The sequence below is a fragment of the Drosophila kikkawai genome, chromosome 3R, assembly GCF_030179895.1.
Source record: "Drosophila kikkawai strain 14028-0561.14 chromosome 3R, DkikHiC1v2, whole genome shotgun sequence".
In the NCBI taxonomy this organism is placed as follows: Eukaryota; Metazoa; Arthropoda; class Insecta; order Diptera; family Drosophilidae; genus Drosophila; species Drosophila kikkawai.
Window position 1 is genome coordinate 9523076 of NC_091731.1, and position 68511 is coordinate 9591586.

The window sequence follows — 68511 nt, forward strand, 5'->3', positions numbered from 1 at the left end:
GCCATGTTTTTTGCTCTCTGTACATGCACAGTATGTGTTCTAATGGATGCAGATAGCAGTTGTGGCAGGAAGAATGCTATCTGATATCTAAAAGCGCTCTTCAAGTTCAGAAAACCGGGAATAAAAAGTATACAAGAGACGTATGTACACTTTTTTAACATTTTCAAATCAATCAAGAATACCAATTGACTTTTTTATTTATTCTTGCAATAATGCAGCTTATTAATGTATTGTAGCCGCCAGGTTAATGTTTATTCAGAGCAATCAACACCGAAATCGATTGCTCTTTGCTCTACTTCCTTTGGGATATACATAACAAATATTTGATCTCCCGAATAGCCGGAATCGCAGCTCAACTCATCATCTGCTGGAATGAGAGCTGCTAATAACAGCGACAGGGGCAATAACTACTACTACTGCCAGTGTAGTTGTAGTGTGTAGTGCCACCTATGGAACAGAGCTCGACACATGCCAAGTGCACTCTGATCCTGGTTCGGAGGGGGGTTTTACCGAAGGGAGAGGGTGTGTGTGTGTGGCGGCAACATGTGAGTTGCGTTTAGCTAAGGCCAACTGTCAGTGGCGTGAACGAGTGCCATTGAAGTATCCCGTTCATGTTCATGCCTCCCTTCGCAGTTGGTTCCCATACCTTTGAGCCCTGGCTCTCAATGGAACTACGCGAAATTGTTTCAACGGTGTTTGTACACTGAGAAAGACCGAGTGTTGAAACAACATCAGATATTTGAGTTTGTAATATTTTATTAGTGTCTCAAAAAGTTAAAAAAAAGTCAAACAAGTCGGCTTCCTCTCAGAGATTCTTCAAATTGCTGTATTTCCCAGAGAATTACTATTTAATATTGAATGAATTTATTATTACAATTTTATTTTAACAATACTCCTTGAAGCCAGGATTAATTCACTCCGAACTTTGGCCGCCATGTACATGCCTAATGTGTGAGAGTATGCTTGGAGTGGATTATAATGTTAATGGAGGAATGGGAGTGCAAATGTCTGCTCACGACATTCATTTGAGCAGTAAGCTGAAACACACACACACACGCTGCATACTTCCACGAGACTCTATCTATCCTCGTGTTCAACAAGCAACATTATTGTCATTATCATACGGCTTCAAGGACGCAGCCAAATGGAATGAAGAAAAAATCCCAAACACACATACCCACACTGGCAAAGGCGTATATAATTAAGGAGCCGCTCGAATCCTGTAACCGCAGGAGCCGCACAATCAATCTCAAGTTGTCTGAGTGGATAGCCCACCCACCACCCCCTGCCGCTCACGGCGCAAAATAGATTTATCAGGAAAGCGTTTCTGGGCTGGGCCTTGGGTCCAAATATAATAACTTCAAAGGCGGCCGATGCTGTGACGCAGCTGTGGCAGCCACCCGAAATCACGTATACGCAGCGTGTACACCAAAGTTGTCCTGTAATTGAAACTATTTACTTTTTGCCATTCTCATTAGGGGCCATTTTCGTAAAATTTAACGCACTTCCGTGCAAGTGTTGCCTCGCTGAGCGGCGTCTGGAATTGGCATCGCCAGAGGTGCGGGACGATGCTAATTACTTGAAAATCAATTGTCGCAATTCATTTTGAGCTCGGGTTTCCGGTGCCCCCGGGGGGTGCTGCTGGTGCTGGTGCGAGGTGCGGGGTGCTGTGTAAAATTAAGTATGTTAATTTAAATTTATCGTTCCAATGATTTTCATTTCCTCTTCGTCGTTTCCCTTTTACCCAATCCAATCCAACTTGCATATTTCTTCAAACGAAGTTTTCCTTTTGCTCTGCTTTTCGCTGCTGTCGCCGCTGCCACCTCACTTTCTGGCTGTGGCTGGCAATGATTTTTGCAAATGGCCTTAATGAAGGCGTAGGCAGCAGCTGCTTTCCCCCTTTTGCCGTGTAATCAACGGCGGCGAAGCCATCGCCATCAAATTAGCAAACGTCGCTAAATTAGTGGGTCAAAAAAAAGAAGAAACGGGAAGAAATGGTTGAGCATATACGGTTACAAATGAAGCCATAATTTGCGGACGCAAAGGAGTATAATTTGATCTGATATGTGAGAGACAGGGTAATCAACAAAATCACACAAATAATGGGTCTCTAAATCATAGATGCCAAAAAGCGCTTCCATTTCCATTTCCCAAATCAACTTTTTGCTCAACTTTATTTCCACTTGCTAAATGCTTTGCTCCTTTTACTACACGACAGGACTTTTTTGTGTCCGGGTCAAACCCTGGAGACTCGCACACAAACACGTGCATTTAGTTTGATTTTATTTTCTGAGAATAATTTTCGTTTATCAATCCCATTGGGGATAGCTAGAAATTTACGTTTTATTTACCAGAGTTGCGATTTATTCTAGGTTTTTATTTTCAAATTAAATTTACCGAAACGCTGCTGTTTTTTACTGCAATAATGAACATTATTTGCTGTCGCTGGGGAAATCATAAACAGTTTTGGCTGTGATTGCTTCAAAATGAACCTGAATTGTGGCTAAATGATAATCCTGAAAACTAATAATTTTTATGATTTTAGTTTGTTTTTATTTTAGTTATTTTAAACTTTTTCACAAACTCATTTGCTGCTGCTGACGTAATTCAAATTTCACAAATAATTGAACAATTTGGCGAGTACTCCTACAGTAATTTCCTGTTCAATTTCGGGAGCAAGTTTCCCCCTTCGAAAGCGAGGGAAAAGTGCTCTAAACAAGTTAATGACTCGGTGGGAAATCAATTTTTTATATTTTATGACTCGACTTTCTGCTGGTGTCACATTTTCACGCATAAAAAGACAAAGACGGGAAACGATGCCAAAGGAAATTGCTGAGAGAGTGAAAGCATTGCTAAGTGCTTAAGAGGCAGCAGGGAAAAGGGGATTCTGCGGTTCCTTATTTGCAGCACATATGCTCGTCCCCCCCGCTTGTGGGTTTGTGTGCTCCCCATATAAATGCAAATGGCTTATGAAAATAATTTGACAGTAAATTACAAATTTATGGTAAATTGCATATTGAGGGATTTTTCTTGTTGCCATCTGCCGCCGCTATTTCTTTTTCTCGCTTAAGAACCTTCATTATTGCGGCGTAATAAAGGGCTCCTCTTACCTGGGCCGCTCGCCCACTTACCTGTAATTCGTACAGTGCCTTTGCCTATGCCCATGCCCCCTGGCAGCTGTGAATTACTTCGCCCCTCCTTCTTATCAACTTGATTGCGTTAAATGGAACATTTTCATTTTCTTTCTTTTTGATATAATTGGGTGTTTAAGGTGAACAATTTTCGTTCTTCTTTATATTTCAGGAAACCATTACAAAGTGAAAGAAGATTCCTGGAAAGGGGACGAGAGAGCAGAGGAGGCAGTAGGCAGAAAAGGCTTAAGTGCCACGCCTCCTTCACCAATGTCGCTGGATAATAAGAGGGAATGTGCACTCGACTGATTATTGTATAAATGCGGAGGAATTTTTTTATTGAAATGCTGAGGAGAAAATCCATTAAACCCCTTTTTCCATGAAGGCTTCAAATGAAAATATGTGAATGTGAAAAAGATAATACCCAGAATGGTAAGTACAGAATGATTGAATAAATAAAAGAGAAAAAGAGTGTGGCTTTGCCGAGTCACCTGACATTTATTAATATTAGTTTCTTTTTCTATGTAAATAAAATAAATGTAACAAATTATTCCAATAATTTTCTAATAATTCCCTTTACCAAACAAAAGTATTGCTCTACCTTTTTTTTCTTGGAGTAAAGATAAAATATACAATTTTGCTAAAATGTTGCGGGGTTATGGTTATATAATATAATTAGTCATATATTATATTTTTCTATAAAAGGTTTTAAGATATCAAAAGATTTTTCCCCAACCAATACAAGGGGAATAGTATCTTATTGAGTCATTATTATTTTTAACTTAAGTTAAGTTAAGTTATTATTAACTTAAGTTAGAAAGCCTTTCGTTAGGTTAAGAAATCAGCATATTTAATTTAAAATTTAAAGACTAACATTTATTTTAATTATTTGGCCATTTTATTGATGATTTTTTTAAACGGACATAACATAATCGAGTTGGTTGTTGATGCAGATCAGGAATATATATACTATATAGGGTCAAACACGCAGCGTTACAAATTCTGAGTAAAATTGTAATATCCTGGAAAGGTATATATGTACACGAAAATAGTGAACGTACCATTGTGAAACTAAGATAAAATATATACAAATTGTACACCTTAACATTTCACAATTTCCTCTACATTTACGGAGCCTTCTAGGACAGATGTGTAATAAAGTTTTCCGATTTACAGAATGTTAATAGGGAATATTTTTAAATAATAAAATAAGGATTTGTCTTAAAGTACATAAAAATATACTGAAAACTGGCAACGTTTATTTTCTTGTCTTTTTGTTAAATTTTCCTATTTTACCTATTCCAACTATATTATATAGTCATCCGATTTGGTCCGTTTCGATTTATATACTAATGAAAAGCTTAATTCGGAAAGGGACTAGTTTCCGTTGAAACGAACGGATGGCTAGAACGACTCGGCTGTTTACGCTGATCAAGAATATACGGTTAATACGGTCGGAAATGAATCCTTTGCGTTGCAAACTTCCGACAAAATTGGTAATACCCTGGAAGGGTATACAGATAAATCAATATGTACATTGTAAAAATAATCAGATAAGACCGGTGATAGTGCTGTCCTCTCTAACAAAGTACAGTTTTTATTGGAAAGATGCATATTTTTGTGCACTCGACTGTAGCTTTCTTAGAATTGCCCACTTTCCTTCTTTTCAATTAAGAACGATCAGCCGGGATCTTTAATTTGCCACATGAAAGGAACCTCCGATGTTGCCTGCCACCTCACCTTTGTTTGCGCTGCCCCGGCTGCTTTTTACCTGCATCCGAAAGTCAGAAAGAAAAGTCAATTTCCATTTGAAAAATCCAATTTCTTACGCTCGAATCTGTGCTTGGAAATGTTGCTCATGTATCAACAACCGCCAGCTGTGAGCTGGCCAGGCTGTCTCGGCCAATTCCATTGAAAAGCAGCTGCATCGGTCATTCGGTCTGGTCTGTTTGTCTATCAATCTGGTGCGGCTTGCTGGCTGGGAACCTTTGCGAAGCTGAGAACTTGGCAGCCCGGGGCTCCGGTCTGCTCCTCATTGCCCTGATTTATCCAATCCATGGGAGCACCTTTAACTTTGTGTTTTTGCTGGCCAAAGTTTTGTGCAATTTTCCATGCTGTTTACAAAATGAACGGAGCAAGAAGCAAACAAAACAAATTGCGAAAGAAAACTTTGTACGTTTTGCTCGTTTTGGCTTTCGGACAGAATGCTGCGGGATGGCGAGAGTCGGAGATAACGAGAAAAATGCAATTTGGTGCAAGGAGCTCGGGAGGTTCGGGGCTGGTGCGAGTTCACAGAAGGATGTTGCATCTGACTTGGCATTGTTTCCCCCATTTTACTTTGGCCAGGTGAAAGTATTCCTTTGTCGGTCATTAAATTACACTTTTCCCCCGCTTTATTCGGGCTCCATTGCACTATGGGGAATTTTGCCATTTCCGTGGTATTTAGTCATTTTATAAAACTTTAAATATCTGAGTTTTTTTTATGTAAACATATTAAAAATATATGGCTCTATAAAATGTAGTACCAGAAATGTTAATTAACAGTGCACTGTTAAGCCTATCCACTGTTAAAGTCGGCTGTTGTAGCCAAAATGCACGTGATTGAAAATAGCTATTTTTTATTCGGTTACTTTGAAATTGAAAAACTAAAAAGTAGAACCAATTTTTGATTAAAGTTTTGATGGAGACCAATAGTACTGGTAATTATTATGTGTTGTGTGTACTAATACATTGATCTGTGCGTGTCTTACTGATATATTGAGATTTTTCTAAGTGTTCCTCTAAGGAAATTTTTTTGAGAAAATATTTAACTTTAAAGAGACCTATAAAAAATATATGTCTTTGTATTGCTGTACGTCCGATATATGTTGTAGAGGCATTCATTCTAAATAAAAGGCAATTTGTCTCAATGTGCACAAATCCGCACAATCTGCGTAATTTAATTTTTTTTGCAGGTCTTTTCGAGCAAATTTTACCAAGAAAAAACCATTTTTCAAGTTAATTACATATAAATATTAATGTGTCAAATCATTTTACCTGTTTAAAAGGCAAAAGCTAATTTTTTTGCATTAATGTAAGTGCCAAATGGAAGTTATTAGCGAATTTGGAGGCCTGGACCTCTTTTATGAAGAAATTGAATATGAAAATTACGTTTTTTATTTCATATCTGACAAAGAGCTTGAAAATTAAGACAATGCATTTTTTTTTATTATGTTTATAAAATATATTATTTAAAAAAAAAAAATTCACCTTATACACTTAAAAAAATAAAAATAAAAATAAAAAAATCGTCAAGCGAGGGCGGAACCACGCCCATTTTTCCAAAAATCTTTTCTTATGGAGTCCATAATTATAATAAAAAAAACCGTTTCGAAATATATCACTTAGTTTAAAAGTTATTAATTAATACCATAAAAATGGACAAATTCCCCATAGTGCATTGCCAGCTGCCAGCTTCGCCTCCTGCAGGACCACGTCCGCGCTGCTTTTCAATTGTACTTCTCAAAGTTGTTTAAAATGCAGGACATCTCACTCCGGCCCCTCTTTCAATTGCTGCCGTCAAGTGTGTACTTAGCCAGCCATTTGCCAGCCCAAGAATATTCCTAACCGTGGCCACACCTTCACAGCTGTCAGTCTAAACGCAATGTCTAACGCCCGGGCTCTTCTGCCACAGTGCGCTGGAAAACGCATGCGGCGGAAATGCAACATCAGGTGCAACAATAAAATGCTGAGCTAACCAGGCGTAAAAGCGATTCATTGATGTGCAAATATGTGAATGCTTTCGAGTCATAAAAATGCGGAATTTCATTGGCCACATGGCGCCACATGATCGCTGAACAGGTGCTTAATGCTAAAATGCTTTTGTTGTGCAAAAATAATGTGGAATAGAATTTGAAAAGCAATGATACCTTACCTATACCTTTAAGATTCTTTTAAAGAAACTACAAGAGATTTACCCAAAACAATGAACTACCTGAAACATTTGCTTAATTTACATAAAATGTGTAAACGTTATAGTTGTAGACGTAAGAATATAAATCCGATGCTTTATTTTAAACTTTTCTTCTCGAACACAAGCCACCGAATGTCGCGGCGTCGTTTCTATTCCTTTACTTATACCTTTCGATGCGTGAGCGAGATAGGTATACGTACATTTTTATCTCTTAAAGCTAATGTGCGAGATAGACAGAGATGACAGTTTTATACTTAACTCTAACGGGGATTTTATCTTGTATAGCTCTTCAATACAATGGGCTTTATCCTGATTCTATGCTAATACAATGTACCGTGGGCCTTATTCGTATCTAGCCTACCACAACTCGGCCGTCCTGACTAGCTGATCCCCTGATCATGGTTTATATTACTTATTTGTATATTTACAATGAATAACAATTTTTCTTATATTTATACATATTTACATATTATTGCAGTTTGCCGTAATTTTTTATTGCTTAATCATGCTTTTTCTTTTTGCCTATCCAATGCTTAATATTTTGAATGCTCCAGACACCTTGGTAAGGGTTACGGGATACCTGAAAACCTTCTACGTCCTTCAACAAAAACCTGTCGTTTCTCAATACTTTTGAAATTACATATGGACCCTTATTTTTTGGAATTAACTTTCTAGAAACACCTGGTGTGCAGTCGAAATTTTTCACCATCACATAATCTCCTTTTTTGTATTCAGATGGCTTTCTTGCGGTCTTATCATAATGTTTTTTGTTATACGCTTGAGTTTTCCCTTGATTCTTTTCTGCTTCGGTTCTAATTTTCTTCAAGTTCCTTTCTTCTGGAGCATTATCTATTTCTTCTAGTTTTTCTTTTAACTCATCCACAGTTTTTCCTCTCTGTTCTAAGCCAAAAAGCACTTTGCTTGGGGTTTGCTTGATACTACGGTGTTGCGTATTATTTAACACGTGTTCAACTTTATCTATTACTGTGTCCCAATATATACCTTTCCCTGGTTCTATTAGCTTCGCTATCATTGGACCTAAACTTCTATTGACTCTTTCAACCTGCCCGTTAGCCTGAGGTGATCCAGTTGCAATCTTCATATGTGTAGCAAGCAGCCACACTAACCGATTGTAGCAAGCAGCCACACTAACCGATGTAGCAAACAGTCACACTACCCTATACACTTACACACCTATTGTACATACACGGCTGGATTATACGATAGTTATAAGCACAATAGATACATCTCGCTCTCACATGAAGATCGTGCTTAGGAACACTACTCTGTATGTCCCTTTCGCACGATCGTCAACTGACACACCAATACATACATGTAATAGGCTAAGCATAGAATGGAAGAATGAATAAAGAACACTTCGTTTGTGACCACCGAAAAGACAAGAACGTGCCTTCCTACAATTCAGAAGTGGGATAACTGAGAATAAATTTTTCTCAGACGCTCAACCTACAAAGTGAATAAAACATTAAAAATAAACAGTGGTGTTACAAACAACAACGGAAAATGGAAACCATCGGCGCAGACGACTACACGGTGGCGGAACTACGCAATTGGCTGGGAAGGCTCAACATGCCGAAAAGTGGAAACAAGGCAACGCTTGCGGCGAGGCTCAATGGAGTGCCCCCCGAAGCGCGAGGAGTTTGCCCGGCGATGGAGGAAAACGACGCTGGTAGTAGCGGTTTGGAGCACGAGGACGCCGGATCGGCGGCGCCAGACAGCGGCGTTGAAACCGTGAGCAACATGATCGAACACGAGGCTGGAGCGGCGGCGCCAGGCAACGGCGTTATAACCGTGAGCGACATGATCGAACACGAGGCTGGAGCGGCTTCCCCAGTGGCTGAGGGAAGCGTGCATGTTCGCGATGACGCCGGGCCTTCGAAGTTCAACAGCCGGGGCAGTCGGGAGCCGGCAAACGAGGTTTCGACGCAATTGGATGCCCTAAAGCGTCAACTCGAGTTAGTCCAATTGGAAAACGAGATTCTGAGAATGGAATTTGCTCAGCGTCATAACAGTGCTGCCACACCGAACCAGAACTGTGCTGCCACACCGAACCAGAACTGTGCTGCCACACCGAACCAGAACTGTGCTGCCACACCGAATCAGAACGGTGCTGCCACACCGAATCAGAACGGTGCTGCCACACCGAATCAGAACAATGTATCCACACCAGATCGAAACGTCGCTGGCGGAGACGCCAGATCGGAGGGGACACCAGTAAACAACAATTCTTTGCTGGCCATGGCCAGAGAAATGCTCCCAACATACGACGGCGCCGCTAACAACAAACTGCCTGTCAGCACCTGGATCGCACAACTTAATGCTATCACGAAAATGTACAAGCTGAGCGATGACGTGATCCGCATGTTAGTAATGTCGAAACTAAAGGACCGCGCTCAAGTTTGGTTGCACTCGTCTGAAAGTTTGCTGACCTTGCCGATTCATGAACTACTACGACAGATTGATGAGGCTTTCAATAGCAAGGAGAGCAAGATAATGTCTCGACGCAAATTTCAAGGGCGCAAGTGGAATCCGTCTGAAGATTTTTCCACATACTTCAAGGAAAAAACCCTTCTAGCCACACACATCCAAATGGACGACGAAGAGCTAATCGACAGCATCATAGAGGGGATTCCCGACACTCTTCTGCGACAACAAGCACACATGCATTGCTTTAACTCGTCTGCACAGCTGTTGCAGGCGTTTGCGAAGGTTGCTTTACGTAAGCCACCACTGTTTTCGTCAGGACGAGCTAAAGTTTCGGCCGGGGATGGACCTACTTCGGCCCCTCCAAAAAGGTGCTTCAACTGCAACTCCATTGGACACTTCGCTGCTGACTGCCGCAAACCCAAGCGTGAGCACGGAGCCTGCTACGCATGTGGCAGTATGGATCACCAGGTGCACCACTGCACTGAGAAGAAGTTCGTGCCCAGCAATGAATATGTAAGACCGTTTAAGATTTATTTTGGTTCAGAACCTGATCAATTTTTGTTTTTAGAATGCCTAATCGATTCTGGGAGTCCAATTAGTTTCATCAAGATGTCATACGTGGAAAACATACTAGAAAAGCAAAATATCAAGTCAAATGAAAAGATTCTCACAAATTACGTTGGCTTAAACGGTAGCCCCTTAGATATAATCGGAAAAATATCATGTTTTGTTATTATCAATAAAGAAATGCTTAATTTTGAGTTACTAATTGTGGCGAACAAATCGATGGCATATGGAACAGTTTTGGGACGAGATTTCATGAGCATTTGTAACTTTAAGATTGTGAGAGAAAATGATAGTTCAAATGATAGTTATGCTAAAAATGATAGTTCAAATGATAGTTATGCTAAAAATGATAGTTCAAATGATAGTTATGCTGAAAATGATTGTTCAAATGATAGTTATGCTAAAAATGATAGTTCAAATGATAGTTATGCTAAAAATGATAGTTCAAATGATAGTTATGCTGAAAATGATTGTTCAAATGATAGTTATGCTAAAAATGATAGTTCAAATGATAGTTATGCTAAAAATGATAGTTCAAATGATAGTTATGCTGAAAATGATTGTTCAAATGATAGTTATGCTGAAAATAATTGTTCAAATGATAGTTATGCGAAAAATGATTGTTCAAATGATAGATATGCGAAAAATTATTGTCCAAATTACAGAAATTTAGAAAATGATTGTTCAAATAAAAAAAGTGGCGAAGACGATAGGTCAAAATGTAATGATAACAAATTTAAGGATACGAACAATGTCAAGTCGATACAAAATACAGTAAAGTCACAGTATGATGAACAAAGTCGTGAAAAGGGAAGCAAAATGAATAGTCAATATGATAACAGTTTTGAATCAGAAATGTTATTAATAGAATATCCCGAGGCAACTGAATGCAGCCAGCTGAACATAAATGAGAATTGCGGTGTGAATTTAAGAAGCAGAATGATAACTATTTTTGAACAATTTTATGTAAAAGCGAAACGTCCAGTACTCCCATCAATAAAATGGGAAATGAAACTTAATTTTGAAAAAACTAAACCGTTCAACTACCCTCCGAGACGTCTATCGTTTGCGGAGAAAAGCCAAGTTCAAGAGTTATTAGACGATTATATAAAAGATGGTATTATACGTGCAAGCGAGTCTGAATATGCGTCACCAATTGTTCTAGTTAAGAAAAAGTCAGGAGAGTTAAGAATGTGCGTTGATTATCGCACACTTAACAAAAATATGCTAAAAGACAACTACCCCACCCCCCTCATAGACGATCTAATTGATAAACTTTCTGAAAAAGTCCTTTTTACGAAGCTAGATCTTAGAAACGGATTCTTTCATGTGCACATGCATGAGGATTCGGTCAAATACACCGCGTTCACTACGCCAATGGGACAATACGAATGGCTTAGAATGCCGTTTGGGCTAAGAAACGCCCCCGCAGTCTTTCAAAGATTTGTAAATAGAATTTTTGCTGATTTGGTTAGAGAGGACAAAGTTCTCATTTACATGGACGATATTTTGATAGCAACAAAAGATAGTAAGAGTCATTTAGAAATATTAACAGAGGTGTTTAAGCGATTAGTAGATAACAAGCTAGAGCTAAGAATAGACAAATGTGAATTCCTTCAAAGTGAAGTAAAGTATTTAGGATATATTATATCAGGAGGTGGCATTAAACCAGATTCAAAGGGTATGCAAGCAGTTAAAGATTTTCCTGTGCCAACCAAAACGCATGAAGTTCAGAGCTTTCTTGGATTGTGTTCTTATTTTAGAAGATTCGTTAAAGATTTTTCGACGAAAGCAAAACCGTTATACGATCTTATACGAAAAGATAGAAAATTTGATTTCGGTGCGACAGAGTTAGAATGTTTTGAAACATTAAAAACAAATCTTCTAGAAGCCCCAATTTTGGCATTGTACAGTCCGACAGATCCAACGGAATTACACTGTGACGCTAGTGCTTTAGGGTTTGGTTCAATTCTTATGCAGAAAAAGAAAGATAATAAGTTTCATCCAGTATTTTACTTTTCCAAACGAACGACCGATATTGAAGCGAAATATCATAGTTTCGAATTAGAAACCCTTGCGGTGATTTACTCCTTGCAACGTTTTAGGATCTACCTTCAAGGAATAGAGTTCAAAATAGTCACAGATTGTAGCGCTTTTACCCTAGCATTAAACAAGAAAGAACTAAGTCCAAGGATAGCCAGATGGGCGCTTTTTCTGCAAGATTACGATTATGTTCTAGAACATAGAGCCGGTAAGCGCATGCAGCACGTGGATGCACTTAGTAGAAACACACACATACTGACAATAGATTCTAACTCATTTGAGGAAAATTTAATTATTTGCCAAAGCAGAGACGAAAAAATCAAACCTATAGCTGAGCAGCTTCAACGGACAGAACTCAAAGATTACGAAATGCGGAACGGAATAGTTTATCGAAAGAAAGATAAAGGAGCACTTTTGTTTTACGTACCAAGCGAAATGGAAAGCCATGTTTTGTTTAATTATCATGATCAGTTAGGACACGTTGGCATAGACAAAATGGTAGAAGTTATTTCAAAAAGCTACTGGTTTCCTAAAGTTAGAGATAAATGCAAGTTACTCATTAGCAACTGTCTAAAATGCATTGCATACTCTGAGAAGTCTGGGAAGGAAGAGGGATTCCTTCATAATATTCCTAAAGTTAACATTCCATTTGATGTCGTACATATAGATCATTATGGTCCTGTTGATAAAAGTAGATCGAACAAACACGTATTAGTGATAATAGACGCGTTCACAAAGTTCGTAAGACTCTATCCGGCAAAAACAACGAAATCTAGGGAAGCAATAGTAGCGTTGAAAGACTACTTTAGGGCTTACAGTAGGCCGAAATGTATCATTTCAGACCGCGGTACGTGTTTTACCTCTAAAGAATTTCAGGACTTCTTGGAGGAATGCGAAGTAAAGCACATTAAGATAGCTACCGGATCCCCACAGGCTAACGGTCAAGTAGAAAGGGTGAATAGAAGCATAGGTCCCATGATCGCTAAGTTGACGGAACCAGACAAAGGATTGTACTGGGACACAGTTTTAGAAACAGTTGAATACGCTTTAAACAATACAATGCAAAGATCAATTAATCAGCACCCAAGTAAAGTTTTGTTCGGAGTATCTCAAAAAGGCAGAGTTATAGATAGTTTGAAAGAAAGGTTAGAAGAAATAAATAAAAATAGCGAAGATATAAATCTGAATAAAATTAGAGATAAAGCTAGTGAAAACATCGAGAAGTTGCAAGAATACAATAAATTACGAACAGACTCGAAAAGAAAAGACCCCTGTAAATATGAAAAAGAAGATTTGGTGATGATAAAGAATTTCGACTCGCATGTAGGCGTTTCTAAAAAACTAATTCCTAAGTTCAAAGGTCCGTATAGAATAACGAAAGTTTTGCGGAATGATAGATACGTCGTGGAGGATGTTGAAGGTTTCCAACAGTCCAGACTTCCTTATAAAGGAGTTTGGGCTGTAGCAAATATGCGCCCGTGGATAAGCAAAAGTCAAAGTTAACGTTAAGAGATCAGGAGCTCTCCGGTCAGGATGGCCGATTGTAGCAAGCAGCCACACTAACCGATTGTAGCAAGCAGCCACACTAACCGATGTAGCAAACAGTCACACTACCCTATACACTTACACACCTATTGTACATACACGGCTGGATTATACGATAGTTATAAGCACAATAGATACATCTCGCTCTCACATGAAGATCGTGCTTAGGAACACTACTCTGTATGTCCCTTTCGCACGATCGTCAACTGACACACCAATACATACATGTAATAGGCTAAGCATAGAATGGAAGAATGAATAAAGAACACTTCGTTTGTGACCACCGAAAAGACAAGAACGTGCCTTCCTACATATGCTTTATATCAAACTCTGACACAAAATCATCGAACTCTTTGGATGTAAAACAACTTCCCCTGTCTGATATGATGCATTTAGGCTTGCTATATGCTCTAAAATAGTCCTTCAGGGCGGTAACGACTTCCCTTGTATTCGTAGTCTTTGTGGCATATAAGCGTACAAACTTCGTAAAACCGTCGATCACGACAAAAATGTGTTTTTTTGATCTACTTGAGTCGACTGGACCATAATGATCGATGTGTATTAGTTCGAATGGTTTGCTACCTTTCGGAATGCAATGCAGAAATCCTTCCTTGCCTATTTTAGGGGAGAACGCGACACATTTTAAACAATTTTCTATATGACTTAAACATTTTTCTTTGGCACTGGGAAACCAATAAGATTTCAAAATACTATCCAACATTTTGTCTCTACCTACATGTCCGACCTCATTGTGATATTTATATAGAACATGCTCTTCCATATCCGTAGGAACATAAAATAATAGTCTGCCATCGTTGCATTTTCTATAAATAATTCCGTTTCTCATTTCAAATAACTTATGTTCGTCTTTTTCTAACCGTTTTTTAATCTCCTGAACTTTTGGATCTTTGGCCTGGCAGATTACTAAATTATCTTCGAACGTATTCGACTCTACAATCAGAATATTTGTGCATCTACTAAGAGCATCAACATACTGCATTCTTTTTCCTTCTCTATGTATGAGCTCATAGTCGTAGTTTTGGAGCTCTAACGCCCATCTAGCTATTCGCGGATTAAGTTCAATCTTATTAAGGGTTAAAGTAAGCGAATTACAGTCAGTAATAATTTTAAAGCGTTTTCCATATAAATATATTCTAAATCTTCGAAGTGCGTGAATAATAGCCATTGTCTCCAGTTCGAAACTGTGATATTTTGCCTCAGCGACAGTTGTGCGCTTCGAAAAATAAAATATGGGGTGTAATTTCCCGTCTTCTTTCTTTTGACATAGCACAGCACCAAAACCAAGAGCGCTTGCATCACAGTGCAGCTCTACCTCGTCTTTGTAATTGTAAATAGCTAAAACTGGTGCCTGTACTAGCTTTTCCTTAAGCGTTGAAAAACAGTTCATTTCCTTCTCTCCAAACTTAAATTTTTCATCTTTTCTCAAAAGATCGTATAATGGTTTCGCTAATGTTGAAAAATCTTTTATAAATCTACGGAAGTATGAACATAAGCCTAAGAAACTTTGCACGGATTGTGTCTTGTCTGGAACTGGAAAATTTTGTATGGCTTCTATCCCTTTGTCGTCAGCCCTAATGCCTTCGCCATTTATAATGAATCCTAAATATTTAATATTAGTTTGAAGAAACTCACATTTATCCATTCTTAATTCTAATTTGTTTTGAGCTAACCTGAGAAACACTTCCTTTAAGATCTGAAAATGTTCCTCAGTGTCCTTACTGGCGATCATGATGTCGTCCATGTATACGATCACTTTGTTCTCTCTAATAAGATCCTCGAAGATTCTGTTAACAAATCTTTGAAACACTGCCGATGCAGTTTTCAGGCCCATTGGCATCCTAAGAAATTCGAATTGTCCTAAAGGCGTCACAAACGAGGTGTATTTAACCGACTCCTTATTGACAAACACATGAAAATAACCATTTTTTAAATCAAGTTTCGAAAAAACTTTCTTGTTAACCAGTTTGTCTAAGAGGTCATCGATAAGCGGTATCGGATAATTGTCTTTAACTAAAACCTTGTTCAGTTTTCTAAAGTCTATACATAATCTTATGTCTCCTGTCTTCTTTTTGACTAAAACTATGGGTGAAGCATATTCGGATTCGCTGGGTTGTATAATTCCATCTTTTAAATATTCATCTAGCAATTTTTGCAATTTCTCTTTCTCTGAATAAGCTAGTCGCCTTGGGGCGCAGCTAAATGGTTTTGAAGTTTCCAAATTCAGTTTTATTTCACATTTGACGAAAGGTTCTGCAGGCTTTTCTACGCTAAAGTAATTGCATTTAATAATCTCTTCTAATCGGCAGTTTAAGCCTTGGTCGTTATTTGTGCCGCATATATAACTCATTTGCTCATCCTCCATATAATCAATACTAAAGATTTCTTTAACAGTTTCCTCATAACTAGGCATAACCGTATTTAAAGGCATAACTGTTTTGATAATCGTTTTACTAACTGTAGGATTAACTATATCACTAATTTCAGGACTAACTACTTTACTAATCGTTTCACTACCTGTTTCGCTAACTGTCTCACTAACTGTTTCTCTAGCTGTATCACTAACTGTCTCACTAACTGTTTCACTAACTGTCTCACTAACTGTCTCACTAACTGTTTCTCTAACTGTATCACTAACTGTCTCACTAACTGTTTCACTAACTGTCTCACTAACTGTCTCACTAACTGTCTCACTAACTGTTTCTCTAACTGTATCACTAACTGTCTCACTAACTGTTTCACTACCTGTCTCACTAATTGTTTTTCTATCTTTTTTAATATCTAAAGGGTCAATTGTAACCTTTCCCAAAGTGTCTGGATCCAATTTCAGCTGGCAAGCTTCCATAAAATTTCTTCCAAGAACTACATTATGACTCATAGACTCGTTTGGGACCACGTACATGTAAAAATAACATTTTATTCTTTCTTTTAATACATAACACAAAATTTTTCCAAATATCTTCAGTTGGCTTTTATTCAGCCCAAAATAGTTCTCCGAAACGGTTTCTAAATTAACTTCTTTGGGTATACTGCTTACTTTCGAAAATGAAATTGGACTCCCTGTGTCTATGAGGCATTCTGTAATTAATGGGGTTTTAAAACTATTGTGAAAAAAAATCTTAATCAGTCTTACATAATTGTTTGTGTTCGCACTCTTGCGCTCTGGGCACTGCCCGACGAAGTGTCCAAACGTGCCGCAGGCGTAGCAGGAACCGGGCTCCCTCTTTGGTTTAAGGCACTCCTTGGCGAAGTGCCCTTTCGAGTTGCAGTTGGCGCAACGCAAATCCTTGTTGAGTGCAACTTTTCCAGATAGCTGCTTTTCCGAACCGCCTCCTGTTTTGCGCTCTGGTAAACGGACTTCCGCGAAGGCTCGCAGAATCTGCATCGGCTCGGAAAAGCACTGTATGCGTGCCTGGTTGCGCAGCGCTGGTGCTGGAATGCCTTCTATGATGTTCTCCAGAAGCTCCTCCAAATCGATGTTGATGTCATTAGCTAGCATAACCTTGTCCTCGAAATAAGCGGCGAACTTCTCTTCTGGACGCCATTGACGTCTTTGGAAAGCGCTCCTCAGCTCTCCTTTGGACATTTTAACGCCGAACGTCATAATAAGTTGTTCGCAAAGTTGATCGGCCGGCTCCAGGATGCGCGTGGCGTTTGCGTGCAGCCAGCGTTGCGCGTTTCCCTTCAGTTTGGCAATCAGAAGCATATGCATGCAGCCATCGTCTAAATTATACACCTTGCCAATGTTCTGAAGTTGTGTGACCCAAATGCGCGCACACACGCTGCCGTTGTATTCCATTGTAACTTCTTTTGCCAAAGCAAGCGATGCTGCCGGAGATTCCAGTAGCTTGTTTACATTTGTGTTCATGCGTTGATCACCACTGCCATCGATCTGTTTTCCAACACTGGTATTGTCCGGACCAATGTTATCGGCGGTGATGGTCACTTTGGTGCTGTTAACCTTAACAGCGTTGCTGTTGGCGCCAATGTTAGCACTTCTAGAAACTTCCATGGTATTTGCGATGACGTCATGGATTTCTTGATCATGAACTGATTTGTTCTTGTTTGCGTCGTCGATCTCTAAGTGAATCCTCTGCAAAACGGCCATGCTTTCGTCGATTTCATCACGAATCTTCTGTAGGGTGGCTTTTTCGGCATCCACGAGTGATAGCTGCTCAAACTCGACGTTGTCCAAGGTATGCGACGCCATTGAGCGCGCGTCGCCTGAGACCTCTTGCAAGCCTGCCCCCTGTGGCTCCTGCAGTTCCAGCAAAGATGCAGCTCCATCCGTCTCGTCTGCTGGTTCTGCTGCCGATCGGCCGTTTGGTGGTTGGTCGCCCTGGCTGCTCGATGTCTTGGTTGGCGGATCGCCACGTGTCTCTGGAGAGATTGCTTGCAGACGCGCTATTAACTCCGCTTTAGTGCCGGAAGTTGGGCGTCCGAGAGCTCCCAACCAGTTCTTCAGTTGGAGCACCGAGAATTGCTTCAAATCCACGTCAGGCATAGTGAGTAATGACCACTTCTGATGTTGTAAACGTTATAGTTGTAGACGTAAGAATATAAATCCGATGCTTTATTTTAAACTTTTCTTCTCGAACACAAGCCACCGAATGTCGCGGCGTCGTTTCTATTCCTTTACTTATACCTTTCGATGCGTGAGCGAGATAGGTATACGTACATTTTTATCTCTTAAAGCTAATGTGCGAGATAGACAGAGATGACAGTTTTATACTTAACTCTAACGGGGATTTTATCTTGTATAGCTCTTCAATACAATGGGCTTTATCCTGATTCTATGCTAATACAATGTACCGTGGGCCTTATTCGTATCTAGCCTACCACAAATGTTATATTTAGTTGCCTTGATTTAATTGATATTTCTATATTTCTTTCAATGTTAATAAAGGAAATGCTCTGCAAATGCTCTGATAATAAGAAATATACAAGAAATTCATTTAACATTAAACAAATGAATTTACTTCCTTGAGTAACAGTCGTAAAACTAGAACCGAATATCGAAAGCACTTTAACGACCCAGCTTAATGAGAATGCACAAGTGATATTGGGAAACGAAGCTGCAAAGTGAATACGGAAGCAAGTGCAAGATTAAATTACGTATACGCCGCGTGTTCATAAAAAATAGAATAAAACACTTGGCACGAAAAGCCAAAACGGAATCGGTTCGACTTACTTCACTAGCATCTCTTTTCTTGAACTCAGCCTTCTATTTGGCTATTGTAAGTGGCCAATGGGGATGAAATTGAAAGCTCCCGGCGGCCAAACGGAATCCGATACCAGAATGAGAGTAACTGGACTCTGCTGGCCAGAGTGGAATGAGTTCGAGTGGGCCCAACACCAAAATGGCCTGAAGTGGCATTCAAATGCGAGAGGAACGCTTTTCGTTGGATTTTTCGAAGGCTGTCGAATGCACGAAATGGGCTTTAAACTTCCCCCAGCGAATGTAGATGGAGATGTGCGTGAAAAATTTCGCATGGGGGAAAATCGAGTTGAGCCCTGAGTTCTGATTCACGGAAACTTTGACACACGCGCGATTTTCCTGGTCCTGAGTTCTTAATTGAATTCGTGCAAAAATGATTAATTTACCTGGATTTGCAGCGAAAGCCGCCACCTGTCACTGTCACCACTTGATGTATCGATGCCAACGGAAGGTTATTAAGCGAAGTATCCGGGAGTCGATGGTTAAACAAATGCCTTTCAAAATCAACTGCTGCAGATCAACGTTATTATTTCCCCCACAAAGTTCCGATAATGAAATTCGCCAAAGACTTTCTTCGACACGTTTTATTACATAGCTTGCATTTTGGCGGAGACGCAGTAGTCGAAAATAACACCAAGCACGGGAAAAAATTATCATTACTTTACAAAAAATATGTAGTTTTTGTTATGTCACTATTGTTTTTGTTACTAAAACTTTTAATTAACATAATTTCATGTAGAAATTTGCAATTAAATACCCAAATCTTAATACTGAACTGAAAAATTGTGTGCTCCGTAATTATTTTTACTGTGCAGGGGATTAAAACTAAAGAGACAGCTTCTTGACTCGAAGCGACAAAAGACGTCGTTTCGTGTCGTTCCGTTTGTTTACCTGTTTTTCTGACTTTTTTAATGTTGTCTTTATGTGGAGTATTTTCGTTTCCCTGTTCAGCCTCGCTGCCTTTTATTATTATATCCGGCTTACGTGGCGTATGATGAACACGTCTATTGGTTGCCAGGCATTCCCGACTGCCATTTCCATCCGACTCGTCTCCTACTCCAATATGTTTGACTAACCTCGGGGTGTCTGTGTGCGTTCTGTGAGTTTTTCCTTATTGAGTTTTGGGACCTGAGAAGCACACACACACACAGAGGAAAGGCAATCGCACACGTGTACTGAGCTCGGTTGTTGTTATTATTGAATAGCTTGTTATATTTGACTCCGCTTTAAAGTGCCATGAAAATCGCACAAAGGCAATGCGAAAACAGGAATTTCAGTCGTCATAGTTACAAATGGGAACTAATTTCGCTGTGACCCACGCCAACTTTTGACCAGCATTCATTTAAAGTCAAGAGTCGTACGGCTTTGCTAAATACTGTGGTCTTGTGAAAACTGAATTCATACATATATAATTTTTATACTCTGATAGTAAAGTAAACATTTTGTTCACATTTAAATAACTATTAACTTCTTTCAATGTACAGAAAATATTTATATCCGGCTCGAAGGACCAATGTAGTAACTAAATAGCAGGGTGAATAAAAACATATATATGAAAATTAAAAAATATTATTTAAGCTTGTTTTTTAAAACATATTTCTTTGATTTCAGTTGTAAAATTAAAAAAATGTATATACTTAGTGACGGAAGAAAGTATAAAGAACCAAATTCCTTCCCCATAATTGTACACATATAGTACATGTAAAGTCAGGAGATACTTGATATGGCCATCAGGTTAAGGTGGTGGCTTTTTAAATTTCGGCTTGTATGTTAACTTGGTTAACCCCCTTGGGAAACGTTAAGTCCCCTTCGACAGCCTCGAAGACATGCCTATCTGTCGCGTTAACAGCATAGACAAAGACGAGGCTTAACGGCTAAGTGTCAGGGGTCACACGGATGAACCCGCGATAAAAACCAAAAACGGTACAGGAAGCAGTGAGACAGGGAAAAATCCTGGCTGACATCGACATTAATGACACTGCGATAACTTTAATTTTTCATTTCGGCAGCAGGGCACATTGTTGCCATTTCCGTTTCCGGCTGACGGTGACACACGTACACTTCCGCGTTGACACTCGACAATTACAACACGTGCTAAAGGTTTTTTTTTCTGGTTGCCCTCCGCCTTTTTCTTCGCCATTTTAGGCGCAATTCAGTCGACAAGTTTTCTTCAATGGCGTCTTAAATCACACACAAGCCCATGAATTGACACACACCTGCCCCTGTGTGTGTGTGTGGGAGAAGGGGTGGGACACGGGCGGCACCTAAGTTGCCACCGTAAAATATTCAAATTAAAAGGACTTATGTAGGCACTCAATGTTACCGCCATTATGTTACATTGTTGTCTGCTGTCAGGATGGTGAGCAACGACCAAGAGCCAAGACCAAGACCTCGACCCCGGCTTTCTTCCTGTTTTCAACCTCCGCCCACACCCACCATCACCCATTCTGCTGGTACCGGCATCTGCTCCACTTGCATTGTGGGGACGACTTCCGTCGCTTTCAACGCTCAACTTGCCATTTTTTTACACTTTAGTTGACAGCGGGAGCCATTTGTGGCAAGAGCCACGCCCCAATTTTGGTTTCCCCATCGCCCAACCTGGCTAACATTGTGTACACTCAAAAATACAATTTATTCAAGTTATCAGCTATAATTTATATATTTAGAAAGAGCTAACAAATAATTGGAATTAATAGCTAGCGATGGAGTTTGGACTATGTTAAATAGCTGAAGATGTATAACTTCTGTATAAAACATTTTTTTTAAGAAATGAGAAAAGTATCTTTTATAAGTTGCTAGTTTATTTTTTCGCAGAATATTAATATGACTCTTAAAATATAAAATATAGAATGTAATACAATTATCATAATGTTTTGCAACTTCGCGAACTTATATGAATTTAATAATATTTATTAAAGTTTTTGTTAATATTTAAACTGAGACTTAGGCAAGATACTAATAAACTGTAGTGTATCCTTTTCTAGTTGTCCTTGGCGATGCTGATGCTGTTGTTGCTGCTGTTGTGAGCATATATATGTCGCATTTTCCGGGTAATTTACATTCTCATCACAACATTGCAGGGGTGCTGGGGCTGGGAGAGGGGAGAGCGATGCTGGGGGCGGCTTACCTATACAACAGCGGAGGCACCAACAAATGACAGCCGAGAAAATTCTCTTTCGTTGCTCCCAGTGACTCAGAAGGTTTTAAAATAATAAAACAAGCATAAAGTATGTCGGTGTTTTTTTGGGCTACGACCAGACGATGCCCTATAAGCAGAAATGATGGATCGCTTCTGCTGCATTTGGGGCAAAGGCAATTATGATAAAACATTAAACAAAAATTAAGAAAATGCGGAAAGGGCTACATCTGCAGAGCAACAACTCACCAGAAAGTACGACAAAGGGTATCAAAATGTAATCGCTTTTTATATGATGGCCCGTTATTTGCTTTTATTATTAGTTGCCGTAGTTTCGCATTTGACATTTTTATTATTTCATTACTGCTGAGGCTATGCGTTTTATAACCGTAAAATTAAGCGCATCCATTCGCTGCCGTCCAAGGAATTTGATGAGTTTATTGAAATGGTTTGCATAACTTGCAGCCGCCGGCGAAAGTTGAAATTGAAGTCTACGAGTACGACGAAGGCTGGCGCAATTTTCGCGATTCATTTCCACGAATGTCAAGTGGCCGGAATGTAAGCCAGAGGAGTGTAAAATCGGCATATCACATTGGATTCATTATAAATACAATTTCACAGCGCGTAGTCCTCGCAAAGGACGAGTGGGTGGGGTGGGTCGGGGGGCGTACTAAAGGGCGATTCCCGGGCGATTGGTCTGCACTCTGTTTCAGCATTTCATTCGCATACTTTTTGTTTCAGTTGCTCCTTGGTCCCTTTCATGCTTTTTGCCCGGGCAAGTGAAGCGCACTCAAAAATTTATTGTCTGCAACTCGAAGTTCGACATGAATTTTATTTATTTGCATGTAAATCGGATTTGTGTGACCCCAAAGACGTTCGAGCGTGAAATATACGAGCAAACAGCCGCTGACCGCGTCAGCTTTCTGCTCGCCTCCTGTTTTGGTTTCTCCTCTTGTTTTTCCACTGATTTTACCACACTGTGGAAAATATTGGCTTGATTTGATCTCTGAAACAGCTGGAAAACGAATACTTTTTAGTTTAAATATTAAACTGATATAATGGCTGATCATTTATATATTATTAATATTTAATCGCATGCTTTAGTTTGAATACTATACATATTTTCATTATGTGCACTTATTTTCCCTGTTCATTGTTTTTTCTATCTGTCCCTGAAGGTGAAAGGTGCTGCATTCGTCGCCTGGCTGAACACGGGAATCAGGCCTGCTTCTCGTTTCGCTCAACTTCTCCGGCGGCTGCCTTTGTTTTCCATTCGGACTCTTGGCTTTATTGTTGAGGCATAGCAAACTTTTTTTATTTATTTCCCCCACCGCCTGTCGGTTTTGGGCCTGCCTTTATCATTTTAAATGTAGTCGGACATGGACACGTCGGTTCTGTTAGGCTTGCATGATTCCAAGGCATTCTCGGCCTGCCGTTCGGTCTGCTGGCCACTTTGGTGTGTGTTTTATTAGCTATTATGCCTAAAATATGGCTTACGTCCCGTTTATTGTTATTTATAATGATTCATTTTGCACGTTTTTATGGCTGTCAGGGGCTGAGTAGGGCTCCCACCGAAGGCATCCCGGATAATGTTGTGCGGTTTGTCTGCCATCCGCCTTCACTCTACGCAAGTTTATTTGCTTAATGGGTTTCTTCGCCTCCAAGTAGGTAAACTCTGGACTCTGGACTCTGGGACCTGCACGGGATGGTTATTGATATGTCTTCAAATTATCTCCGTAATTGTTTTAATGGCCACTCGAAATGTTTTTTGGCTAAATAACTTGAGACAGGGCACTTCTTGACGGAGAATACTTGAAAAATTTTGATATATTTTATATTAGCACTGTGAATGTGTTAATTTACGTTTTAAATTATAAAATGTGTCTAAAAATAAGCAGTATTTAACCTTTTCCAGGGGCTTAAATTAGATTCCAAGTGATAAAAGTCAAATTAAATTGCTCAAACTGATTTTATATTAAAGAAAAATCTGTTAGAAATACAATGGATTGATGGAATAACCTCTATCCTGAGTTTATTAAGATATTGAAGATTAAGATGGTTTTGGAATCTAATAAACCTTCGGCAGCCTGAGAGTATGCAAGCAATTTGGAAGTCAATCAAGCAGTGCACACGCACACACTGCCATTTGCAAGCATTTCCTGTTGGCTCCAGTTTAATCCTGCACAATCAATTAGGGGAATAACGTAATCTGCCAGGAGCACTCCCCGCCCCCCGCTGCAATTTCGCCTTCAGCTTGCCGTCTCCTGCCATATATCATGGCTTGCTTATGTTTTGAATAATTTAGCCGGGTTTTTCAGGTTTTTTTTTTTCTATTTTGTTGGATTTTTTGCATTTTAAAAGCGATTTTGCCAATGTAAAACGTGAAATGCAAAGCTGCCAGTTCCAGGATATGCGAGATGCGCTCGCATGCTGCAGCTGCTGTTGCCAGGATGTTGCAGGAACAGGAGCAACATCGGCTGCTCGACGTGGAGGAGCGTATGTGTAAGCTAGAGAAATTGTCGCATAATGATGTCTACGATAAATTTTACAAATCCCTGAGCCCGTCTCCCGTCTCCTGCTCGAGTTTTCCACTTTCCTTTAGTTTTATTTCATTTACTGACAGCCTTTCTCTCTCTAGGTACACGATGCTGTCCAGAGAATCTGGGAGCGACGTGGCTGTGGCAACCTTAAAAATATTTTTGCAATTTATTTACTCCCCCACACACACACACACTCGCCCGCTCGTTCGTACACTTAACGTAGTTCACATATGCAAAATAAAGTGATTACAAAGATACACACTCAGACACGCACATTTCCCCAAGATGCTGGAGGTGGAAAAGATGGCTTGGCTCATGCATGTTTTAAGTAATGCACTTGCTTGCAAGGAGGAACAAGGAAATTTCATTTGCATGTACATACAAACAAACAAACATATTACCATCAGCCGAAAGTGTCTGTGTCCTCCTTCGTCCTTTTCGATTTGTTTATATGTTTTTGTGTTGGTTGATTTTTCACCCAAATATTTGTACACATGCAAGCACAGTGTTATATTTTATGCAAAATTAAACGTTTTTGGGATAAAGAAAAACATATGAGCTTAAATATTTGACGAAAATTTTTAAATTACGATAAAAATTTCGAAATCTATTTAAAATATTTTTATAACAAGATCAACACCTCGCACCAACATCGTTTAGTATTTCAAACAAACAAAGCCACGAAAAAATCAGTTTATAAATGAATATTGTTTTTCGTAAGAGCCAAAATTAAATGTATTCATGATAAACAATAACAATATTTCTATATAAAAATATAAGCTACATGATTTATTTAAAAAATGAGAAAAACAAAAAACACAAATATAACTTTTAACTTTTTAATGTTCTAATAAATTATGTGCGAGTTTAGTTTTTCATTATAAACAGTAGCATAAAATGTTTTGGTTGCTTTTTGAAGACTACAAGATGAGTTTAATCATTTTATAAGACATAAAACTTGCAGAAACAACAAACCTATGGCACAGTTTGCGGTTCTAGTTTATTTTTTTAGATCAACACCAGAGAATAATAAATAAAACACACCGTAAAAATCACATGTAGACAGTTAAAGTTAATGAATGTCGAGAAATTAAACATCAGCAAGCAGAACATGAAACAAACTAAGAGAAAAAATAAGCTACATCTCGATATGCATACAAGAAAAACACCATACACTCCCACTCATTTTCGGATACAGAAGGCGTTCATTCAATGGGCTCGAAGCTGATGCGCAACACATGCTGTCTGTCATTAAATTTGTGCCAGAATTCCGGCAAATAGGCCCGAACCAGGCTGACGAAGACTTTTCCACGATCCTACACGAAACGCCTACCGGAAATGAGTGGCAAATTTGGTTGGAAAACACCGAGCTGAGAGTTGAGAATAGAGAAATACAAATGTTTACTAATAGCGAAACTGATACTCGTATCCAGAAACTGTTTACACGCTGCACACGTTGCACACCAAGTGTGAGCTGAATCTACAATTCAAATCGGGGGATTCGGTGGGTGGCGGCTACGGACTGTGGGCTGGGGCTGCCTTATTAGTAAACAGGCCCCGGGTAAAATATGCTCGGTAAAGATAGCAGCCAGAGCAGAAAAAAAAATAATAACAAAATAGAATAGAATCGGAGAACACTGCATATAGAGCAAATAAACTCGGGCTTTTTTCCTGTATATAAATTTGTGCATTTTTATGAGTTTATATCGCAAATTGTTTGCGTGTTGCCTTTTAATGCCCGCGGCTAGAATATTTTTGCGCGTTTCGCCTTGCCCGTTGCCATATTTTTGTATTTTCGTTTTTTAATATGTACTCAACTATTCGGGAGTCAAGGAGGAACGGGGAGTTGGCAAACAGTGTTCAAGATATGCAGAAAGAATTATTTAAATTGAAAATTGTTTGTTTAGCATTTGCTGGCACCGAGCAAAGATAAATTTCCAGCTGCACGTCCATCGAGGGGAGTGTTTAGATGTATACCGAGAACCTAATGCACAACGAGACTGACTGAATGAAGCTGGACCCCACTAACTGGGGCATTCAACCTTTGGACCAGAGAATTTATTCGTAATTTACAACTGCCAGCCGAGAGAAATTCATTTATGGCTTATCCATGGACCTCCGACTGGGGTGTGCAGCATTTGAAACTTCAATGCCTTCATGGCACATAAAACAGAAATAATCGTTCCTACATGTCTGTTGACTCCTTGTAAACAGCTATCTTTGTTGGATGAGCGGAGCAGGAGACCCGAAACCGGCAAAAGCTCAAACTGGGCAAACAAAAAACTGCTAAACCAAATGTACATTTCACTTATTTTGCATACAAAATTCATTTACGACCATGTTCGGAGATAAAAGCGAGAAGAAAAATGTTGCAGAGCTGGTCTGTAAATTTGCTGAGCTTCGGGCACTTCCCATTTTATTTTTCGGGAGACAAGGAGAAGGCATTCCGCATATATCAGATGTGGATTGCGGATAAGTGGAACTTTATTTGATCCGTACCACTAAGCATCGTTGCACCCCGAATGGCAAAATGCATAATTAATTACTTCATTTTACACACACACACACACAGCTTGTTTGTTTCTAATTAACGTAAAATTGTTTTCACTCTGTTCGAGCAGAAGTAAGGCTAATGGGAGCCCAACAACTGCTGTCAGTTAACCAATCATTTTAATAGAATTAAAATTCTGTAAAATTGAATAAAATTAAAGTAAAGCTTTAAAGTCCTGCTAGATATTTAATACACAATTTAATAATGCTTAAATTCAAAGGAATTTGCTTTCTGCGCATAAATATCGAAAAATTCCGGGGACAAATAAGCGAAAGTCGTACCAAACCAAGCACAAAGAATTAATTAGCACAGTTAAGTGGGAGGCAGCTGGAGTTGGCCAAAAAGCAAGCAGGGATAGGAAGGTATAAGGACGAGGGCCTGGCTGAAACCCAATCTGGTGTGTACTCTCTGTGGGCAGTAGATACAAATGGCTGGATGTGTCCAGATATACACACAATTGACCTCCATTTTGTGCGGTCTGCCTTGAACATAATTATCGACAAGTGTTCCTCCAAAGCTGCTTAGCTCTGCTTCTCGTTCCGCCCCCAAGTTGTTATTCTTTAAAGCCCATTTTCCGTTGCTTATTTATGCGCAACAGTTGGTCAGTTGTCTTGGCGAAAAAAAACAAAAGTGTGCCGCCTCGCCTTTGATGCTCTTTGCGGCCGCCAACATAATTTCATCCTATTGACTTGGGATTGCGATGAAAGAAATAATAATAATACGACTGGGAATATCTAAACAAAGCCATTAAAATGTTGTGCTTACAATATTCCGAATAATTGAAAATACTTTTTATACGGAGGGTTTTATAATTATATTTTGAATTTTGCATTTAAAATTGTATATTTCTTATATGTATATATTATTCGTTTTACAATTTAAACATGGAAAAATAAATGTAATACCTTAAGAGATAATAATTTCTATACCTATAATAGGCTTATATAATAATATTACTACACAGAACAAATTTCGTAGGTTGAATATACTATTTTTGTGGGTTAAATTACTGTAAAGTACAGTCAATGTATTTTGATGTTGAATTTTTGACTGCACGAAACTGTACAAAACTGTTGTTACAGCCAATTAGAGGAACCCTTACGTTCCTAATCATGTAACTATTTTGTTGTTGACCTTGGATACTGTAAATTACTGCCAGCTGTAGTCAAGATACTGTTAATTTTACGTAGTAGCTCAGAGAGAGAGAGAGATAGGGGGAGAGAAAGAGATACAATTTATTTTGATCTCTCTCTCTCTCTCTCTCTCTCTCTCTCTCTCTCTCTCTCTCTCTCTCTCTCTCTCTCTCTCTCTCTCTCTCTTTCTCTCTCTTTCTCTCTATCTGGAATCGGACAGTCTGTGTATTCTGGGACATGGGTTCGAATCCCGGCCGAAGATCAAGAAATGTTAAGTCTAGATTTATATACTAATTTAAGTGATTCAATAATAATTTGTAGCTGTACAATTACATATATAAATAAGAAATTCGTTTACAACAAAGATAAAGAAAAATCAAAACTTAATTTAATTAATAATGTTTTGTACTAAGAATGTATCGTATAAACTGAGGTCAGTCTAGTTAGGATTAGGATTTCATTTAATAATAATTTCTGGACTTATTTGGGTGGAAATTAAAGGTATTTAACGGTACTGTATACTGTAATCGTGGGTCAGCCTGCAGTTTTTTACAGTGAAACTGTAAAATACTGTAGTTCACCATTTTCGTAGGTTGGGGACTTTTTACTTTTTACAGTTAAAGTGCCCCCATCCAAAATCATGGATTCACATTACTGTAAATTATGACTGTTCTACAGTAAATTCGTGGTTGAATTTACTGTAGAGCAGTCATAAGACGTAACGCGTTACGTCGTTATTCTGTAGTTTACAGTAATATGAATCCATGATTTTTGATGGGGGCACTTAAACTGTAAAATAGGTTGGACTTACTGAACGAATATTTTCTGTGTAGTACTTTGCTAATTGTTAATCATTACAAAATTGAAAGTAATGTCATTATAGATATTTACTTGTACATATATTAAATAAAAAATATTTTGAAAATAAAAACTAAAAAATAAAAAAAAAAACTAAATTGAAAAAACAAACATATTTTTTTAATTCGATTAGATATTTTGTATTTATTTTATGGTCTTTTGTAAGCAAATCGAACATTCCAAGGCTATTGAAGCTTATTATGTACACATTTTGATTATTCATCTGCTTCCTATATTTTCATTCTTTCTTCTTATATTTGCTCTAGCCAAAATAATGTTTTCGTTTACATTTTATGAGTAAAATGTATTTCAATTTGATTAAATTAGTAATATAACGAACTTATTAGACTCTTTTAAAGAGCATTTTCAGATGGTTCTTGCCTGCCGATTGTCCCGCAATCTTGTTCTCATAAATCGGATGCTTTTTACACAAAACCATTTCAATTGCCAGATCTTGGCAGCCAATGCCAAGACTGTGGGCCACTTTTTGTGCGTCGCTGTGTGTGGTGGCCGAACGCCCACGCCAACGCCTTCACTTTGACACAGACTCGCAGAATAAATAGAAATCCATGCACACACACGCACCCTGTGACACTGAGCTCCGAGTTGCTCAATTAATTTTGATTGCAGCCTTGGCAGCTGTTTTTGATTTTTTCCCGTAGGTGTACGTTTGTAGATTATTTTGTTTGTGCTGCCTTTCATCGAGGATTTTCCACGGACACAGTTCAGGGTGAAGTTCATTTATCCATAAATTTTCATATTCAAGTATTTTGTTTTTCGTTTCGTTTTGTGCGAAATAAATAAATATGAAATTTATTCATTCGTTCTGAGTGTTTTTTAGATGAGGCGTGAATATTGCTTTGGCTCTAACTCGACCTAAGAAAACCGCAAGGCTGAGGTTTTTCAAGACGAACGAATTCATTTGTTATATTAAAATTAATTAAGATGATTGGACCAATGAAATAAAAATCCTACACCTTTCCACAACTGAACAAACAGAGATGGTCAGGCCAGAATTTCCGAGATTTATGGACTTCAGGTGCGAAATGAAATGGTAGCGCCCCGTGAGTTTTGTTTATGTTTATTTTGACGAGAAATTTTATGGGGCACCTTGCCTTGGGCAATGCCAGAAACTTAAACTTGAACTTGGCCAAACGCCTGAATAGATAATTTAATTACTTTTTCACATAGTGCACTCAAATAGACAAATGAAAGCCTAAACTTTGTTGTGATGCTGCGTGGCTTTTAGTCAAATTATTTGCGGGCGAAAGTTTGTCATTTGAGCAGAAGTTTTAATGAAATTACATTTTGATTTTAGTTTTTCCAGCAATTGCTTTTGGTAAACAAAACTATACGTATTCAATCTAAATGATTTGATTTCGTTTAAATTGATTTTTGGGAATTTAAAAATATAATTTACTATTATAATATTATTAACTTGGCAACCTCTTATATATACTCTTTCAATCCCGAGAGCAAGCACTGTAGTCACCCAGGGAAATTAGCTGAAGGTATGCAAACAATCTTAACCCGCACAAATATGTATCTTTGAGATAGAAGTGTGAGCTCTTGACTTAGCATAATTGCTGGCAAATTGCTTGAAATTTGTTCTGCCAACCCAGAAAGCGAAAGGAATCGACTTCAATGGCAGATATCTGGCAACTGGCACTGGGCACACTTCTGTCTACGCTTCCTTTCAATATTTCTAGTTTCCCTCGGATTTTCGCACGGTGACGTCACAGACAGTTTCCGCTGCCGCTGCTGTTGGCATCTAAATTTGTTTTTGCCGCCCCCCGTTTTCCTGCTCCCACACTGGCATTATTTTGGGCGATTTTGGCATCGGGCAATCTATATCTGTTCGCTGACGTCGACGTCGACAGCGGCATTAGGCTAACCTAAAAACATTTTCAGCATTTTCGTAAATTATCTTGCGGGATCGGTCTCTTAGGCTATTTGGAAAATTGTTTCAACAAAGTTGCGTCAGTTGAAATTTGTGTTTCAAACGCGCCACACACTAATTTGCATTTCAAATTCAAACAAAATAAATAGCAATGGCTGTAAGTCCCACAAGCTCTGCAAAGGATAATCCAGTGTCCTGGGTGGATTAAATACGAAAAAATGTTGTGTTTAATAGCTGTAATCGCTTATTAAAAATCCATTTATTTCACCTTAATTATTCTCCTAACGTGATTTTACTTCAAAACCATGAGCTCCAGCTCAAAACAGTTTCCGCTTGTATTTGCAAAGTGAGTTGAGCACGAATCTGGGTGCTCAAAAAAACAAAACAAATTATAAATATTTATAAAATTACTGAAACATTGGGAGTATGAAAGTCACGTTCGGATGATACACTCAATCAATTAATTTGCACACTCAAACACAAAGTGGTGTCAAATAAAACGAAATGAAAAGGAAAATCAGCAAATTAAATTGCTGCGAAAAAAACAGTGCCGAATAAATACGAGATATACATTTGAAAAAGTGCAAAATGGCAGCATATTCATTTAATGTGAAACTGCTTATTAAAACAATAAATTTGCATTTGATTTATGTCTGTACAGCGTACATATTCGCCAGTGTTTTGCGTAAATCCACCCACAGAAATACGTAAAGCAATCAATGTTTATATGTATTTATAATTAAATAAGCAATTAAAAGACAAAATATTTAAATGCAAACAGCGTTGGCGATTTAATTAAAAATTTCTTAAATTGATTAAATATTTAAATAGTCAATTAACAGTTGACGGAGCGGAGCATAATGCAAATGTCCTCCTGCAAAAGGCCTCTTCTGTTCTGCCCGAGGGCCTTAGTTGGTTTTCTGGCCGAGTGTTTTCAACGACGCGTCGCCCACTCACAGCAGCTGCCAGATCATAATTCATTCTCATGTATCGCGTATTTGTGCCATTTATTTTCGTATATTTAAATAAAAAATCACTTAGTTGACAGTCTGGCTTGGGGATGGAAAAAATCCCTTGGGTCCTGCTGCCCAGTTAACCAGCCATAAATTTGTGCCCTACATTCGCTCGCAAATCACTCACTTTAATGCAAAAAATTGTACACTTTTCATGCATAAGTTATTTGGCACATTGTGTATTCCTTTTACCCTCTCGATTCATAATTAATTTGCAAATTTCCGCTGCCGACATTTGTCTCTCAATAACACTGGCACTGACAAGTTTTTGCGACAGACAGTCACAGTCGGCGGGCCATAACTTTGCGCTTAATTGAAGTGAATTATTTGTTGTATTAAAAAAAAAAACCTTTGACGAACTTTGCCTCTGGGGAGTGTAGCTTTTTTCTTCTACTTTTGAAATATCTTTGCCATTTTTTACAATAATTCTCGTTGACTTGGTGACAATTTGCCCAGCAAAAACTTTTCAATTTGTGCATACAAATTAACATGTAATAAATTCTCTTAATGACACACTACATTTATTATGAATAGTGGCGCTATAATGCAATTTTTTGTTTAACCAACGCCATATGTTTATGATATATTTAAAACCCATGACCTTATTGTCATATTTTAATTAATGCATGTCTGTTTGCGGGCCTTGATTCATTGCATTTTTAATGGAAAACTGTGAGCGAAAGGATGACTTCATGCCTTAAACAAAATTTGGAATGTTTATGGCAGCAAACTGTTGAGCCAAAAACATCGCCGCAAAATAATCAACCGAAAACCCAAACAATTTGTTGACGCGCGTCGGCCGGTTTCTTGGCAACAATGCAAAGGCCATAACCGTAAAGTCCAAGGAACGAACAAAAATTTAATGCAATTTTGCATTGCTTAGCTTGTCTTTTACAATCCACTCAAGGCCACAGGGCGGCGTCTGTAAAAAATAAACATTTCATACCGAGAGAATGATATAAAACGCGAACAAAAAGGCAAAAAAAAGTCGAGCTGATTGTCAGCCCCCCTTGTGTTTGGGCGCAATTTTCATTTCACTTGCTTTGGTTAATGTTGGCCAGCATCCGCCAATTGGCAGCTGGCCAAATGACAAATTGAAATAACAGCGGCAAAAGTGAGCGTTTATCTTTATGTTCAAATGAAAATTTTTATTTATGCCAGCAGCCGGAAAAAGGCAAACAAACTAAAAAGAGGTCGCCATTCAAGCAAACAAAAAAGAAAAGATATCGCCACCAAAGTTGAGGGTTATTTGAAGGTCGTCAGGCCAAGAGCAGCCACACTTTTTAAATGAATTAAAGATGTGCTTTAGAGTGCTTTTTAGGCATTTCAGGGTAAACTGAGTTAAGTTTATATATACATAAGTTTAAGTTTTTTAAGTTTATATATACATATACATATATACATAAATACATATAATTTATAGAGATACAAATAATAACAAAAGAATGTTAGGTGAGTCATGGATACTTATAAATTATACTGGAAAGTATTTTTGGAAAGAATTAAATTTGGAAAGGTATTTGTATCCCCTTGTCGGGTATTATAAATTTAGTTCCTTTGAAGAAAAAGGAAGTTATATCCGAGTTCAATTGGAGAATTTCTTAAGGAAACAATGTTGAACAAAATCATTTTAGAGAACTTTGAATTTTATGCCCTCAGTTGCCGTTTCTGGAGAGTTAGAAATATAAAAATAATGAATTAAAATATGTAAATATTTCAGCCTTTTTTCAGTGCATAAGATGCTCAATAACACAACAAATGCCAAAAATATACATACATTGCAATTCGTCATTAAAATCCTAAGTAACTAATAATAAACTTGTTCTTGTTGTATGTTAAAAATACCAATAATATGGATAGTAAACTCAAGCAGAGATTTTTATATTCGCAATAGCATTAAAAAACTCGAAATGAATTCCGCATGCGTCGCACTGATATTGACTCCCAGTACTGTGGAGCTGGCTGACCGCAATCGATTTCACTTAGCTGTTCATCACCTACAAAATGATTTTTTAATGCAGCAGCAGAAAGAAAAACCAACTGTCAAGCGGCCAACCAGATAAACCAATTAATAATGAGAAAACAGAGCCAAGAGCCAAACGTAAAATTCAATTCTATCAGAAGATCAGCAACAACAGCAACAACAATTGCCGGCTTGTTTGTACATTCAATTAAAAAAAAAAACACCTGCATATAAGCAGAGAGTGGGGAATGAACCCGGCTACGGAATCGAATTGGAATTGAAGCAATTGCGAATGCAAATTGACGTACAATTCATTAAAATCCCCTCGGTTCATTGGTCGCCATTAAAGCGTGCCATTGCAGTGGCTCGCTGGCAGCTTCAAGCTCAATTTTTACCCATGCACACTTGCTGTATTTGTGCAAGCTTTAAATAAATAAATAAATAATTCCCCCTTGGAAATATGAAAATGCGGTGGGTTTCAGGCAATTGTTGTATGCAACAGACTGTTGTGCAACGCTCAAAAAAAAGAACAATATATGTTGGTTACAAATAAAATGGCAAAAGTAACAAAAAATAAGCATTAAAAAATATGAATTGCGAAGTCGGAATACCCTATATTACTGCAATTTGGTAAATTGAAGCTCTGGAAATGTACATATACAAGTTCAGAAAGCCTTCTTAACTTTATTAGATATGTAAATGTTACTACCTGAATCTGAAAGTTCCAATAGACTCCTTCAGGCCAACCCATTGCTCGCAAAATTAAATTGTTAAACATTATATGGCCAGATATAAACGAAACCCACTTAGATTCCTTGTTTTTGTTATTCAATATTAATAATTTTTAATGTTTGCACATTGTATGCAATTTGACATTTTGCGGGCATTTCGGTTTCGCCGCGCATTTTCGAGCCGAAAATGTATTCGATTCGGAACGCTTGGCCACAAATCAAATGACAGCTTAAAACGTACAAACAAAAAGCCGCAATTGGCCGGCCAGGCAATAAAAATAAAATAAAAATCACCCATGAACAACGAGCGATAAATTAGCAGAAATACGCAAAATATTAATGAGCCTAGATGCATAAAAGCATCAGATTTCAATTACGAAAATATTTCTGTTGGGCAATTGTTGCATATAAAGCGGCGCTTCGCATTGGATATGTATTTTAGGACCAGATTTTGCATTGTTTTTAATTAGCAATACTTGTTCCGAGGTCAATTGGATTTGTGGCTGACCCGACGGAGGGGTCAATGAGTCGGAAGTCTGGGCGCAGCTTCTTTCGAATCGATTTAAGGCCCACCATTCAGCCTGGGTGAATGAACTGCGCGGTCGCAATTGACCCACGAGTAAATTTATTGCCTTCACGTAAATTTCAATTAAACAGTTAGTGGCTTTCCCTGTCAACTGTCCCAAAAAAACGCCCAAATGCCCGACTGTCGCGGTGTCGGAATCAAAATTAATTAATTGGAAAATGAATCTATTTCTGTGCCAGCAGCCTCCTCCAGGAGACAGTACTCCAGGCTTTGCTCAGTTCTGCTCCGTTGGCATCTGCTTTGATTTGGGCATTTTCCAAATGGAATCACAACGACACACACAGAGCCCACTAAGCCCCATGCTGACCTTTGAACTTCGGGCAAAGTCTCCCGCCTCTCCTTGTTTATTTTTGAGACAATTTCATGGCCCTCGGCCCTCGGCCGGGCTCGTTTGCTCTGCAATTGTCTACGATTACAGCAAATTGATTTGCCTGGCACTTAGCCGCAGCTATCCTGTTTCAACCGCCTACATCCTGTTTTTCCCCTCTGCCTCTTTGCAGCCCCGCAACAAGGAACAGGAACAGGAAGTCCTCAACTGGGTGTTCGCCGTGCTGGGCGAGAAGGTGCCCAGTGGGCAGTATGAGGACATCCTCAAGGACGGCATCTGGCTGTGCAAGCTGGCCAACAAACTGGCCCCCGGCTCGGTGAAGAAGATTCAGGAGCGTGGCACCAACTTCCAGCTGATGGAGAATATCCAGCGCTTCCAGGCGGCGGTCAAGAAGTACGGTGTGCCCGAGGAGGAGATCTTCCAGACGGCCGATCTCTTCGAGCGCCGTAACATCCCCCAGGTTACTCTCTCCCTCTACGCCCTTGGACGCATCGTAAGTATTAGTGTGGAAAAATAGAGGAGTCTCTCTCTCTCTCTCTGTTCTTTCTTAAATAAATAAATTTTCTGGAATATTTCATATATGAAATATTCTTGGAAAAAATATTATTTTCCTGTTCAATGTGTGTTGAATCCCACAACCGTAAGGGGAAAAGAGACTTCTTAGGCACCTCTGATTGCGTGTGATTTTCTGAGAATCCCTTAACATGTTTATAATTGATTCTTGCAGACGCAAAAGCACCCCGAGTTCACCGGTCCCACCCTGGGCCCCAAGATGGCCGACAAGAACGAGCGCACCTTCACTGAGGAGCAGCTGCGCGCCCACGAGGGTGAGCTCAACCTGCAGATGGGCTTCAACAAGGGCGCCTCCCAGTCCGGACACGGTGGCTTCGGCAACGCCCGCCACATGTAAGGCGGCGGTGACCTGACCATCCCCACCCACAAGCCAAAAACCAACACAACACTCACCCAAACACAAAACACCGAATTCTAATTAGTTCAAAAAATGGTTTTTGTATCTCGTGCGTTGTGGCGCATGATTTAAGCAGTGCCAAGCTCTAAATGTAATTTATATAATATGAAACAAATAAATTAATTAATTTTAATATAAATGTCAAGTTGTTGACCCCAGCCCGCCGCTTTGGATTAGCATTATGTTGTTGTTAATTAGCGGAGAGCGACGCCCAGTCACACAGTCGCACGCCTGTCGGCAGTTAGTCGAGCGGTTTAAGTGGTTTACCCCGCTCCAAATGGAGCCATTCCGGCCTGCCTGCCGGTCGCATGAGACACCTTTATTTCTCTGTCACCGAGCCTGGGACTGTTGCTCTGCCGTTGCCTGGTCCACCTGAGATTACACAAATTACAATTTCAACGCCTGCACTGACAGCGATAAGCATAAGAAATGTCAAGGCCATTTGTATTTCCATCTGTGTGCGAGAGTGTGTCGAGGAGACAAAAAACCCAGGTGAGCGGAGAAGGCCTTGGAAGTCGCCTTGGTTTATCGTACACTGAGGAATCCCCTGGTGAACTTGTTGCATACAAGAAATGGTTCGATCCCAGCTATCGTGTAAGTATCTCAGAAATATAATGAGTAAGTTTTAACAAGAATAAATCAGCTTTTAGTTACTGAAATGCTTTTTAAGGTTTTTAAAGAACAAGCTGCAAAAACTACATCCCGCAGCTATACCTTCTCAGTGTAATCACTACCTTTAGCAGCTTGGTAGAACGTTTATCTTTTCTCGTCTATGCCCCGGACAAAAGAACTGCGCAAAATAAAGAGGCAGTAGAGGAGGCCAACGGAAAATAGAGCAAACCACAGGCTAGGGACTGCGAATATAATGATGGCGGCCACACAAACATTCAAAGAGGGAAAGCAAAACTTATCAGACGGGCGGGACAGCAAGCCAAAATGGCGAACAGCGAATGCTGAATGGCTTATGTAAGTCTGTGTGTGTATTTGTTTATGCCAATGATCAGCCGAAACGGAAATGGAATGTGTGGGTGTGCGTATGTGGGCATTGGGTGCGTGTTTAATTTCCACTTGTCGGGAGGGGACAAAAACAAAAACAAAAACACAAAGGGCCAGACAAAGCGCCTGCCAGTGTTTGTATTAAATGAAATGGTCACTTTGACAGCCAACTGACAGCCAGACTGCGGCGGCTCTCAGTGTGCGTGTGCTTTCCCTACTCCATTAATTTAATTTTATTTATGTTGACAATTGCTGTAACAAACACGCATGTCAGCATACCCGCAGTGAACTAGGGGCCATGGTTATAGATACGGATGAATGCCGGGGTCAGGGGGACATTCCACATTCCCTTTCAGCCATGCCGATAGTATTACAAATACTTTTCCACTCAGTCCACCTCTCGACTGCACACACAGCACAGAGTGGAGGGAAACGCACACGCTCCAGCAGAAAAGTATACTCTAATAATGCAATTTATTGGCAACCATAGTTGACAATGACAATTGTTGACTTTCCCTTTTCAGTTGTTTGCTATTCTTGCCTCTTTATTTCATTTGGGTTTTTTCTGCAGCTCATACATTCCCCTCGGTCGGTGTGTGTGTGGCCCCATTCGCTTTGTTGTTTCATTAAATTTATTTAATTTATATATTTTGTGGCCAAAATGACAATTTATTGTCATTCGTATTTATAGCTGGCTGAACGCATTTCCATTCCTGGAATTCCCCGTTTTTATTTCCCCCAATAGGTACTAGGATTATTATTTGTTTTGTGGCCCAATACAATTGATTTCTATGATTTCTCTCGTTTTTTGCCCTATAAATTGTGTAATTGCTCGCAAATGGAATGCGATTATGATTCATAATGTCAATTATGTTGTATTTGCTGGGAGATTTTATTATTAATGGTGGGGCTTTTTTCTAATTGGTAATGAAAATTCTTTTGTACCGGACAACGATTTATTTGAAATAATTATGGCCTTTGAAATGTAATTTCATATTTTAAAAGGTTTCTTAAACGAATGCTTCAAATTTCTGAATCTTTTTTCCTAATATCTTCTATGTTTTTCTTGTCTTGTGCACATTCTTCAGGACTTCCTTTATTTGTGAGCCTTTCCGCCTAATTGAGCGAGTAAAAAAAAAATCTAAAGGCATGCCACAAAAGTAAAGAGCATTTCCACAGTGGGAACTACGATTTTCTTTATTATTATTTGGCTTGAACATGCAAGCGCATTTATTTTCCTGCTGGCCAAGTTTTACTATCCCTTTACTGCGCAGCGGATTGGTTTAGTTTCGTTTCTGTTTCAGCGGGCCAAGTTGTCCAACATATTTCTACCTAATTGCTGAAACTTTGCAACAATTTATAGCTGCATTGCAGTGGTCGGATTTGCCAGGATCCAGCACCAGCACCAGCACAGGCCCTCGCTGTCTGCGGTTAAGTAACTAAATGAAGGAGTTGATATTGGGCATAAATTTCGACAACGGCAAAAGGTTAAGGTGTGCACAGTTCTCCATCTGACTCTGCCCATCCGTAGTCCAACTTTTTGGTCAACCCCGCAAACACTTCAAGCATATTTCATGCTCAACTGCACTGCAAACAAAGCGACGTGGCAAATGACACTAAAACCGAGCGCATTAGGTCGGTCGCCTGGCCCTTCTCTTCGAAGGTCCTCCAGTTCCCAGCAATAATAGCTGCCTAACCGCTTGCTGCAATCATAAACAAGCCAGGGGAGCAGAAGCAGCAGAAACAGAATCCGAATCCGTAAACCAAACGAAACGAACCGGAGCCCGGCAAAGCAGACTCCGGCAAATGCCAGTTGAGAGGCGTAATAACAAAGCCCCAAAAACCGGACAACAGCTAACCGAATAACAAATGCTCGAGAGTTGATCGACTTTTTTATGACCAGCAAAAGAAATTTTTAGTTGATAAAGAGTCTTGTAAAGAAAGGATTAGATGCTAAACATTGACCAAATATATGGTAGATAGAAACCTTTAGTAATCTAATAAAAAAGTTTATGTTAAAAGAAAGAAAAGGGTTCTATGAAAAACCCTTCATGAAATCCTCAAAACATTTGGCCCTTATAAGTATGCTCAATGGCATTCTACAATCTTTAACGTTTTCATTATACCAAGACAATGCAAGCATAAATGGAAAATCTCATATACATAATTTACTCAACCTACTCTTTGTACTTGACTTTCCCTTACAGGGTATGTAAGTCCAGAATTACACACCGGCTGACAGACTTAGTGCAGCTGCTCGATTGCTTGCACTAAACACACACTGGCGAGCACACACGCGCTAGCTCCGGCCAGGAGCTTACTTCATATTTATGCGGATAGCTCCTCCCCGGGCGGGGGTCATTAAGATGCAGGCTTCTCGCCAGTCTGTTCCTTGCCCTGGCGGCAGTGGAAAATGATTTGTGCCGGGCATAAACTGCGTGAATCCGCAGTACAAATTGACTTGTTACAAAGCGCACAAAAATTCACCTGCCACTGCTCGAGTGCCAGGACCGGCAGGTCCTGGGAATCGGAATCGTGTGGGTCCATGTGGCTTGTAATCAGCTTTTGGCTCCTGCACATCCAGCTCCAGCTCCATCTCCACCTACACCTGCAGCGCTTAGCCACAGCTAATCCCAGTTCGAGTTGGGGGCTTTGGTTTTCCAAAGCTGCCGGGGGCAATAAATCATGAAATACTTTTGGCTGGGCATATTAATAACCAAAAGACAGTTGCTGGCTTGATTTATGCATGCCGTGGGTTTTTTTTTCAATAACCTCGCGCCGAGCATTTAGGTAAGAAGCTTACCGCTTTTATCGTTTTCCGTCGCCCACATGTGTCAGTTTCGGTGGGAATTTATTCTTTATCCCGAAAGCCATATCTATGGATTATGTAATTGGTCAGGGAATAATTGATATGGAGTCTGCCGGCTGCTGTGGTTTGAATCTAGCCTTGCTGACTCTATTTATGGGCAAATTAAAAAACCAATTATAATTAATTAGCATATAGGAATAGCATTCACTCTGCACGAAAATTGTGCAAAAATAATTTACATATATTCCATGGGGAAAACCAACTAATTACATTCTGAAGACCCAACCGAACTGAATGGACTTTTCTCCCTCGAGTTGCCCGTTTTCCCATTTGGCAGCCATGCGAACCGACGCAACGCCGCGTATACGTAATCTGCATTTTGCGACGCCTGCCTGCACAAAAAGTTATCGATTTAATTGGTGTTAAAATTTATGCGCACCAAAAATCGAGGCAGGCAATCCCCTTCTCCACCCCAAAGAACAAAAAAGTTTGAAAAATCCCTGCAAATTACCCTACCGAAGCCATCAAAGAGCGCTGCGCCAACATTTTTCAAATTATACCGTGAAAAATGGTTGCTTCGCTGGGAACTAATAGCTAATAGTGATACTCTATCTGTTCGTTGCAAATTTAAATTTATTATGAAAATGTATTCATTGGAATATAAACAAATATTTATTAACTTGTTTAATAAAAAATAATATTAAATTAGAAATAAACTTATTATTTAGACCTACGATATCTGTAGTATACATCTGTGATAGTGCAATAGAAGTCGGTCATGTAAGGCATCCATATTTCGGTGTATACTTTTTAGTGTTTAACATGGCTTAAATTGATTTGTGTTAACCCTTTAGTGGGTCCCAAATAGTAAAGCAGTCAGCGGGTGCTAACATCGTTTTTTAGTCAAGTTATTGTTTGAAGAGTTTTTTTTAGCTTTCATAAATTTTCAGCCAATTAAGTGTTGTTTTTTCTTGGTCTATTCAATATACATAAAATAAAATGTTGTAAATGTTCATGTTGCAGGTATTTACCTTTATTATTGGCGAATACTTGGCTGTTGCTGTGAGTAAATGCTTTGATGCTGGTTTTTAGGTAGGTTTCAATGAGAGATTTTAATTATATTTTCATGTTTGTGTCAAGTTAATTTGTAAGATATATTTTAATTAAAATTACCACAGCTAACGTTTTTAGATTTCGTATAAAAGTGTAAGGCAGTTGATTATAAGTTTAACAATTGTACAGCTTTCTCTTAAAACCAAGTAGCTTTAAAAATAAATTGATTATAAATTAAACGTACTTACCTATTCCCATTAAACCAACCCATGCCCACTTGTAGTCCGTTTGAATGCGAAATTAGGTCGCTGATTGCAATGACAAATGATTGTGGGACATTTTAGGGACTGTCAAGACTGTGATCAATCAGAAAAGCCAAGCAGCACGAACTGAAGCCAAGAGATTTGGGCCAGTTGGCAGCACATTCGCATACAAATTGATTCCTCGGCCAGTGCACTGGCAGTGTGGTGCAAATGGCCAGTAATCCTCGTAACTGCATCATTTTAATGCAGCTGGAAACTGTGCTGACATTTATTGCAGTCAATAAATTTGCAATTAGCGCTTTAGCCGGTCTCACCATTTGTGTGGGCGTGGCCGTCCTCGCCATATACATATATTCTAATTGTAATTGCATTTGCGACATTCGAGGACGAAGACTGCGTGGGTGTGAGTGGGGGTTTAAGTGGGGCTTTTGAAAGGGATTTCCATTGAATGTCAATGCGCCAACGGCTTTCGTCGCTTGTCAACACAGCGCCAAGTGCCAAGGTGCAGGTGTATTAGTTGGTAATGCTAAATGTGTGTTAATATGCACAGAGAACAAAATGTGAGCGATAATTAAGAAATGGGATACACGAAAAACATTTATGATTAATAGTGATACGTATTTTAAAACGTTTTTACTTCCAAAATTAATATCTAAATGTAAAATGTTCGTGATGAAGGTTTCTTGATTTCGCGATACAACCCTAATTATTGCTTTTTATAATGCAAGAATTATAATAAATGATTATTTATATTAAAAACTAAACTATTATAATTAAAACCGCAGTTTTTCAGTGTGTAAGAGAGAGCATTTGGAATATATCCCTGCAGCTAATGAATATTTAAGTATCACTTGCCATGGAGGCTGATGGAAATTCCGTGCCAGGCACGAGAGTCAAAAGGCCTTCGAAATGAGCATTTCCGTACTGCGAGTCCCTTATTTTCTAATGGCATCTCTATATATATTTTGTATAATTAAATTTCCATTGCTCTGCCTATTTATTTAGCGCCGCTTTGTTTGCCCTATCCTGAAGCTAGATATGCTGAATGGAATCGCTCAGTTAATTGAGTTGCCGTTTATTTGATTAAAAGCTAAATGCAAATTTCGGTTGGAAGTGCGCCCCTAGAGCACATCCGCTGTTAGTTATATTTTTGCATCCTACTTTCGATTACCCTTCAGTATCTACTCACCGTTCCCGATTATATGTGCCACGAGGGGACATCTGCTTCGCTGCACAATAATCTCCTTAAATCGCATCTGAAACTATGCTGAAGTTTCACTAAGGCAAAGCTCTACCAATGGAATTTACCTTTCTTTTTATTTTTGCCACTACTTGTGAAACTATTTGCGAACGCCTGGCGCATACCAAAAGCGCCGATAATGATTCCGCTAAGGATATTTTCGCGCCAGGAGAATGTTTTCTAATGTGTTTGCCAGGGCTTCTATATGTATATATCACTGTGTCCCTCTGTGTGTGTTCGATTGCTGAGGTCAAAACTTTGCCAGGTGCAAGCGCGCAAAATCAGCGAAAATATTCGCGAGCAGAAAATGAAATGAGTTCCCCGAGCGTTCGTTACCCCAATTTCCCCCATCAACGACATTCCTCTAGCGAGTCGAAGGGAGCGGCAGTGGGAGTGGAGTTGTGGCTGCCATTATGCGGTCTTTGGGCGAAGAACACTTTCCCTCGCGTTTTACTAGCCTTTGATCATAATTGCGATGCGCGCTGATGCTGCACTGCGATTATTGTGTTTGCCATGCAGCGGCAGAGGTTGCCGCCGAGTCATGCAGATTGCTGCAACCCCAACCCCAGGTGCACCCGAGGGAGTCCTACCTGACATCACCTATTTTCAGGATGTAATCTCTTGCACACTTAAAATGCAATTGAGCTTGCCAGGAAGATATTCGGGCAAAGCGTGCATTCTCTTTAAATGAATCCTTAATAATACAAAGTCAAAGGCATTTTCGTCACCATTTTCTGTGAAATAGTTAATTCCACTATGCGATTTATGCAGAATCAAACCAAAAAAGGAATATTGGTTTATAAGACAATACTAGAAGCTAAAGAAAAGGCACAAAGAAGTTGTCAAAATCACTTCCCAAGAGAGCAATTCAACTAGATGAGCATCCAAATAAGATGGATTTTTGTCTCAACAGTGCAATCTGTCTAGATTAGCATACTGTCGGTTGGTGAGATGCATATTCAGGTCTGCTCCGGTTATAGAATTCGTAAAAGTTTGAGACTTTGAAATCGCAAAATCGGTGCTGCCATTCTCGAATTCGTACGATTTTTGCTATTTGTAAAACGGGTACCTTTGTCTGGTAAATTCCATTTTATATACCTTATTTGGATCTTATTTACTAAAGGAAAAAATTGTTTACTCAGTGCTCTATTGATGTTTATTCCACACCACCACAAGATCATTCTGTCACGTAGTTATTTAAGAAAAAATGTATTTCTGACCGCCTCAGATTTGGCAAAAAATTGTTGCAGTCTTCATCAAGAAATTTCGTTTTGGCGAAAGGTCGATAAGTTCATCGCAAAAAGTTTACCCAAGGCTGCCATACTGTTGGCGAAACGAAACTGCAAGGTAAAAATACGAATAAAGTATATAAATTCATTAATAACTTTAAAGAAGGCCAAAAAATATTGTTTATAATCATTTGTATTTAGTTTAATTACTTAAAAGTGATTGCAACCACCAAAATTAAACTGTGAAAAATGTAGCAGACTCTTGATGCCTAGATTTTCTCAACTCTAGCAATTTCTGCCTCCTTCTGTGTTAGAAACAAGTAATTGCAAATATAAAAGGCATTTGAGCAGTAAGAAACGAAGGAATCGAAATCCGATTACCGGATCAGGCCTGATTGTTCCAATAGTTCAATATATCTATAAGAGTTATTGCAGCAAAGGAGGTCAAGCTAAATATTAAAGAAATATGAGTTAATTTTTTTCTAAGCGTACTTTAACTTTTTTGACCCAAACCATGAAGTATTTTTATTATTTTGATTTTTATAATTTAGTTTTGTATTAAAAAAGCAACTGAAAAGCTTTTTATGTTATTAAATATATAATCTGCTCAGTGGAAATGTAAAAAAATTTTTATGTGGTTGATTTAGAAGTATTTTACATCCATTAAGTTGAACTTTAAATGTGGGGAAGAAAAATGAGTTGAATTATTTTTTAAGGGAGTGAGAATTTTATGAAAATGCATTTTTTTCAAAACTGAATTAATTTGTTTTTATTTGTTTTTAATTCTACAACTAATAGATCCAGAACCATTAAAAATCTGTCCATATGCCGAATGAAAACAACGATTTCGTTCAGAAAAAGGAAAGAGAACAGTCAAGGAAAGAGCAACATTTTAAGGAAACTAGCTAAAGAAGAGAGATCACACATTATCTATCTAGCAAAACCAAAATTTGCTTAAAATCCTTAAATTGTGTGACAATTCACTCCTGGATTACTAAACAAGTTAAATAATTTTAAAGCCACTGGGGAGTGTTCCTGGCGCCTTATCGCACTCACACACACTCTAAGTGGAAGATGAATGGACACAGACTTAAATGAATTGTCTGGGTCTTGAGACAAGCCAACAACACAGCAGCAGCAGCACTTTCTAGAGATGACAAAAATATCACTTAAAATTTAATAAAATTATTTAAATGGGTGTTTCTAGTTTCAGATCAAGTTAAACTAGTTCAAATATTTGTGATATTCTTGACGGAAAATTTACAAACTTATTGATTTCTTAGACGCCATGAATATTAATAATAAAATATGTTAAGGGTATATATTATATATATCTTTACATTTTCAGTGGTTTTTTTGGTCGATATGTCTTATAGGACTGTTCTTTTGGACATCCCTAGCATCCACACATCGCCGGCACAGCGGCAACACATCAGCAGGGGACCTGCGATGCCACGCAGACGTCTCGGGCAATGACAGCTGTCAAAATTGCTTGGAATAAGTCGTTTGGCGTGCCAAAAATTCCACCACCTACATTACATATGTGTGTGTGCTGCTAACTGCATGAATAAGTGGCCATATGTATGTATATGGGTGTAGGTACAGTGCGAGAATTGTCTCTAGTTTCGTATTCACACCCATATATAATTTGCATGTTGACTGTCAAGGCGAAACGAGTTTTTTTCCGGAGCATTGGAGGGGCGCAGCAGCAGCCCCGACATTGATTGGTGATCCTTTTCAGGTGGAGCCGCTCATCTCGGTGGGGGATCGGAGGAATGTCGCCGCAATGGAAACGGAACACAAAAGGACGCCTCCCCCCTGGTTCAATCTGTTCGATGGCAAATACCGGTAGTGTCCGTCAAAACCGCACACACTGAAGCGCCTTGCAATTACTTAAGAATATGCAAAACATTTCAAAATTGCATTCCGCAAACAAAGCGTATATAGCCGCATGCAGACACAGCACGTACGAGTGAGTGTCCTGGTCCGGCTCACGTGCCAAGGATTCGGGATCGCAGGCGAGCTGCATGCCAAGTGCCAAGTGCCGAGCCAAGGCAAAAGTCAATTCAATGTCTCCGCCTTGAGAGATGCCTGGACATATGCTCCGTTGGCCGCAAGTTTCATTTTTAAACAGGACCAGAACGTTGTACATATGTATGTATGTACACTTGTACAAGCACGAAACGAAAGTGCAGTTTCCTGTCTCCCAAACCAGAACAATGTCCATTGTCGTAAAATGGGATTTTGTCATGGAGAGCTTTGAGGGTTATTGCGATTGAAGTCAAACTCTAAATGATAGTACCTATTAAGTGCATTAGGGTATCTAGGAGGTAACAAAGTAGGTAACAAGGTAAAAGAGGTGAAAGAGTGTTATTTTATGAAGAGTTTGGAGTGCCTGCAAGTGCCAATATTGAGTAATTAAATTAATTTGAAATATCTTCTTTGATTAATTACTTAAAAGACATTATTTGGCAAGGGTATCCATTGACTTGTCAGAAAAATATATTTATAAATATTATATTTAGGATGTCATATCTTAACTTTAAAATTCGAATATGGCTTCTTATATATTTATCCTATTTTTAACATGTTCGCTTAAAGAGAAGTTCACCCTTTAAAGCGTTGACTAGATTTTAAACTATTTTCTGTGGAATCGCGGTTTAGTGTTCTTCTGCGGCGCCACAAATATTTAAATAATCTGTGGACCGCAATATGCAAATTGAATAAAATTTAAGCAGACATTGCAGAAGAGCAAGACTTGATGGCTTCAGCATTGCACAAGGGCATGCTTGAGTCCTGACTGCCGCTGGATCCGGATGCTGCTGGGCCCGGCAAGGTGCTCCGTTGGCCACAAAACAAATTACGCTGCAAATAGACAACATTTACATTGCCATGGCGATGTACGATGGCCTCGACGATGGTGGCAAGAAAAATTGGCATCAAATATTTCACGCTAGCTTTTTCTTGCCATTCAAAGAGCGGGGCACCGCACACATTTATCTTAATTTAGAACCCGCTGCTGGTGCAGGTGTGTGTGGGTGAGCCACCAGTTGAGGCTTGTAGGCAAGTCTGCTAATGGCGTTCGCCGTCGAATCCTTCACGTGTCCTTGGCATGTGCCTCATACCCTGCTAACGGCCTTTATGTCGGCCAAACTCGAGTGTATTTACCCCGAAAATTTGTCTCGTGTGTGTATTTTACACGCAACACCCCCTCCGCATTCCCGGCCTAAGGTCGCACCTGCATTTATAATAGAGTTTCAGCTTGAGCAGCCCCGAGCACGAAATGCGAAAGGAGCCGCTGAAAGTTCGTTGCCTTTGTCAGCCGCAGGCGAGCCTATGTCGATGCCTTGCCATGTGTGCCACAGGACACACTGTCGCAAAAATTATTAAAATAATTAAGATTAAATTAAAGTTCATTAGAGAGATATTCAAATAGAAATAATAATATTTGTTTATTTTATGACTAAAACTAGTGTGAAGTCTAAGCGGGCAAATTATTGAAATCCTGACATTGTCTCTAAAAAAATTCTTCAAATAAATTAAAATTAGATTTATTATTTATTATAAATATTTTAATATAATTCACGCTTTAGCAGGAATTCACCTAGAATTCTAAAGTACAACTTTAGCTGGAAACTGTTGATAACAACTCTCAAATTTAAATTTAATTTAAACAAGAAAGGAAGCTAACTTCGGCACGCCGAAGTTTGTATACCCTTGCAGATTGGTTTTGAGGTTTATATTATAGATTTAAATGCTGAAAACACTCACAAAACAGAGTTTCATTACATGTTACCTATACTTATTATGTTTACAGTTTGACAGTTACAGTTTTACATTCCCAGTTTTACATTTTCTCTACATCTACCGATCGGTTTATATGGCAGCTATATGATATAGTTGTCCGATTTTTATGAAATTTATACCATATCTCAGAGTAGATTAAAATACGTTGAAAAACAACGAAACTATAATTTTTTTCCCTATTTATTTCTCGACCGTTCCTATGGCAGCTATATCATATAGTCGTCCGATTTTGATAAAATTTATACCAAAATTCTAAAATAACATAGAATGGCCATATCTAAAAAATGGTGCAAAAATGTTGAAAAACAGCAAAGTTATAATTTTTTTTCTACAAATATATCGAACATTTGTATGGCAGCTATATGATATAGTCGTCCGATCCGGCCCGTTCCGACATATATAGCAGTGAGAGCATATAGAAGACTATATGCAATGTATCATTCAGATAGCTTTAAAACTGAGGGACTAGTTTGCGTAGAAACAGACAGACAGACAGACGGACAGACGGACAGACAGACAGACGGACAGACGGACATGGCTAGATCGACTCGGCTGTTGATGCTGATCAAGAATATATATACTTTATAGGGTCGGAAAGGTCTCCTTCACTGCGTTGCAAACTTCTGACTGAAATTATAATACCCTGCAAGGGTATAAAAACACACCATCGGCAAATAATGATGATCTTGGCTGGATTAGAAGCCTTAATATTGCTGCAAGTTTTTAGACAATATTTTGGTGTAATGGATCTTCAACTTTGTTTATAAATAAAAATTATAAAAATTTATAAATTAATCACGTTAAATAATCATCTATATATTTTTGTAATTTTCATTGAATTAATATATAACTAAGAAGGTATTAAAGATTTTGTTTTTTTTTCCTTGGAATATCATTTACCCAAATTAAACAATTTCTTTTACTTCAAGTTCTGTACAAATTAAAAGTTTAAAATACAGTTTCTTCTTGTGCATTAGGACCCTTCCCCTTTAAAATTAGCTGTGCTGTGTAGAAATTGTATATGCCCCAAATGATTGGCATTGCGATGCAGTGGGGGTTCGATGTGAACGGGGGATGGCAGTTGGCAGGCTAAGGGAGAGGACTCCGCACACAACAAAACAGCACACATGACACGTGTAGCCAAGCAGCTGCAAAAACGAATGAAGGTGCTAGGCGAGTGCGGAGCAATTTTTATTGATTGCATTGATTTTAGTGCCCGATTTGTGGCGTTCCAAGCGACCCATATTGCCTCAGAGATTGCTCACAAAAATGGACTTGGAGGGGTCCCTTTTAGACTTTCCATAATAATTTACGTTAACTTTCAGCCATTATTTTTCACTTAACCACAGCTAATTTAATACTTTTTTGGACCCTCGCAAAAAATATATTTAATTAACTGTAACAAGATATAAATTCTGCCGCGTTGGGTAATCAAATTAAGCCGCTGGGCAAATTGTTTTTCGTTTCTTGTCAAACTTTCGGTTGCCTTTTTGCCAACATTACATAGAAAAGGTGTTTGCCTCTAATTGATGGCCAGGAAATTAATTGAGTGGCATTTTGGAGCCAGTCGGGCGGCACGCCCCGAGAATGTTGTTATCCCCAGTCTCTGTTTTCTTTTTTTTTTTTTGTGTTTTTGTCGTCCGATTTTGTTTTCCATGTAAACGAGATTTGTTTAGAACTTTTTTACGGGCAGATTCGCTTTGAAAGTTGCCGAACTTTCTCCCTGCATTTAATTTTTTCTGTAATTAACTTTATCGATAAACATTTTTTTCCCGGCTGCCCTGCCGGCTGCTGCCCACCTATGGGTTTGTGAAAATTTCGGGCTTTACGAAAGTTTACCAGCCACTTCACAGCCCTTGCTGGCATTTGTTTGAATTATTAATTAGTTTGTTGGCTGGCTGGTTAAAAAGTTGTGCCTTTCAGTTTGACAGATTGCACAAAAGGCAAATCCACGGGAACGGCGACGAGACGACAACAATTCGGCGGTTTCGTTTGTGAAATTCGTTAACAATTGTTTAACAAGAGTGGAAAAGTCCCAGCACCCTCTCCCATCCTGGCGGCAAGGACATGCAGCGCATTGCAATTTACGGCTCCCATAGCCATTGCCAGACCCCAATCCAAATCCCCCATGGCAATGCTGCCTCCAAAGACAAACAGCAGCGGAAGGAGGAGCAACTGGAGCAGCGGTAAATACTCGGGCGTTTGTTGTATAATCCCCTGGCAGCTAACAAATGTGCGCACATCCGTATCCCGGCCACTAAACCCGCCTGCAATCGCAGTCCCAGCCCCGATTCAGGGCAAACACCAGCTCAACTCCCCTCGACTCGACGCCACTCTGGTCCTTGCCGCAGAACGGAGCCCGACCCAGCGGAGAACTCAAACCGGCAGAACTCATACCAACTCGACTCCACTTTCCTCGCCTCGACACGCAAAATGCAAACATACGCATTGCAGTTGGGTAAATGTGTTAAGCACACGGAGCGACGGTTGTTTCTGGTCCATTGCCATCACCTGGCTATAACTCTATCGGGGCTATCTGCGATATCTCCGATATCCTCCGTCCCGCCTCAGCCTCGGTCTCAGGTCAGAGCCCGGCTTGTTCCTGGCGCAAATTGCTTAGTGAAAGCAAACAAATTAATCAAAATCAACTGGAAAGGTGTGCCACAGAGCCGGCATCAAACAATGTCGACAAAAGCAGCAGCAGTTCCATCCACTCCACCAGCACCTTTCCACTTTGATGCAGATAGAAAAATAAGGTATATATTATGTTTCATTAGGCATTAAAGTTAACCTATTATTACAACATCCTGAACGATTTCTCTATTATTAAATACAATATCTGTTCACGAGCATTGCATCCAAACTCCCCTAAGATTCTCACCAACTTTCTCTCTGTGCATGTGCATGGAGTCATCAGGGAGCAGGACTTACAGTTTGCATCCCTCGCTCGAGTTTTCCCTCTTATTTGAACTGTGCCAGCTGCAGGTGGAGCCGATTGAGGTGGATTGCGGATGGGAGAGAAAGGTCTCCAGAGAGCTGTTGGCAAGGGGTTAACTAACGCAACGATTGGCTTCGTTAGGCAAACCGAAAAATTGAGGTTTGCGGAGGTCACTTTGTTTTCGACTGCTGCCCATATTGGCATCAGCTAACCCACAAGGACTTCAGGGTGCATGGAGGGCCGGCGAACATTTTACTTGGCTATAATAGCTTTTGATGCAATTCGTTGCATTAGGGAAAAGTTTTTGTGTGCTCAGTGTGGGAGCTGTAAAAGCGAAGGTAAAGTTGAGAAAGGTCAGGTGGAAAATTTTAGAAAATTCCTTTTACACACCCAGGGGTTCTGTTATACGAGACAAGTTTGGTTGACATTGGAATCAAAATAAATAATTTAGGTAGGGAATTTGTTAGATGGAAGTGAGTTGAAAAATATCGATAAAGAAATCTCTCTTTGAGTTCTACTTTCCAAACTTGGCTTTCATATCCAAACAGGTATAATTGCCTGCCTAATTTCTTTAGACAGCTTAGCACCCGAATGCACTATCCTTTCCCCCCCCCCACGATTACTTCCCGGCTGTTTTCGGGGGGTGGTGACCACCACACACATGATTTCTGGCAACAACTCCCTTCTGAAGCCGGCGCACATTAGCCTAGGCAATTACATCACTTTCCTGGGCCACCCTCCCCATTTGATTGGTTTTTTTTAGGCGGCGAACAGGGGTAATATGCGGGACCCACATTATGCCGCTTGGAGCCTTCCGCAGGCAGGGACCCCGGGAAATGGGGGCATTGATTGTGCAACAATTGTGCACAACGAACCGAAAGTAGCTACGGCGAAAAAAAACAACGAAACAGAAATCGAGGGGGTTCAGGTGAGGTCAGGCATATTGGTTCGTCCTCTCTCACCTGACTTTGCCTTCACGGCGTCTGACGTTTAACCTTTTTGTAAACAAAAACGGGCTGGTGTGGGGGTCCAATAGAGCACACGCATACGACTCGTACCGGCGTGCCAGCCTGATAATACCCTCTGGCAGTTTTTCGCATTTGCCGTCATGTCACAGCCGCCGTTTCGATTGTTTTGCGGGGGGTGCGGGATGCCCTTCACGGGCCCTGTGTGCAGGGTGGACCAGCTGAGCCGCTGACAACTCACGCTAATTGCCATGTATGAAACAATTGTTGTGATGTCGTGTGTCGGCCTTTGGGCGCTACATAGGACTAAATGGAACCGTGGCCCGGAACACAAGTGACCTGCGGCCAACTTCCTTGTTACAACGGAATCAATTTTTAGAAAGTCTGCTTGCTCTATCCTCTTTGTGTTTTTTTTTCTACGCTTTCCATGAGGTATACCCAAAAACTTATAAACTTATAAAGTATTTTAAGAAATATATATTTATATTTTCGCATTTATCAGTAACAGAGTATTAATAATTACGTAAATATTTCTTTGTTTTTTTTTTGGGAGATGATGTACTTTATTTCTTTGAAAAATATTCCAATACATAACAACCTAGGATGGATATCCACAAGGCAATATAATTTGCTGCTCCTTTTTTTGCGCTTCCTGATTTGATAGTTTGGCCGATGGCTTCGTTGTTGAGCAGCTGCCTGGGACTTAAGTGTTGGCATCAGCTGTGAGGTTGATGGAAAAGCGGAAGTCGAATTCTAAATAAGTTCAAGCTCTAGGAGTCCCTTCCAAGTTTTTCTTTCGTGCACTTAAAGAGTGTCCTTTTGTGCATTAAAGACCGCTGGTTTGCATGCCAAATTAGGGGAGCGAAGTGTGCGATAGGACCCCCAGCGATATGGCCGCATTAAATATGCATGACCAGAGTGGATCCCTGGAAACTTGGTTCCTAGGTTCCTTAGGTCCCAGGACCAGACAGCGCATCAACTCATCATCTTCGGGGGCTGCGTGTTTGCATAATGTGGATGCGAATGCGAATATGTGACGAGGGGAAGCCCGACACATGCTTGCTTAATTAGTCAATTTAATAGTTGGCTTTCTTGTTTATGGGCCGGACTCTGAGCTGAGCTGCTCAAGTCACTGGCACGCGTGGCCGGGACATGAAATTCTAATTAGGCGACAAATATAAAAGTCTTCCCTGCGATTATTTATTATTTGCCATCGGAATAAGAATTCGCCTTCTTGGCGGTACGAAAAATTACGCCCCAAGGAGCAAAAATTTTCTAATTAAACCGAATGCGGGAGAAAGAAACGGAAACAAAATGAAATGAAATGAACAGACCAAAACAACCCGAAATGTTTTCTAATTAAAATGGAACACAATTCGAAACATGCAAAGAAAAGAAGGCACAGGCCAGGAGAAAGCAATTTGTGTGAGAAAAATGAAAAGTTAGCAGCCGAACACAACACAACAACAATAAAAAAAAGAAGTGAAAACATGCTAAACGAAGTAAGGCAACAAATCATTGAAGAAGGTAGGCTCTTACCAACAAAGGCGCTGGCAGTGGGCGTTAGAGGGCAGGACCTGGACCACGCCCATACACAAAAGTGGTCAGAAACTTTCAAAATTAATTTTCAACTTTATTTTGTTGCAAGCGAATAAAAAGAAATATAATAAACAAGTCAGCAATCAAAAACACGCAAACATACCCCCCCCCCACACTTCTCCTGGCGACAATGTGTGTGTGTTTGAGTGTCTACGTTTGTGTGAATGTCAGGTCTGTTCAAAACCTCCTTCCTCAGCTCTTACAGCATCCCGTCTTCCCTCCAAAGCAACAACAAAGGCACAAAAATATCAATTAAAATGGCAGCTTGACTTGAAAACTGCTTCTGAACAGTGTTTGTTGTACACAAAAAGCAAAAAATAATACACAGAAGTGTCTGCAGGACAATCACATCGATACACAATCGATCCATATTCAAGTTTATAAAGGGATACACATATATTTTATCTTAAATGAAAGTTTGAGCATACCTCAACTAAGATAATTAGTACTATACAACTTGTATTGTTTTATTATAAATACTTTGCTTGATCTTTTGAGTTTCTTCTGTTTTCAATACATAAATTGATGAAAATGTAAACTGAAACAGTGTCTCTCATTGTAATCGAGCTTATTTATTTCTGTGTAGCGGCTTCTGGGTTTGTTTTTCTTGTACTAGTTGTTGACTCAACAACCGCATGAAAAGAAACTTTAGAGTGAGAGAACGAATTTGAAAGGGAATGGGGGCAAAGTTGAAGGAACAAACTCGTTGGGGGAGAAAGGACACCCTACTCGACCAGCCAAGCTTAAAGTTGTTTCTCCTGCTATTGCTGCTGCTGCGGCAGACAGTTTTGATAGTTGCCAGGAGTGCCCCTCACCGATCCCACCGCCCTTGCCCATCACTCAGCCAAAGTTGAATGGCATCTCAGGCAGAAAGTTCAAAATGCAGCCTCCGATGCCGAGGCGTATTCCTGACATGAAGATGACTATCAATAAATCCAGACGTTCTTATGTATATATGTACATAAATATATACATATGTATGTGAACACATGTGGTAGAAGTAATAGGAGCATCTCTCTAAAATAAATTTACAGAAGAAAATGAATAATAATTTATCTTTATATTTTTCAAACAGAATTTAAATAGTAAAATATTTTAAATATATTTCTAGTTTTCCACATTCTTAGTTTCTATTTATCTGAACGCAGTTGTGCACCAGCATGGGTGAGGAGCAAATTTCCACATGGCGTATGCGCAACGACGCACAGTCGGATGCTAAGTTAATTAATCATACGCACCGCATGCCAAGCAATTCCAATAAGTTAAATTGAATTTTCAATAAAATGGGCCCAAAACTGATTCAGCAATGAGGCGCACCGTTTTAAAATAACTTGAGTGAAATCAATCAAGATTGTGCGGAAGTCAATCAAGAAAGCTGAATATTGTATATTGGATTATAATTATAACTGATGCCTATCTAGAATAATAAATAAAATACAAATTTTGTTCAGTTGTATAGATAGTAGTAGTAGCCTCGGTTATTTATGAAGCTCTAAATGTTATTTGCTGTTAGCTTTTTAAGTTACATTTAAAATAAAAAACAAATAACAAAAGGTGAAGGCTTGGTAGACTTCCCCCTGGGTTTACGTTGGCTGTCAACGTATAACCGCTCGGCATCTGTGTCGCTTTTCATTTAAACCCTGGCCGTGGCTTTGGCTTTTCCCCGGGAATCAGCTCTGTCCGTTGCCCATTTCTGTTGTCGCTCTATGCACGATGTGATTTTCTCCATACAGATCGTATACGGCTGTCGGTGCACCAGTGGCAACAGTGGCAACGGCAAGAGCAATCCAGAAAACGGAAGGCGGACCGTGGCAACAGCAACAGTTAAATGAATCAAATCCATTTCAAAGCTATTCATCAAATGTCAGCGCTTTCGCTGGCCAACCGCGCGCCCAACGCAAGCCACAGCTAGTCACAATAACAGGAAAATTGCACTGAGAAAATTAGTATTAGAAAAAGGGTTTTTAAATATTTACCTCTATGAAATATTATCTAAATATTTTCTTCCTTTGAATATTATAGAAATCGAAAAAATCTACTTTACCTCTAAGAGGTTAACATCATTCCTAGTTATAATGAAAAACTATGAGTTGACGTTATCCACAGATAATTTCTAAAAACCATTTCCTAATTAGCCATACTTAATCTTTAACTATTTCTCTCAGTGCAGCTAAGGCGAGAACAACAACATGTAGATTTAGCTGGGGTAACATCGGAACGGATCCGGGTCGCTCAGCCTCGGACGTGAAGCTCTGCGGAGTAAACTCGTTTTATAATTGAATTGATCCCATTATGTAGATGAAAACGTTTTTACGTTTCGTTTCGTTTCGCTTCGTGCAAAATGGCGGCCACCGCCTGGCAGTGCAACTTCCGGCCAAATTCGAGCAGCAGGAGTGAGCGAGTCGGTGAACGGAGAGCGACAGGGACAGAGAGACAGCCCGTAGTGGGATGACCGGGGGAGTCGATGTACATAGCTGCCTGCCAAAAGCATAAACACCAAATGGAAGTTCAGTTCAGCTAAGAGCAAATGGCGGCCTTGTTGTTGTGGTTGCTGATGTTACTTTAGTAATACCCTGACCTCCAAGGAGGGGTGCTATAGAGGCCAGTTGGTACCTCAGAACAATTTGGTTGCAAATTATTTGCTTAAAAGTCTCTAAATTAACAATAATTGAATTGAATTTTGTATATTAATTTATGCAATTTTTAAACTTTCATATACTTTATTTTACTTTACAAATTTAGAAATTACATTTCAGAATCAAATTATCTTCATTATCTAAATACTTTCAATTAAATCAACTTTGAGATGCTTAATCTATAGGAAAAATATCTTATTAGGTCTTGATTTTCCTATAAATCCACTCAAATTCGATCGATAAGATTGCATTTTTCGCTTGTTGAATTTTTCTTGAATATTAATTTTGGTAGTGAAGGAATCTTTAAATGTCCACACTCAATCTAAACTGGAACAAGAGTATTTGCTTTTCGTATTTACTTATTCAGGGAAAATAATTTCTATCCCCCTTTCTGCTGTCTTTGTTTGCCTTTGGCTCGGCTGGGGAAACTGCAAGGAAAGGATATAGTTTGAGCAAAATAAATTGAATTTAGTGCTTATGTCCTGACATTCGCTTTTAATTTCATTTGGTCTTAAGCCAAGCCACCCTGAAAACCAACTCTGGGGAGAGAAGGGAGGGAAGGAGAGCCAAGTGGGGTAAATCCGGGGGGCGTGGGGCGGCGCAAAAAGCAAACGATTCGCTGGTTCGCGTTTAATTTGCCACAGTTTCCAGCATTTTCCGCTGCTGTTTTTGTTGCCCTCGCTCGCTTAGTTTGTTTGATTGCCTTGGTTGCGAATGCATTTTACACTGACAGCCAGGCCACACCCAGCACACCCAGCCATGGATACAAGCACTCAAATGCACTGAGAATAAAACGAGGCAGAGCTTTGTTTTAATTTGAGATATTTACCTATCTTAAAAAGAGTATTTTGTATGGAGTGGTTATTTCTAAGCCACAAGATAAATTTTTTTTGATAAAGGATACATTTGTCTTTGGTCTGAAAATGTGTATAATTAAAGGGAAATATGCATGGCTTTCAGTTTCTAAAATATTTTGAATATTTACTCATTTATAAGTGTAATTAATTATGTGTTAAATTTGGTTTCTGGTTCGAGTAAAGTATATATTGGATTTCTCTTTGTGCAAATACACACACACGATGCTTACACCCCGAAGGAAAGATATCCCTACTGAAATCCTGAGCAGCTTAATTACAAATTTGCCAGCCTGTAATTTTGTTAGCGCCTTCCGGTTATGAATTCTAATTGGAATTAAACGTGAATCTGGAAAAATCTTGGAAAAAATGCTGCTCAATATTTACATATTCCTCGTATCTGTAATCCTGTACCTTACATCCTCCTGTGTTAGTCACGTATTCGGACACCAAAAATTCTTGTACTCGAATAGGAAAATACGAAACACAAGTACTAGAGCTGCATATCGATGGGCTGTAGAATCCTGCCGCAGACAATGCACAACTCAACTCGACTCTTTCAACAATGTGGCACATTGGAAGTACAAAATGCATAAATCATTTTAGCCGCTCTGCTCCTCATGCAGCAAACTACTTTTGCATGCGGCACCAAAACATAAATGTTTAAGCGTGTTTTGTTCTGTTTTGTTTTCCCCCATAATGAAACAATGCCCGCACACACAGCACACAACACACAACACACAGCACACATACTTTGTTCACATCTCGTAACAATGTGAAAGAGGCTGGGCTGCCTCGAACATTTTGTTGCACAGAACTTTCAATGGGGCAAAATCTGTTCAGCAAAATCGATGCACAATAAATTTCGTTGCAACATTTTTGTGACTGGCATAAAGTCTATCGAGCATGTGGAATGGCCAGCAACCCTCCATCAATGCAGCTGTCCTCGTTCTCCGTTCCGGTTCTCGTCCCGAGGTTGAGGTCTAAGGATTATCAATGTGGATTTTGATGTATTACAAGCCTTGGCCAGCTCATTCATATGCAGCAGCCATAGGGATAGAGAGGAGCTGCCGTGTAATCGTCGTCAGAGGACGACTGGCTGGGGTAGTAAATAGAATTAAGAGAGAGAAAATTTATATGAAAGCGGGTTAAGTCCCAATGCATGCATAAGCTGGAAAACAGTTTGAACAATATCTCTTACTTTAGACTCTCGCTTATATTAAAGCTTCAAAAACAAAAGTTTATATATAGAAAAAAAAATCGTACTTAGTTTTAATTTTAACTGAAACTGTCCTGTACTTATCCAGCTTATGCACTTTATATTTTTGTTACATAATTCCATTTTTCGTTACATTTTTAAATTATTTACATATTCCAGTTGAAAGCTGGTAGCCAACAAATCAGGGCTTGGTTAGCTCGTCACCCAGATTCCCAACTGATGGCACCATGATTGGCCTTAAGCTGCATTTGTCTTTGACCAACATACACATCCGGCTGCTGATGCGGATGCGGGTGCTTGCAGGGACCTGGACCTGCAGGTTGTCACGCGTTTTTGGCATAAATTATCAATGGCATGTGTGCCATAGTGATGTTGCTAACACAGCCCGAACAGCTCTATAAAAAAGCAATGTCCGCTTCCCTGAAACCCGACCGGGCTCCATTGGCTCCACCGATTCTAGCGGCAATCCCTTGCCAATCTATCGTGTCATGTCAGCAGCTGCTGTGTTTAATTTACGCTCCCCCCCGAAACTAAAACACAGGTAAATCCCGTAAAGCGTTTCCACAATGCACAACACAACACCGCCGGACTGCATCCATATAAATGGCCAACGCACACAGGCACATGGACATGGATATATGGACCTTTGGGGGCGGCAGGATATATATGCATCAAATATCAACGCCATTATTTGTGTTTTGCTTCCACCGATGTTGTTCCTGCTCGGATGCTGGTGTTTGTTCGGTCCTAGCCGTTCCACTCGTTGTATTGAATAAGCGGCAGCGTAACTGGGTTAATTTATATATGTATATCGCTTGTGGGCTAAGCTGTTGATATATAATATTGTGTTATAAATTGTCCGCATGGCGGCGTGATCTCGGAGAAACTCGATTAAAGCCGCATATATCTTGTTGCAGTATCAAGTTCTTGGTAGGGCTAGAACATGAATGTGTTGGGAATGGCTAAATACTTTAATGCTATTAGGTCAAAGGTCAAGTTGCGAGCAATAATAATCACGTAATCATTATAAGCTTGCCATTAATAATTACAATTTTATATTCAATTAATCGGTCAAAGAATAATGGGTTTTATTTTGAGCGAAAAAATATCGCTCACAAAATAACCATTATATTTTAAACGATATTTTTTCGCTCAGAATGTCGCTCAATCTGTAATATCTTCTTTCTAAGAGATTTTATTGGAAACAATTCCACATTATCCTATGAATCGAAAACAGACTAACCCATGTATACGATTTATGTGTAATACAGTTAAGGATCATTAAAAATTAGAGTTCCCTTTTAAGAACTTGAACATCTAGCCTCCCTAAGAAACATCACGAGCTCAAAGAGCGTTTTCCCTTGAATTATTTTTCGAAACATATTTTAAAAAAATATCTCGGTCAAAGTTCAAGACAACAACAAATGCAAAATGGCCAAATGTCAAGTGCTAAAAAATTGCATTGCTTGTGTACCTTTCCTTCTCTTTCTCTGGAGGTCCCCCCATACCTCTCCTACACTCTCTTTCTCTTCTCCTTTCTTTTCAGCTAGTTTTGCCAGTCCAAACTGAGTGACTGAGTACAAAGAAAGGCCGTGCTGAGACTGACGGAAAGTAGCTATCAAAAATATAAAAAAATGGAAGCTTAATACGAATTTTGGCTACCCTTGCCAAGCTATATGTTCCTTAAATTTAGAAAGCTGCATGAGATTATAAGAACTGAGTATATTTTAGAGAACAGTTTGTCTGTATAAATTAAAACTTACGATAAGAAGTCATTAAACCAAAGAATTATCTACCATTTAGTTGTATTTTATCCTCTTCAAGAGTATTAAAAAGACACTATTAAGCTTGAACTACAAAACTGAAGGAGAGCTGCATCTCTCGGCTGCACACTGTACTACAATAAACGGGCCAATTTTCGTGCTGGCCCAGACAGACGGAGATGGAGTAAGATAGGAGCGACAGACCGACATCAAGACAGAAGTCCTGTCACATTTAGGGGAGACAGGACACAGTCCAAGGTCCACTTAGGACAACTACAAAAAGGAGAATGAAAAGCGCGACACAAATTGAAAACGAAATACCCCAACTGATGCCAGAGAATGAAATGCCTTGCTTATATTTATTTTTCCTCTATTTTGTCGCCCTCGTTCCCTAAATATTTTGATAAATATTTAAATGGCTTAAAGTGCACTTCAAGTGGCCCCGATACAGCGCCGTCGAGGGTTCTTTGAGCTGCCTGCACGAGGAATTTAAGTAATTGTCCTGGCTAAAAGCGGAGACCGAGCAGAGCCAGAGAAGAGGCCATCGAGTTCATTAATTTTATGCACACTGCCCCGCCAGTCAGTCACTCAGTCAGCTGCAGCTTCCTCCTCGATTTACTCGTTCCCCACTAGGGATGGTCACCAATATCAATCGATCAATATTGATTTCATGTTGAAAGAAATGTTTGATTTAATTATTCAAATATTGAAGATATAAGTTTAATGTTTAAATAATGCATAAATTGCCATATATTGGTTTTAAAATAATTTGCATTATATTACAGACACTGAAATAAATATGTTACGGGATTTTTTTTTTTTTGTATCGTTTTAGAAAAAATATTTGGTATCGATTAATATCGAATTCCCTTCTCGATAAGCATCTCTACCTTGCACTGAGAAGCTCCGGCAATCAAATTAAAGCGTTCGACAATTCCGAAAACTGTGTGCGGTTCATTGGGCTTTTACCCACTTTGACTTGGCCTCGAAGTCTCCGGTTTCCTGCCACTGTCACTGCCAAATGGAAAATGGAAGTGACAACGAAACTTCAGCTGCACTCTTCATTTTGATTGCATTTCATTTGGGTTAAAGTCCGTGCAAATGAGCTTTCCAATTGAGCGGCAATCAAATTGCCGGTGTCAGCATTTCAATGTAACGAAATTGAGCCTTTTTCAACTTGCACAACAACGAACGCTTTAAAATGTATTACGTTAGCTAGCCATGGAGTACTATCTATATGGCTTATTGAAATTAAACCCATAAACCCTGTAAACACACTTATGCTTGATGAGGGTTTGGCTCGGAGTCTGTGGGGTATTAAATTAAAAAGTTGCCAACAACAGAAAGAGGCCCCAACACTTGCCAAGATTTTGACCAAGACGGAAACGCAACTGGGACAACTCTCAGCTTCCGTCTCCTGCCACTCCTCCCACTGCCCCCAAGAGTCCTCTATGTCGCCATCTCCGTCTCCTGTTAGTGTTGCTCTTTCACTTCCTGCTGCGTTTGCCAAGATTAGAGCCGCAATGGTCGCGACAAACAGGCACAGTCACAGGCACACACAAACACATCCCAAGTTGAACCTATTTCCGTTTCCGGTTGGCTTTCTGAATACAATTAACGGTTTGCCGGGGTAAAATGGCCTGCCAAAAGGCTTCAAGTGGGACGGGCTACTGGCGCTCACAAAAGCCTTTGCATAAATTATGAGCAGCGCCGCCAGATAAACGCGATAAATTATCAAACAGACATCGCCAAAGTGAACCGAAAATGCAATCTGCTGCATTTCCACATGCATTCCTTGCCATTATCCTTTGTCTGAGTGTCAAGAAAAACTACACCCTTTCCAACCGCCACACCCACGCCCATACACACGCACACGCCGTCAAATGGCTACCCCACACACACATGGTCTTTGCTTTGTCTTAAGTAGCCCGCCTCACCATGTTGTTTCTGCTGCTTGCCGGCTTGCTTTTTACGGGCAACGCCTGACAGGAAGCGGAAGTTTCAACGCGCAGGCGGAAATTATTGTTTAGCTTTATTGTTTAGACTGCTTTAGAAATTTGTTTGCCGAATTATTTCTGTTCAGTCATCGCTTTTGGTAACGACTGGCATTCTGCGTTCTCCATTTCCCGCCCTCTGTTGCCGGCTTAATTCGCTGGGCGTGTTTTATGCTCGCCAAATTTATGGATAGTCCAAAATGTCTGGCCCCTCATTGCGTGTGTGCAAATGGAATCGCACACACATGGGGCATAGACAATGCTGAGCCCATAAAATAACAGAAAACACAATCCGGACTCACATGCAGGCAACAGATTTGCATTCAAAATAGTTTTTTGGGCGAGGCAAGTTTTTCGAAAAAGCCAGAGATTTCTGCGGATGTCCTGGCAGTGCGAAAAACCTGGAACTGGAATCCCAGAAAAAATAGTAAAGTCTGTATATCTTATATTTTCATTGTTTTGTTAAATATTCCATTGAATTTTAAATAATATTTCACAGTGATTTTTAAAAACATGTATCTGTTATAGGAACTTCAACTAAATTGTAGACTTGTTTATTTTCGATTTCAGACTTTAATTTTATCTGCTGCTACCGCCAAAATCTATTCCAATTAGAATGCAGCCTCTCAAATTTCCCTCATAATTTCATTATTTTTTAAGACCCTTAATAAATACAAAACTCATTTAATGATAAAAGTTATGTTTGGCATTAATAAAAGTCTCAAAAGCTTTCAAGGTAATTAAACATTTGTCACGCCACCAAGACAAAGCCAGGGCCCAAAAAAAAAGTGGGTGGGAAGGCGGTCCTTGAATACGTATGTTTATGCATGTATGCAAAGGCATTCATAACATTTTTTAATGCATTTTAAAGGCACGCTTTCCGGGCGACAGCAGGTAATGCAAAGATTATGCGAGCAAACAAAGGCACACGGAAAACAAACCGGAAAGCTTCGCGCTTTCCTTTTAAGCAGAAAGCCTATTAAAATAAATTACAGTGCAGTTTTTTTTTTTGCTTTTGCTTTTTTGTTTTTGTCTCCTCCCGTTCTGTACGAAAATTAACGGCAACAGGGAGAAAAAAAATATAAAACAAAAGAGGGCTGTGGAGGAGATGGAGGCGTAGCAGAAGGACTACGCACTGAATAATTCATGAATGTCGTCGGCGCAAGCAAAGTATAGTCTTATATTTAATAAGCTGCGGCAAAGGGGGCCGGATCGAGGGTGGACGGTGGGCAGTAGCTGAAATCTGACACAAAGGGCATGACTATCAAAAATTCAAAAGTCCCGCCGCACTGAAATGGGAGACCGGGCAGCCGAAATTTGACAAATTTCGCTGCCTGCTTTTCGGGGCCTCGCCCGCTGCTTTAACTTAATCATTTAATAAAACTTTTATGCTGACTATGCCAACGCCGACATCGATGTCACTCCTGCCCTCCTTCACTTCAATTACTTTTGTTGCCATTTTTTTTTTTTTTTGTCTTCCTTTCGCCGTCGTTGTCCCTGGTGGCAGGCGAAGGACACTTATTAGCTCGCTGCTGTCCTGGGCTGTGTGCTGTCTTTTTTATTTTGGCATCTTGGCCGCCCTTTTCGCCGCGTTCTTATATTTTAAAATTATGTCAATTTCTTTTGAGCGCGAATATTCAGCGCATTGTCCTATGGGCCAGGATATTCTGCGGGGACTGTGGTGGGGAGCGGGATGTCAGCGCCGACTGCAAAGGGTCGAGCGTTTAAGCTGATTGTGTGTTAATCGCGGTTAACTTGACGGCCGACGCCATAAAGAGGCCAAAGTTTAATTAGAGCCTGTCGCTTTCGAAGAAAACTTTTGTCATAATTATTAAAGGGACTCTGAAACACTGTAAATATTCAAGAAATAACTATAAGATGCAAGCTTCAAATGGAATTATTAATTACAAAATTAAGGAAACTAAAGTAACGTTCTCTCTAGGTCGATATCAATATCGAGTTTCTGATCGATATTTACTCTTATACTATTTACATTTAAAATATTTTTTGTTTATTTTAATGAAATATAAGTAAGTTTAAGGAACACTCATAAATATTTCAATTACTCTAAACTGAAGTACACTTGCCGTTCTGCTGTTCTTTTTATATTTTTTGCGGCCATCGTAAACTGTCAAAAAAATGTAAATGCTACGAAATTCTCAGCATTCTGGAAAAAATTCTACAAATCCTTGCCATATAAAATATGCAAATCCGACTCACTTAGCTTGGAAAATGTTTTCCCCCCCATCGTAGTTTTCTCCTTATTCGCTGCGAAAATTCTTCCCCAGTGAGACGGCGGAGAGACACACCTGAAAATAACTCAATGACTGCCACAAATTTGCCATTTTTATGTGACTCATAAATACGGGCAGCCTTCAAAAGCCCCGAGGGCTGAGGAAAGGATATCTGTCCAGGGTTAAGGAGAGAGTTATGCGGAAGAAGCCTGCCGATGCAGGTGAATGTTGGTGAAATAAAAACGCGTAGCAGTGAGAGCAACATCACGCATACGCACCGTGGACAAACATATGCAAAATCATCGGCTGAGTATTTGCATACAAATGTCATGCATATGCCCAAACGCCCATCTATGCATGTGCGGGTGTGTGCTCGGTAAGTATTTCTGTTGCAATTTCCGGCTACTATAACCGGAAGTGAAGCTGCTCAAAAATTCATGCAACCGTAAAAGGAGCAAAGTGCGCCAATAAGCACAAGGAGAAACGACGAAACCAACGTTCGGCAGTCGGTTGGCATTTCTTACGATTGTTGTTTTCTTCTTGGTCTGACTCCGACTTCCTTCTTTCCAGTATTTTACTTTGGCGAAACACTTCTTGCATATTTCCTAGAGTCGCCAGAAATCGACGGACGTCGTCTCCTCCACAATTTGCATATAAAATATTTTGTGCGAATTACACACACATGCGAGCATCAAGTGCTGGCATCGCATAAATCGCATTCGCCTCAGAGTTCTCATTGATTTACGACAGAATTTTTAATAGTTTGGAAATTGTTGCCGATAAATATATTCTATTTATGCACTATTGCATTTCTTGTATCATAAATTCAATGCCAAACCAACTTAAATGTGATATATGGGAGCGGCAGATAAGTTTGAAACTTGAATTAAGTGTGTATCTCTAAGGCCATTTGCCTTTGCTCTATGGTATGTATTCCCCTTGTATACTGCTCCCTTTATTTTATTTAAATGTAACCCGAGCGTTTTTTATTCGCGAATAAATCGTTCATGTCCGCAGCGAAATCAATTCACTTGTGAACAGAGCGACAACCGACTGAAAGTGGAATGTTTGCCATAAGAATCGCTCGGGTTCGCGGCATATTTAAATGGCCGGCTATTTTTTCAATTTGGACCTCAAACAAATCAGAGGAACGGAAATAATTAAATTTTTGGAGGCGCACGCAACGGTGGCGGGAAAAACACAATTTTTCGCACGGCTGCCATTCGGGGTCCGAAAAACCATCAGAAAAATGCATCATGATGGGGATTCTGGCGGGACCTGCTGCACCTCCTGTCCTGTCCCTGCTCCCTGCTCCCTGCTGGCTGCTTGCTGCTCCTTGTGCCACGCCGGATGCCTATGAAATGCAGCTGGTGTGTAAAATGATTTTTGCTCCCTCATTCATTAAAAAACAATTAAATGTGCGACACGCGAACTTAATTACACTTTTACGCGGCCATCGCGGATGACAACAGCAATGATGCCAATGTCGTCTCCACGTCCTCGTCCTCGTCCTCATCTCCATACCCTTATCCTGGCTGCCTACCATTTGTGGTTTTTAGTGCTTGCCCGTCGCGACACACTCTTCAACTTGAATATTTTATGGCCTTGCAACGGATCCAGGACAGAGGACGGAGAACCGTGGACCCTGGGCCCGGACATCAGACAATTTGTATAATCAACAATTAAAGTGCGGATCGGCTCGTGGGCACGCATTAAGTGGGCATTGTCTGGGCCGACTCCTCCTCCTCCTCCTGCCATCCCGAAAAGTGGGAGATTTTCCAATTTGTACTGGCAGCAAATTGCAAAGTTTTGTTTTGCGGTTGTTTCCATCTTGCCCAGACAGACTGACTGCCGGACGGATGGAAAAACAGAAAAGGGCCCACATTTTCGGACGGCATTAAACTTCAATTGCGCGTTAAACATTTCTGCGCAGCGTGTCGTTTTTGTGTTTTTGCAGTCTTAACCCATTAAAACATTCCTCCGACGCGGTTGTTGTTGCCATTAATGGCATTAATTAAAAATTAAATTTGTTACAAGCCCGTTTAACGCCTCGCTGTCTGACTTGCTGTTGAATTTTCGTACCAGAAAGCATTTGATATGCTACCTCAGATTTGTATTTCAATAGACACAGAAAGGAGAGAGAGAGCTGTCAAACTTCTGATATCCGGTCCATATTTTAGTGACTTATATTTGACTTTATGTCAGGCAGAGTATTTCCGCTTAGTAGCTACTTCCTAGAGCAAGAATGTGAAAACAGGTCAAGCTGAAACGCCGCGATTAAATTCCAAGCTCATCCCGCGAAGCCTATAAATTTTGGGCAACCCACACACGCTTAAATTTTCTGGTGTATTTATTTATACACTTGAAAATTAAGTTATATATACTATATAATAGTTTTACTTAACGAATTTTCTTTAAAATGCTCACAAATATCCAAAAAATGTTTAATTTTAAGATCAATTACTACAAATTCCTATTAAAATATGTAATACATCTTAGTTTTTCTTTTAAATTACAATTTATTTGTTATTTAGTGAAATACAATTAAGATTCATTTATATTTAATTAAAAAATTCATAATTTCTCCTGGTGTAAATGTATTACAAAGATTCAAACACGCGCCGAGCGTAATCATGGCAGATGTCCATGGTGGCATGGCTCAACATTTCAGGAACCGAGAACTAAGCTTCACGGCTTTTGGTTTTTGTCAACGCAAGAAAGCCCAAAATTAAATAGAAAATAATTTGATTTATGTTGGTGTGCATGTGGCCGACAGACCGTTCGAATGTGTATGTATACATTTTGGCTGATTAGCCATTGTTATTTTTGAATATTTACGGCTGTGGGAACGAGTAAAACAGACTCTCCGGGCGAGAGTAATGGAGAATGGGTTCAATAACCTCTCATTAATCCAATTAGACGTGAGCCATCAAGCGTCACGCATACGCCGCGTGGGCTCCTTCGACACAGCATGATTTCTGCAGCTAGTTCATTAGACATCTCCGCGTCTCTTCGCTACAGCGAGTCCTTTATTTATATATTTATTTATCGGACATTTATCATGAAATTACTGTAATAAGTTGGCGTGCCATGATTTATGCCACGAAATTATTTCCACTTGTTTTTCATCCTCCCCTCTCGTCTCGTGACGGCCTCCTCGCTGCCTTTCGCTTTCAATTATGTTCAGGACTCTTTGTCCTTCATCCTGCGTATGGATTCCCGATGATGGGCATTACACGAACTGCGGTCAAATCGCACGCACGCCTGGCTCGGCAACATTTAGCTAACTGATTTGTCGCCATTCATTGGAGTTGTCATTGTTGCTCTCGGGTTGGTTTTTGGGATTCTCTGCGATTCTGACGATGACAAAGGAGGCGGTGGCTGCCGAAGCCACTGCTGGTAAGCTGGTTTGTCTTGTTAGCGCTCTGTCCGCCGACATGTGTGAGATTTCCGGGGCCAAGAGTTATGGAGCGAAATATATCAAGCAGCAGTTTTCATGTTGAAGTTTGTTACACTTTAAGGAGAAGCTTTAGGTTTTCAGGGAAAACTTTAAAGCGTGGCTACTATATTTTACTTTACTTTACATACTGATTGTTGAATTATTATAAATTAAAGCTTTATTTGTTTGTTATTAAAACATCTCATACATGATTATTAAAAATATAAAAATATTTACAAAATATATATAATATTTATAGTGTTATTTGTAAGTTCTATATCATACACGTTTTTTTAGCTGACTTATTAGTCTTATTTTATAAAATGTATATAAAGGGAAGATCTATCTGTAGTATTAAATATTAAGCAGTGTTAAATATCCGATATTGTATATAATATTTATTAATTTATTCATTTGACTGTATATCTTGAAACTATTTATAGACTGAATTTTTTGGCTTTGAGAACTATTTCATATAAGAAAACTAATTCAAATATATAAACCCAGATAAGTATACATTATGCGACCAAAAATAAAGGGTTTATATTATTCATTCAAAAGAGAAAACATTGATAATAAAGATAACTTATAATAATTAAATAATACCTTGCAAATTAATGGGTGTAGTGAAGACAAACTTTATATCTTGCAAATACAAATAAAACAGAAACTACACATTTCTCTCTTTATTTTATATGAAAATATGGCAGTTATTTGGATAATGCCTTGCTCCAACATATCCTTTACTATGCATTGTACAATGCAATGCCTCGCCCCTAGATAAACCATTAAAACATCGAATAAAAAACTCAGCCATTTGCCTGATAGGCCATGGCATCGAG

The 68511-nt window shown here is 39.5% G+C and overlaps 3 protein-coding genes across 3 annotated transcripts; 2 read left to right on the top strand and 1 right to left on the bottom strand.

Annotated features, from left to right (window-relative positions):
• Window positions 1-8227: 8227 nt before the first annotated feature.
• On the top strand, window positions 8228-10300 carry LOC108080462 (uncharacterized). The gene is made up of 2 exons (XM_041774776.2): window positions 8228-10044; window positions 10100-10300. Exons 1-2 carry the CDS (start codon window positions 8608-8610, stop codon window positions 10106-10108), a joined length of 1446 nt encoding a protein of 481 aa, XP_041630710.1. The 5' UTR covers window positions 8228-8607; the 3' UTR covers window positions 10109-10300.
• Window positions 10301-16683: 6383 nt separating this feature from the next.
• On the bottom strand, window positions 16684-17513 carry LOC138928963 (uncharacterized). Its single transcript, XM_070287333.1, has 2 exons — window positions 16838-17513; window positions 16684-16782 (listed from the first exon to the last, which is right to left on the bottom strand). Exons 1-2 carry the CDS (start codon window positions 17501-17503, stop codon window positions 16771-16773), a joined length of 678 nt encoding a protein of 225 aa, XP_070143434.1. The 5' UTR covers window positions 17504-17513; the 3' UTR covers window positions 16684-16770.
• Window positions 17514-31063: 13550 nt separating this feature from the next.
• Window positions 31064-36770, top strand: LOC108083944 (myophilin). The gene is made up of 3 exons (XM_017179949.3): window positions 31064-31197; window positions 35834-36154; window positions 36389-36770. Exons 1-3 carry the CDS (start codon window positions 31192-31194, stop codon window positions 36569-36571), a joined length of 510 nt encoding a protein of 169 aa, XP_017035438.1. The 5' UTR covers window positions 31064-31191; the 3' UTR covers window positions 36572-36770.
• The last annotated feature ends 31741 nt before the right edge of the window (window positions 36771-68511 follow it).

Excerpts from the sequence above, each read along its gene's own strand:
- LOC108080462 (XM_041774776.2), top strand. The coding sequence starts at position 8,608 with ATGGAAACCATCGGCGCAGACGACTACACGGTGGCGGAACTACGCAAT.
- LOC138928963 (XM_070287333.1), bottom strand. The coding sequence starts at position 17,503 with ATGGAATACAACGGCAGCGTGTGTGCGCGCATTTGGGTCACACAACTT.
- LOC108083944 (XM_017179949.3), top strand. Across the intron at positions 36,155-36,388 it reads TCTACGCCCTTGGACGCATC|ACGCAAAAGCACCCCGAGTT; the intron begins GTAAGTATTAGT and ends TGATTCTTGCAG.